The sequence below is a fragment of the Quercus robur genome, chromosome 11 (assembly GCF_932294415.1).
Source record: "Quercus robur chromosome 11, dhQueRobu3.1, whole genome shotgun sequence".
Lineage (NCBI taxonomy): Eukaryota > Viridiplantae > Streptophyta > Magnoliopsida > Fagales > Fagaceae > Quercus > Quercus robur.
The window spans coordinates 5,463,506-5,535,594 of record NC_065544.1 but is presented as its reverse complement, the minus strand read 5'-3'; the positions used below and the strand labels follow the sequence as shown (position 1 = coordinate 5,535,594).

At 36.2% G+C, this 72,089-nt stretch overlaps 4 protein-coding genes and 1 pseudogene across 4 annotated transcripts; 3 read left to right on the top strand and 2 right to left on the bottom strand.

The window, feature by feature from the left end:
• The first annotated feature begins 11,464 nt into the window (after positions 1-11,464).
• Positions 11,465-18,727, top strand: LOC126706262 (GDSL esterase/lipase At5g45670-like). Its single transcript, XM_050405656.1, has 6 exons — positions 11,465-11,756; positions 14,784-15,021; positions 15,472-15,596; positions 17,415-17,663; positions 17,781-18,027; positions 18,322-18,727. Exons 1-6 carry the CDS (start codon positions 11,607-11,609, stop codon positions 18,537-18,539), a joined length of 1,227 nt encoding a protein of 408 aa, XP_050261613.1. The 5' UTR covers positions 11,465-11,606; the 3' UTR covers positions 18,540-18,727.
• A 12,805-nt stretch (positions 18,728-31,532) lies between these two features.
• LOC126704647 (uncharacterized) lies at positions 31,533-32,459 on the top strand. Its single transcript, XM_050403680.1, has one exon. It carries the CDS (start codon positions 31,533-31,535, stop codon positions 32,457-32,459), a length of 927 nt encoding a protein of 308 aa, XP_050259637.1.
• Positions 32,460-36,441: 3,982 nt separating this feature from the next.
• On the top strand, positions 36,442-38,449 carry LOC126706264 (GDSL esterase/lipase At1g29670-like). Its single transcript, XM_050405658.1, has 5 exons — positions 36,442-36,688; positions 37,133-37,260; positions 37,514-37,759; positions 37,878-38,115; positions 38,229-38,449. The coding sequence occupies exons 1-5, from the start codon at positions 36,442-36,444 to the stop codon at positions 38,447-38,449; spliced, it is 1,080 nt and encodes a 359-aa protein (XP_050261615.1).
• A 4,949-nt stretch (positions 38,450-43,398) lies between these two features.
• Positions 43,399-51,954, bottom strand: LOC126704646 (spermidine hydroxycinnamoyl transferase-like; annotated as a pseudogene).
• Positions 51,955-52,569: 615 nt separating this feature from the next.
• On the bottom strand, positions 52,570-54,031 carry LOC126706195 (spermidine hydroxycinnamoyl transferase-like). Its single transcript, XM_050405525.1, has one exon. It carries the CDS (start codon positions 54,029-54,031, stop codon positions 52,682-52,684), a length of 1,350 nt encoding a protein of 449 aa, XP_050261482.1. The 3' UTR covers positions 52,570-52,681.
• Between the last annotated feature and the right edge of the window lie 18,058 nt (positions 54,032-72,089).

Below are 72,089 nucleotides of genomic sequence, written 5' to 3'. Positions count from 1 at the left end.
CTCTCAAAATTCTCTCTGGAAGCTCTCTTTCAATCGTGGGTTAAAAGGGTATTTATACTGGAGTGAAGAGGAATGTGAAACGTCAGGTTTTTCCAAAACAGGGGTGGCTCGCGGCTTGACTAAGTCGCGAGATCCAGTCGCGAGTTAACCGTATGGCCAGTTGTCCTGTTTTGTCCTGTAGTGCTCCAGCTAGCATGACTGTTCATCTTCCAGCATGCTTGGCACGTGTGCATCTTCTGGCGGGTTGAAGCCGCGAGTCCACCCGCGAGTCCCAGCCGCGACACTCTGTTTTCTTGCACACTCTTGAGCAATCTTCACTCTATCTCACTCACTACCCTTACAATAATCCCACCTAAATACAGGGTTACTAAATGCTGAATTACAAGCAAATTTGGCACGGAATAAAGCCAATTAGATGGTTGAATAAATTCAACCTTACAATCTCCCCCTTTGGCTATTCCGTGACAAAACCCTAAAACAGACTCTAGACTTAACATGTGAGTTGGGAACAGTTGAACAAAACTCACTCACACCTAACTCTAGAAGCTGTGAAGCACTTGAATCATATGAACATAAACTCCTGAAACACAACAATACACCATGATCATTGTAAGCAGAAAATTATAAATGCATATGAAACAGGCAATATTAGATCAAGCATAAGATGGAGTTAATAAACAAATCATGGCTTGATCAACCAAGTGAACACCACAAGGTAGTGATCACAGTGCTCATTCACACTTGGAATGAACACAAGGACATACAAGTTAACAAGCACAAGGCAAGACACTTGTATGCTCAACACTCAACCAATGCATAGCACACAAGGCATATGCATCTAGGAACAATCCTACAAGGGCACAAGAGTGACAGTACATAAACCAAAATGCATAACATTTAGATTAAGGTACAGATTTCAACAAAGCATAGAGGCTGCACTTAAGCAAGGTACATACCATAAAGCCTACAAACTATGTATAAAACAAAAACCCTAAAAGCTTACATAAGCATATGGGTACAAACACAGAATATCCTGAATAACAGTTTTACAAAACATAATATATCAACTTAAAGAGAAGAAAGAAACAAAAATAAAGACATTAAAGACACTCCCCCTTAGATAAAGACGCTCCCCCTTAGATAAAGACGCTCCCCCTTAGAGTAATATCCTCCCCTTGATTATGCCTATCACTCCCCCTTTTTGTCATGGAATAGGCTAGTCATCCTCTTCTAGCTTTCTCTGAATTTGATCCAACTGAGTCTGAAGAGAAGTAAACTTCATGTCCCATCGGTTGCTTTGATGGTGTAGAGAAGCAGTGAGTCCAGACATCTTTGTATTCAACTCGTGGACAGAGGAAACAATGCGATCAAGTTTCTCATCGAGGGAGAGATTGCTGAACTGAGAGTCACTGTGAGATGCAGATGTTTCTGGTTTGGCTCTCTTCCGACTATGTCCAACACTTGCATTGTATGTACGCATGTTGATCGGACTCGGTTTGGGAATAGGAGACTTATCAGCCGTTGGATAAATTCCCTTGAGCTTCAAGATCCGTGAAATGAGACTGCAGAAAGGAATGCAGATCCGAGACTCACTTCGAAGAACCGTTTTGCGCAGAACATGAAAGATATGAGCACAAATGTCGATTTCTTCATCAGAGATTAGATCATGAAGAAACAAAGCACGTCCGAGATTCATATACCCAGTACTTGATAAAGGGTACAAATTGTGAAACATCACAATTGTAAGCACTCGCAGTTTCGGAGAAAGGGAGGAAATACTGATGGATTTGCCATTTGGTGAGAACTCCAAGTCTTGACCAAGACTTTGTTTGAGAAGCTCCTCATCAGGACATAGATCATCATAGACCGGTGAATGACGAAAAATGGGTCTGTTGATGTGAAGAATTTCTGCTAGGTATGTAGGAGAGACAGAAAAGCTCCTTTGCCGAACCCAGCACTTAAGTTCATCTCCTTCCACAATTGCGTTAGCATAAAATTCTTTAACCAACTCTTCATACACGATATCCGGATCAGAGAGAAGGTAATTCCAATCCTTGTGAGCAAAACATATCGGAATGTCAGTGTTATGAAGTGAGGGCAGATCCACAGCTCTCTCTAGTAATGGTGTGGCATGAAGAAAAAAATTCTCATATGACTGATAGGCTGAATAGGATCTGAACTTATTGGGATCGAATCGCTGTGATGAAGAGCGAGTCACTTTCGGGAGAGGTGTGTCTTCATTAACATCAATTACGGGTTCCTTCCCTTTGGAAGAACCTCCTTTCACAGCAGCCTTTTTGAATGGAGACATGACCAGTCTGTATTATAAACAAGGGAAATGACAGAACACAATCCAACAGACTATATCAGCAGTGGGTTAGTGAAAATTTAGGAACAATGAAAAAACCCTAACAGCTGGATGAGTATGGTCAGAAAGTAACAATGAGGGACACCAAAGGCCCAAATTAGAACTACACAGTATAGAGAGATCAAATATAACCACATAAGCAGCTGAAAAAAAAAGACCAAAATCAACACCACATCAACAAGATACCACACAAGAGCAAAGTGAAACATGATAGCAACAGCAAATCAGACACAAATTAGCTAACCCTAGCTAAGCACATGATGAAGAACACAACCAACAAAAAAAATAGCTCAAAACCAGAAGCACAGGCTACCAGAAGCTAAGAAAGGACAATGATGACATCACAAAACCCATCACAAAACCCATCACAAAAGTGAATAATCCAGAGGGAAAACCAAGACATTAGGAAAATTAGAGTGCAAGACAGAGAACCATACCTGTTAGTCGACGATGTTTAGCTGAGAAGAAGCAAACAATGGAGATCGACAATGGAGGCACGGTGTGAAAGGGAAAGTGCAGAAGAAAAAGACAATGAACAGTCACAAAAAGATCGAGGGAAAATAGAAAATTTTAAAAACTGCCCCTGTATGTCCAAAACACGCGATTTTCGCGACTGGATTAAGTCGCCACATAGTCGCCAGCTCAAGCCGCCAAATCACTCAAGAACACAATTTTGAAAAAATTTTCTAAGTGTTTTTCGCGACTGGAAGGTCTACCCGCGAGTGAGTCGCGAGCTGAGCCGCGAAAATCTCTGAGTGAATCTCGCGACTGGACCTTCCACTCGCGAACAAATCGCCAAAACTGACCAGCGAAGATGCGACTGAGGCTCGCGACTTGACATACCCGCGACAGAGCCGCCAAAACAGGGCAAAACTGTATTTTTGAAAATTTTCAGATTTTTCCAACAAAATACTTTCCAAAAATACCTAAAACACTCAAAAATCTTTTTGTGCTTGACTTAACAAAGATTGAGCATGTGAAAACACATTTTATCAAGTACAATCACACAAATGAATATGGCATTTATCGAACATAAACTTGTGTGTTGTGTGTGGATATCAACAATGAGATAGTCCTTTGTCTAATGTGAAGCTTCAATGATCAATTCAACCAAGGCATACACAATTAGCACTAGATCATGTGACCAATCTCAATTATAGAAATATGTATATATGACTTCCCACACAACTTGATAACAGAACTTGGAGCTTTTCATTTGACTCCACTTTCAATCATAACATTTGATCTTTTTGATCTTTTTGAGGCAATCATCTCTCATTGTGAGAGGGATATATGTAACATTTCTCTTTGAAGAACAGGCCTTTGGCCTTTTTGAATGAAATTTCACTTTTAATATAAGGTCGCTTACCCTTTTTCCTAGTCAAATACTAGAATGTGCGACAGGCTTTTGCAGCTCAATATCTCTTTTCATTTGGAGATTTACATTTGGTGAGCTCTTTTTAGCAAAACAAAAATAAACAGTGGGAAGATATATAGACACAAGTCTATGCATGTCTCAAGATCAACATAACCATTCACTAATCATTCATGACAAGGTTGAAGATCTATTTACAACAATCACATAGACTTCAAGATTTTTCCCATAGTGATATGAGTGCATGAAAACAAGCAATGCTTCGAGAATGCACAAAGCCATTAGCACAAAGGTACAAGGCAAAATAAGTTTTGAGACAAAACTCAACAAAGTCAATCAAGCTTTTTGATTTTCTAATTTTTATGTGATTTTTGGATTTTTGACACAAGAAACAAAAATGATTGAACAAACACAAAAATAACCATCAGTATACACAAAAGAACAAACAAACAAGTAACATGTTGCAAAAAAAATGTGTGCCCCAACACAGACAGATTTAACATATTATAAAAATGTGAAGCACACAACACACAAGAGAGTCAAGGAATTGTACCGACACCAATGGTCTTACGGAGTGATTCAAACCGTGGACCATCGAGGGGCTTGGTGAAGATATCCGCCTTTTGATTGTCGGTGTGTATGAACTCAAGACACACAACTCTTTCCTCTACCAAATCCCGAATGAAATGGTAACGTATCTCTATGTGTTTGGATTTTGAATGCTGAACAGGATTTTTGGAAAGATTGATGGCACTGGTGTTGTCACAGAAGACACACATTGTTTCTTGAGGAATTCCATAGTCATGAAGTAATTTCTTCATCCAAAGAAGCTGAGTGCAGCAACTTCCAGCAGCGATGTATTCTGCTTCTGCAGTAGATAGAGACACTGAATTCTGCTTCTTGCTCATCCACGAAACAAGATTGTTGCCAAGATAAAAACAGCTGCCTGAAGTGCTTTTCCGATCGTCTACACTGCCAGCCCAGTCAGCATCCGAATACCCAGCAAGACACGCATTTGAGTCTTTTGAATACCACAGACCATAGTTTGCAGTACCATTCACATATCGAATGATTCGCTTAGCAGCAGTCAGATGAGATTCCTTCGGATTAGCTTGGTACCTGGCACAAACGCCCACACTGAAAGCAATGTCCGGTCTACTTGCTGTAAGGTAGAGCAAACTTCCTATGATGCTCCTATACAATGTAGGACTTACTTCAACTCCTGATGAATCCACATTCAGTTTAGTGGAAGAGCTCATGGGAATGGAGGCATGTTTTTTGGAGTCTAGGCCAAACTTCTTGACAATATTTCTGGCATACTTCTCTTGAGATACAAATATACCCTCCTTCTGTTGTTTGACTTGAAGACCCAAAAAGAATGTGAGCTCCCCCACCATGCTCATCTCAAACTCCTTCTTCATCTCCTCAGAAAATTCAGTAGCACGATCTTCGATAGTTGCTCCAAACACTATGTCATCAACATAGACTTGTGCCACAAGGAGATAATCTTCATCATTTTTGACAAATAGAGTTCGATCGGCGTACCCTCTCTTGAAACCTCTATCTAGAAGATAATGTGTAAGACGATCGTACCAGGCTCTAGGCGCTTGTTTTAAACCATATAGTGCTTTCTTCAATCTTAATACATGATCTGGAAAATGAGGATCCTCAAATCCTTTTGGTTGCTCAACAAAAACCTCTTCATTTAGATATCCATTCAGGAAAGCACACTTAACATCCATTTGATAAAGTTTGAACTTCAAAGTGCACGCAATGGACATGAGGATTCGAATGGATTCGAGTCTTGCCACCGGAGCAAATGATTCATCAAAATCCACCCCTTCTACTTGTGTGTATCCTTGAGCCACCAACCGAGACTTGTTTCGAATTATCTCTCCATCTTCATCAGTTTTGTTTTTAAAAATCCACTTTGTGCCTATAACATGAACGTTCTCAGGCCGTGGAGCAAGTTCCCACACGTCATTCCTCACAAACTGATTCAGCTCTTCATGCATTGATTCAACCCAATTCTCATCTTGAAGAGCCTCTTCAACCCTTTTTGGTTCAAACTGTGCAAGATAACAGTGATATGTTACATGATTGGCTAGCAGAATATTTCCTTTCCTGAGGCGAAGACCGTCATCAAGAGATCCTATGATATTACTTTCTGGATGATTCTTGATAATTCTTGGGGATGGCCTTTTTGAAGTGGAAACTTCATCACTACGAGAGATAGGAGGATGAACTTCTGGAGGAGTAAGAGGGCTTGAAGTTCTAGACATCGATCTCGTTTCCCTTCTTGGGTTGATGGGAGTCGATTCTACTTCTGGTATAGGTTCTTCACCTTCTATATCTAAAGCTTCTACCTCAACATCAGGCTCTTCTGTGCTCGGCCCTTCGACATCATTAATCATTTCCACCTTAGGTAAGGCATCATCAATCTTGACATTTATGGATTCCATCACAGTCTTTGTTCTCTTGTTAAACACTCTATACGCTCGACTTGTAGTAGAGTAGCCAAGAAAAATACCCTCATCACTTCTTGCATCAAACTTCCCAAGATTCTCTTGATCATTTAAGATATAACATTTACTTCCAAAAACCCGGAAATACTTCACTTTAGGCTTCTTCCCATTCCATATCTCATATGCAGTCTTCTTTGTACCAACTCGAAAGAAAATCCTATTGCCAATGTGACACGAGGTGTTGACAGCTTCTCCCCAAAATTTTTGAGGTATTTGCTTGTTAAGCAACATGACCCTGGCCATTTCCTGAATCACACGATTTTTTCTCTCTACCACTCCATTTTGTTTTGGAGTTTTGGGAGCTGAAAACTCTCTTTTAATACCATTCTTCTCACAGAAGGACTCGAATCTTGCATTCTCAAATTCTCTCCCATGATCACTTCTAACTTTGGCTATTGGAATCCCCTTTTCATTTTGTAGTTTCTTGCACAGAATCTCCAGCCTCTCACAAGCTTCTGATTTTTCTCTAAGGAATTCAACCCAAGTGTATCTTGAGTAGTCGTCCACAATGACCATAATATATCTTTTTCCCCCTAGGCTTTCAGTTCTGGTGGGCCCCATCAGATCAACATGAAGTAACTCCAAACAACGAGAGGTGGCTATCACATTTACCTTGTGATGACTTGCCTTAGTTTGCTTCCCCATTTGACATGCTCCACAAATGGTCTCCTTTACTTTTCCGAACTTAGGAAGTCCCTCGACAGCTTCAAGTTTGGAGATTTTTGCTACTTGTTTGAAGTTGGCATGCCCAAACCTGTGATGCCACAGCTCCAACATATCCACCTGAGCACTTCTACATGATATTGGTGCCGTGGGAACTATTCCATAACAATTATCCGTAGTCCGATTTCCTTCCAAAACCTGAATCCCCTCTTCATTGATGATCAAACATCCTTTCTTGGAGAATTGTACCAGGAAATCGTCATCACAAATTTGAGTGATGCTCAGCAAATTCGCCTTCAGCCCTTTTATGAACAGCACATCTTTCAACAGAGGCAAACCGGGTATCTCAATGGTTCCTTTGCCTAGGACTTGAGCATGGCTTCCATCCCCAAAGGTCACATAGTCACCTACCTTTTCTTTGAGTGACTTAAACAGTGACTTATCCCCTGTCATATGGCGAGAACACCCACTGTCAAGATACCACAAACATGCATTAAACACCTTTAATGAGGTATGCACAAATAGGTTCACATGTGACAGACATTCTTGACCTTCAAACACAAACTCATCATCAGGTTTCATGCTACTTTTAGATTGATTTTTCATTCTCAGACTCTCAATCAGCTCACACAACATTCTATTCTTTCTTTTATATTTCTTAATCAATGATTTTGATTCAGATATGCTACTGTGTAAGACAAGATTCTGATTCTCAAGATATTCCAGCATGTGAACAAAAACTCTAGCATGTTTCTTAGTTTTTAATAACTCTACAAGATCATCAGTAAGACAACTATCAGACATATGCATAGAGACATTATCACAAACACTTGAGCTACAATTCAGCATGGTATAAACTAAAACAACAACCACAACTCAGGGGTCTAGGATCACACTATGGTAATGAAACCAAACAGCAGTGTACCCGTTCTGATACCAATTGAAAGTTCAAAAACGTGTACAAGAACACTTTTGAACGTTTAGACCCCCAAAAACCAACTTAACCAACACAAGCAATATGTCAAACAACTAGTGTGCGGAAACTTAACATATGCTATAATATGGAATTGGTTAAAACAACTATCTAAGCCATAACAAAATAAACCACAGCAGATAATGTAAAGGCAGAGATAGAGAGGAAGGAAGATGCAAACACAGAGATAACACCCGATGTGTTATCGAAGAGGAAACCGAAGACCTCGGCGAAAAACCTCTCCGCCGCCCTCCAAGCGGTAATCAATCCACTAGAAAATACAGTTGGGATACAAGGACAGCAATAGACCCTCCAAGCCTAATCTACCCAATGCACCTAAGCCCTCCAAGCTTCTTGCTCCAACGAGGTTGCGCCGAACCTTTTTCTTTTCTAGCTTTCCGGATTCCGCTACTACACCGTAGCATCAACCAATGAAGATTGGCTCCTTCCTAACTGCTTCCCAGAACTCCAAACGACTGTCTCACAGAGATGATAATGGTGAGAACTAGGTTTGGTATAATGCCTCTCAAGGTTTTGACAATGGAGAGGAAGAGAGTGAAGGATTTTGATGAGACTCTAAGGTAGAGATTGTGTATGAAACAATCTTGTTTTTCTTTAGGGTTTCTCTCTCAAAATTCTCTCTGGAAGCTCTCTTTCAATCGTGGGTTAAAAGGGTATTTATACTGGAGTGAAGAGGAATGTGAAACGTCAGGTTTTTCCAAAACAGGGGTGGCTCGTGGCTTGACTAAGTCGCGAGATCCAGTCGCGAGTTAACCGTATGGCCAGTTGTCCTGTTTTGTCCTGTAGTGCTCCAGCTAGCATAACTGTTCATCTTCCAGCATGCTTGGCACGTGTGCATCTTCTGGCGGGTTGAAGCCGCGAGTCCACCCGCGAGTCCCAGCTGCGACACTCTGTTTTCTTGCACACTCTTGAGCAATCTTCACTCTATCTCACTCACTACCCTTACAATAATCCCACCTAAATACAGGGTTACTAAATGCTGAATTACAAGCAAATTTGGCACGGAATAAAGCCAATTAGATGGTTGAATAAATTCAACCTTACACCAACTGATGTCGCGGAAGCCTAAAGAAAGCACACATGATGCTCTCTTGATGGAACAGAAACTAAACTGTTAGTTTCTGGTAGTAAACCTCGAATCCACGAGGGGTTTTCCTAAATCCATAAGGAGATAAATTGGAATCCATCAGAGAAAGAATTTGACAAAAGTTTGTATATTATTGATAATAGTCTATAAACTGAATTGCCTTTGGAGGCTACAATGCATTTAAATAGTAAAAACAAAACCTAGGGCAACTAGAAACACTAAGACGGCTACGAAAGCATATAAAACTCTAATTTGACAAAAAAACATTAAAAGCACCTACAAAAAAGGAAATAAATAACCTAAACCTAAAATAACAAAAAAAAAATTTACATAAAAAGACTAAAATTAAATAATTATAAAATTTAGAGAAACCATGTCCTACATCAAATATTCAAGTTTTAAAAATTTCATTTTGATTCTTATATTTTTAAACTTACTATTATTTTGGTCTTTGTTGTTATTGCCCTTACACATTTTTAATCTAGCAGTTCAGTACTGCAATCCATTTATCATGTATGTATTCTCTAAGTGAGATAACGATAATAACCAAAATGACATCAAATTCAAAAATAGAAGAACCAAAATAGTATATTTAAAACTTGAGGACGAAAAATTAATAACATCACCAAAATATAGGAACAAAAAGGTATTTTTGCCAAAGAGATATATATATATATATATATATATATATATATATATATATTTGATAAAATTATCAAAATGCCCTATTTTTGGTAGGACACGTTCCATACTCCATTCAACCACCAACATAACAAGGGTTATTAAGTGAAAAACTATAAAAGTAAAGTGATCTCTACACCAATTAGAGAAGATGATTTCTGCTTTTACCATCTAAAATCATATAGTAATATTTCTAGAAAGTGTTTTGGTTTAACCCTGCAAAGTTGCGATTTCCAATTATCTTGTGTTGGCTTTAATTCCATGCCAAATTTGATTGTAATTTCTTCAATCATTTTTCTTGTATGTATGTGTGTTTATTTGTAAGAGATGAGTGTGAGAGATCGGTGAAGAATCAAGTTTCAAAAGATGAATTAGTGGAATTTGCAACTAGCTTGCGAGTAGCTTGCTAGAAGCAATCCACGAAAAGGCCACGTGTGAAGCACATGACTGGAAGTTGAAGAGTTATGCCAGGTTGGGAAGTTTGCGAGTGTTTCGCGAGAAGGGTCATCTCGCGAAGTACCTGCGAAACCCTTTGTTTGGCAAAAAGTTTATTTGCTTTACCAAATTCTTTACCCACACTATATATACCCTCGTTACCCACGAATTGTAAGGAGTACTTTTTAGAGAAAAAACCCTAGCAAATACACTTGAGAGTTAGAGATTGTTATACCCACAATCATTTACACATTTCCTTGTGGTTTTTCTCAAACTCCTACCTCTTCATCTCTAGATCTTTGAGAGGTTGTTAGCCCAAAAACTTACCACATCCATTCTGAGTGTCAAGTGAGATTTTGGTGTTGCTGGGAAGCATTAGAAGGAACCATTCATTGGTAGATGCAATTCGGCTGAATTGCGGGATCTAAAAAGCTAGAAAAGACAAGACTCTGAGAAATCTGTTGGTAGGAGGAGCTTGGAGGGCTCAAGTACATGGGATAGACTAGGCTTGAAGGGTCTTTTGTTATTCGTGTATACTAACTTTATTCTTTAGTGGATTGATTTCGACTTAGAGGGTCGTGGAGAGATTTTTTGCCAAGTTCTTTGATTTTCTCTTCGATAACACGTCTTGATGTTATTCTGTGTTTGCATTTCTCTTTCCTACTCTTTAAGCTTTCATTTTATTATTAATGATGGATGAATATGACTCAGGGTAGTATTATCGGTTCATTGCGCTTATTTACTCTTATTTCACATTTTGTTTAAATTAAAGTAAAAATAATCTAACTATAATTTTTAATTAGAGATCTGATCAAATTCTTCTGTTTCAGCACGAATCTGAGCTTTCAAATCCTATACATTTGGATAATTTACTGAAACACCAAAATGACCTAACCATGTGGCCAGCTCTTGCAGTTTTTGCTGCCATTCGTACTGAGATGAGACAAAACCATTAAAAATGGAGCACTCTGTCGTGACCCAAAGCAATTTAGTTTTCATGAATTTCCATCAACTTTTGAGGACTACAATGAAAGTGAGGTCCATATACAGAAAGATAACGTACAAAATCACTGTTGCTAATTAATCAGGGCGATAATAGCGTGCACGTTGTTGAATTTGATACACAACAATATTATATCACTTTTTTTTGCTGAATAACAATATTATATCAGTGGATTATATTGAGAAGGGTAGCTGAATTTGACCACTAAGTAAACTCTGCAAAGAAACTGGCAAAGCAAGGCTAGATTAAAGCCCGGCCGACATCATCACATAATGGACAAAGTTTCTCTCTCTATCTTTGAACTTCTGGTAGACCCTCTCTGTCTCTCTCTGTCTCTCTCTCTCTCACTGATTGTGTGTTACTTTGTTTTGCACATTGTGTGTTCTTTTAATTTTGTGACAGCCAGAGAGGTTCTTGACTTCTTGGAGGAGCTATATAGGTAGCTAGCTAGCTAGGGAGAGCAAAAATAACGAGAATGGCACCAAGGTTTGAGCCCGGGGCGAACATGGAAGATTTGGAGGCGAGTTTTCTGGACAAGAAGAAGAAAGAGTCGACTAAGTGGAAAGATGGGGTCTTCTACTACACTCTCTGCTCTGCCTACGCCCTAGCTTTCTGCATTGCTCTGGTCCTCTCTCTTTCTCTCTTTCTTTAACTCTCTCTCTATATATACATTGTGTATAACTTTCCTCTTGTTCTTATGCGATTCTATTTTGTGCAATGATTCTTTTTATGTATTGTGTATGATAAAAGTAGATTAAGAAACTTTTGTTAGATGGGAAAAAGTGGAGCTTAATCTGAGATGACTGTGATTAGATTAGTGTTTTAGATAGAGGGATCGAGCAAGTCTTCAGGCAGTAGTTACTTTTCTAGGGGAGGACACCTTTTTTGAGTGACCAATTTTTTTATTTTATTGTATAGTGGTTACTTTCTAAAAGAGGAAACTTTTTTTTTTTTTTTTTTAGTGACTATTTATTTATTTCTATTTTTTGGATAAGATATAGTGACCACCCCCTAGATTTGGGTTAATTTAATGTAACCAATAGCCTGGTCCCTAAACATAACTTTCCTCTCTTGTCGGTTCCACATTGTACAATTCATTTCCAAAACCAGCAACATATAATGGATAAACACAAAATGTATACCATAAAAACTGAAAATTCAGTTCAGAGCTGAAAAAATTTTAAAAACCCAAATTTTTGGTTTTGCTGGCAACAACATATTTTCGGTCTCTTGGTCTAATTCACAGCCTCATAGTAGATAATTCCACAATCCACAGTATCACATTGCCATTGCTGAAGCAGTGAATCACGAAAAAGCAAACTTTTTTCTCCTTCACAAATTTTGAACCATCAAAAGCCCTTCCTAAGCCATTTCTCTCTCATTCCTATTTCCCACACTCTGTTTCTGTTTATTCCAAAAAATTATTTCATCCCTAAGATAACCCCACAGCAGGCTGATTCATACCCAGATTTTGCTGGGTTGAGCAAGAATTGATAGAACTTAAGAAGATATGGAGAAATTTCATCCCTTTGGCTGCTGGACACGAGAGGGGGAAGGGAGAGGGCTTGAGAGTTCCTTGTGTTTTTCAAGTTCTTTGTTGATAGAATGAACAAAAGAATGAAATCCAAAGTGTTTTGCATGGCCGGCCACAGTTAAGTGAGATGGGGTAAGGTGATTTGCTTGGTGAGAATGTGTCCAAATGTCTCACTTTAATTGATACTAAGGGTGTGAAACGAAAAGAGAGAAGAGAAAAGTTAGTGCTCACAAATGGTGTGTAAAACTATTTATGTTTAGGGTTCAATTTGGTTAGTTTTGAAATGTCTTCGATAGGAGTGTCTAGACCCAATCAGAACCCGAAAACCCGACCAAACAGCCCAATGTTGACCTTAATCCAACCCAAACCGAAAGTTTAGTCAGTTGGTGGTGGGTATCTGCCTCTAAGAATTGATGCCAGCAGGTTGAGTGGTGGGTTTTCTTCTCCAAAACCCAAGCCATCTAACCTAATCGATGCTATATACCAAATCTGGCAAGATCAAGTTCTGTTCTAGGGAGATCCAACAAGATTTGGTGAGATCTTGACCAGATCTGGTGAGATCTTGACTAGATTTGGTAGAATTTAGGCAAAACAATGAATTTTTGTAGAATTCGGAGATTTTTTGCATATTTCGATGACTTTTTGCAGATTTCGACAACCCTTACCACTGACTGAACCGACCAGCCATCACCTGAACCCGAAACCAACTAAACCAATTGATTTTGGCAATCGATTTCAAGTCCCTTCACCTTCCACCCGATGTCGACAGATTGGGTCCAAAATCGACCTGATCTGTCCTGTGGACAGGCTTAGTCTTGGATGTGCTTAATATTATCTCAAATCTCATAAGTGATCACTATATTTAATCCTATATGTGTAGTAGTTACTTTTCTAAAAAAGGAAACCTTTATTTGGAGACCTTTTTTTTTTTCGACTTAATATGGGATTTGAGTAACTATTGTGTTGTGTGTCATGTCTGCAGTGAGGCAAAATGAAACACAATTCTTATAAATTTTATTCCTTTTAAAAACGAGCCATTTGGAACAATTTTACGTGTAAAAAACCTATGATAAATGAATTGCGAGTATAGTAACATAGGCTCTACAGTTGTCGCAACGTACAAAACAAAAAACAAATCTAAAAAGTAAAGCAAAAAATAAAAAAAAGGTTGGCTGCATCACAATAACTCATATCAATAATTGACCTACACATCTATACACAGAGTTGGTTGCATACGTACAAAACAAAAAACAAATATATAAAGAAAGAAAAAAAAATAAAAGAAAGAGAAACAGTGTACTAGAAAGTACACTGTTTAGCAATCAGCATAACAAAAAATAAAAAATAAAAGTCTTCAATTCAAGACAAACAACTCGTGTTCTATCTTTACCAACCCAAATCAATATTTTTCTCTCTTTAGCTTCTCATACTCACAAGTTGTGCAACCAACAAAACTTAGGGGTGTTACGGGGCCCATTTTGTCGTACACAATTAGATCAAAATTGAACCCAAAAATTTAGGGGCCCACTTCAAGATCTACCAACGTTGAGATATAGTTGTACTTACCACGTTGATGTAAAAGTTAATAGGGTAATTTTTTCTTTTTTAACTATTTTGTTTTTTTACTTTAACAGTAATAAAATAAAATAGTTAAAAAGGTTAATAAATTTTTTTATTATTCCAGTTAGTTCAACTGATAAAGTTTTTGATAATTGAATAAGAGATTTGAGATTTAATTTCCGTTTACACTAAAAATTGATTGGTGTCCCCAGATCTCTATTCTAACCTAATCTAATGGTCCGTTTGGATTGAGGGAGAAGAAGAGGGAGTAGAGTAGAGTAGATTTAGCACAATATTAGCTCATTTTTAATCAATTTTATTCTACTCTCCTCCACTCCCTCTTCTTCTCCCTCTATCCAAACATGCCATAAGCGTAGATATATGTAAAACTCTTTTTTAGAAACTTGAAACTCTCTCTAAAAAAAAAAAAAAATGGTTTATATATAATTCCCCTATTGTAATTTTATGGACTACTACTATTTCATTTCATGATTTCATCTCATTATCTCAATCTAACTCCTTCATTCGTTTTGGTTTTCAATGAAATGTGAAATGAAGACATTGTTGGTGCTACTTGGTTTCTTGCTGGTATCGAACTTGCAAAAATATCGTGTTACTGAAACGTCACAACCACAAGTACCTTGTTTCTTCATTTTCGGGGACTCGATTTCTGATAATGGGAACAATAATGATCTGGTGACAATGGCAAAAGCCAATTATCAACCGTATGGAATTGATTTCCCTGGGGGACCCACTGGAAGATTTACTAATGGTCGCAATCTTGTCGACATTATTGGTCAGCATTTAATTTGTAATATTTAATGAACAATTAATGTTGAAAATTATTAAAGGCAATTTAACAATATTTTTTAAAAAAGATACATTTTGTCACTATTTGCACGTTTGTCAATTTGTGGTTGAATTATATCATTTATATATGAAATCATCACTAATACTTGGAAAAAAATAATCAAATCACAACTTGACACGTGTAAGTTGTATCAAGGTGTTTGACAAAGTTTACATCCCTAGACTTTTTGTAACAAATTTCATAATTATTGATCTGATTAATTGTGAATAGTGTATATAATAGACACTGTGGGACTGACTGCTTTTTCTCCGCTCGTTATAGTTGACTACTCATAGATATGTCTCCTAATACGGCTGGGCAAACCCATGTTTATCTCCTTTTACAACCTTGCAAACTTGACTTCTTAACATGCTTTTCATCACTCTATCCTTGCAGCTGAACTTCTGGGTTTTGCAAGTTACATCCCACCTTTTGCTACTGCTAGAGGTGAAGAAATACTCAAAGGGGTCAATTATGCATCTGGTGCAGCCGGTATTCGTGAAGAATCTGGACAAGAACAGGTAATTAGATGTTAAACATTATCTATACTATTATTTAATGGACTTCTCCTGTTTGAATTCCTCATTTTTTAGTTAAAAAATGTCCCTACATCCTTATGTTTAAGTAGAGACAAAACTAAAGGACAATCCGGTAAAAATGCAACTCTAACTCCCACTAAAATATTGTCTAAAAAATAGGACCACTCTCCTGTTATTTTTCAAATTGATTTATTCACTTATAAATTAGATTTTTAAAATATAAATTATATATATATATAACAAAAAAAAACACAATTTTTGTTTTACAAAATAGGACCACTAAAAAAAAAAAGCCTCATCGCATGCGCGAAGCGCGTGTGATGAGGCTAGTTAGTATTTATGTGATTGTGTCAGTATCATCCACATTCAATAAGCAAAATGTTAAGATTATCCACCTGTGCCAATTATGCATGCCAAAAATTGCGGAGTCCACATTGAGAGCCTTACATTGCAACCTATGAATTTGATATTAATTGTATGATAGAGGAAGGTTAATGTTAGTTTTTAGGCCCCTAAAAACATATTGTTTAATCTAATTTTATAACCAAATTTATACTTAAGTCAATTTTGTAGATATTAGGTTAAATATAAGTCAATCATATAATTTAACGGAAAATCTAAATAACACAAGATATGATGACCTAAGAAGACTAATAAAATAAACCAGTTTCAAGGTAAAAAAAACCTAGGGAGACCAATCTCAAGAAAAAAAATTCACTATCAAATAGAAGTTTACAGTCAAGAATATTTAATTCGTAGAAAACTTAACTATGATTATCAAACCTAACTTTGAAATGCTCAGATTTCTTTGATGTGGATCTGCTCCAACATGAAACTCCAATTCACGCTTTAGATTTCCAACATAGACTTCCAATCTATGACTCCAAGACCACCCTTGAAGGTTTAGATCTAGTGCCTTTGATGACTGGTATGCAGTAACTTTAGATCTATCGATTCAAATTGAATGTAGAATAATTTCCTGTAGTGATTTTGAAGAGAGAAGGCGTAGAACCTTTTATGACTCCAACATAGACTTCCAATCTATGACTCCAAGACCATCTTTGAAGGTTTAGATCCAGCATCTTTAATGACTGGTATGCAGCAACTTCAAATTTACTAGTTCAGATTGTATGTAGAATGATTTCAAGTAGTGACTTTGAAATGAGAAAGCATAGAACCTTTTAGATCTCAAAAAAACACCTCCAAAGTCCCTTCAAAACATGCTTTATGGTTTTCTTTATATACTTAGTAAAGTAGATTTGAAACCATAATCATCTGATGGGCTAATGGGCTGATAGGCTTTAATTAAATTCTGCAGATTCGCAGTTCAATATTGATCAAAGCTTAGTCTTGATTGGTCAAAGATGTCATATTTCAAATTCCTGAACTTGCTTCTTCTTTATTCTTGTATTTTGACTTGCAACACTTTGAGCATTGTTTAATATAACTTATAGACTCTATGATCTATAATGATTTGTTAATTGTTCTAACTTTTAGAACTTAACAGTTAACTCGTCCAGTAGTGCCCTTTTCGAACTTTCACAAAACTAAACATCATGAAACTTTAACTATAATAAAGAGTTTTGTAACTTAACTGATACATTTTAATGTTTCCATTGGAAATGTCAAGTGTTTAAATCCTTCTACCTCCATTGTTTTAACTATCAAATTATTAAAAAAAAAAAAAAAAAATTCAACTACAATTAATTTGATTCCTCTGAAATTTCAAACTGAAGAATGAAAAGGCACCATCAAGTTAAAATAATTTGGTACGTCATGTATTCACTATTCATATTGCAGGGTGATCGGATATGCATGGATAGGCAGTTGCAAAATCACCAAATTACAGTCTCAAACATCATCAAGCTACTTGGAAATAATGAATCATTGACCACAGCTTATCTAAACAAATGTATATACTCCGTTGCAATTGGTAGTAATGACTACCTAAATAATTACTTCTTGCCCCAGTACTATAATACAAGCAGCATATATAACGAAGAGCAATATGCTGCAGTTCTCGCTCAACAACTCTATCAACAATTATTGGTTAGCACAGCTTCTTTTCCATTCTATGTTTTTCTTTTAGGGGTTTAATCAAAAAATGGTTGTTTTATCTCTTAAAATTGATATAGAACATGGTGTTTCCTTTTTTGTTGATGCTAGACTCTGCATAAGCTTGGAGCAAGGAAGGTAGCCCTTTTTGGGTTGGGTCTATTAGGGTATTCTCCTGTTGAACTCGCTACGTGCAGTACTAATGGCTCTTCATGTGTGGAAAACATCGACAATGCGGTTGCACTTTTCAATGATAGGCTTGTATCACTAGTGGATGACTTCAATACAAATCTACCCAATGCTACATTCATCTTCATAAACACTACTCAAATCTCGCTTAACAGTTCTTCAGCCGAAGGTAACATTACCTGCTCTAATCTTAGTACTCTTTTTACCTCTTTTATTTACTTATTTTATATTACCGATTGTTCCAAAAACTTAAGTTGTAAAGAAATTAAGATTTTAATCATTCAATACATTGGATTTTTAACTTCTTAAATAGGGGATAGAATAGAGATACGATCCGAAGTTAGAACTACTTGATCAAATTCCATAATAAATTACCAACTATCCCAAAAGCTTAAGTTATTGAAAAATGTTGAATTTAATCATTTAACCACTGCTCTAACAAATTCTGTATCATGTTTTACAGTTACAGATGTTCCTTGCTGTGAAGTGTTGAGATATCCACAGCCACAGACTCAATGCGTACCTTTCGGAAATGAATGTAGTAACAGGAGCGAATATTCATTTTGGGATGCAGTCCATCCAACTGAAGCCGCATATGTGGTCTATGGGGAAAGAGCATATAGAGTTGAGTCCCCAACTGATGCTTATCCATTTGACATCGAAAGTCTCGCCCAGCTCTAATGGGCTAGATGAGGTGGGAAGAGAATTCCCATATGAAAGTCTACAACATTGTTGCTTGAATTTCTTTTGTGATTTCCCTGAACATGATGTACATCATGTTTATAATAATGTTTAGAGAAGTGATTCCCACAACATTTTCGCAATACTTTTACAACAAATTATCAGTGGTAAGTTGTTTCTAGTTTTAATTTGAACCCGTCATTAAAATTACTTTTTTGCCCACCAATAATAATCAATAACAACCTACCACTTAGGATCTATTGTGATAAAAATATTATGGATATAACATTTCCCTAATGTTTATGCTCTAAAAATGTATGAAAAATGACCTTGTCCACAAACAATCATTATCTGAATATTATAATACTTGTTAGGTTCTAAAGACTTAGGATTTTATGTATTCAGAACACTAATGTGTATTGTTGGCAAATCATGATCAAAACAATATGTTTAGTCGTGTTTAAACTTGCTCAAAGTTGATTCATTTATGTAAAATTGGAATAAGTTGTTGCATGATTCATTTAAGCTTCTCAGCCTGGTTCGATCGATCGAAGCTTAGGCTCGATCAATCGAAAATCGGGTCAGAGGTATTTTTCTGCAGAATTCCAACTCAGCCCTAATTTATTTAAAACATTTAGGGTTTTCTAAGTTGCCCTAGGTATAAAAGACAAACCCTAGCCACGTTTTATTTTGGCTCATACTGCTGTTTGTGTAAATCTCTTGTGAGATCTGTGAGGAGCTTTCCTTTACACAAGTTTAGGATTATCAAGAAGAAGATTTCTTCAAGAGATTGATGATCATTCAGTTGCTGCACTAAAGAGTTTAAAAAAACACAAGCGGGTGTGCTTGTACTTGTTGGAGAATCCAAGAAAGAAGGAGTTTGTGGATTCGGAACTTGCACGTGGTCGTGTCAGTAAGTTCTACTGGTGGGTAGCAATAAGAAGTCGAGCGTGGGGGCTTGTAAGTCTTATTGTATAAACTTCGATTCTTTCAAGATAGTGGATTCAGATTTACCTTGAGGATAGCTAGGTTAAATCCTCCCAAGATTTTTACCGGTTTGGCTTCCTGGGTGATCATATCTTTGTGTTATTTATCTTTCCACTGCTATGCATGATATGATTGTTTGATTGTGATAACCTAGATTTGGAATTTGGACTAAGTAACAACTTAGCTAATTACTTAGGTTAATCCAATTGTGTTTTTAAGGGGTCTAAAAACTATCAAGTGGTATTAGAGCAGGTTGCTCTTTTGCTGTTGATCTTTTGATCACTGAGTTGATCTTTGACCCCTATTGTCATGGAACACGGACACTCTCTTATTATTCCTCCTCATTTTGACGAGAATAATTATGCTTATTGGAAAGTAAGGATGAAAGCATTCCTGAAATCGATTGATGAGAGAGTTTGGAACTCCGTTGAATACGAATGGAAGAAGCCCACTACTCCTGTTAGTGAGTGGCAAACTTCTCAAAAGGAAGCAGTCGCGTTCAATAGCAAGGATATGAATGCTATCTTTAACACTGTTTCTATGGAGAAATTTAAGAGAATCTCTAATGTTGAGGTTGCTCATACTACTTGGAATATCCTCTAGACTGTGCATGAAGGCACAAAGGCTGTCAAAATCAACAAATTGCAGCAGTTAACTTCTAAATTTGAAAGCATTAGGATGTCTGATGATGAATCTTTTGATGAATTCTATGCTAAACTTAATGATATTGTTAATTCTACATATAACTTGGGTGAAATCTATGATCAACCTAAAATTGTTAGGAAGATTTTTAGATCTTTAACTGAAGACTTTAGACCCAAGGTGACTGCCATCATTGAGAGCAAGGATGTGGACTCCATCCCTGTTGATGAACTTGTAGGATCACTTCAATCCTATGAGTTGGACCTACCCAAAACTAGCAAATCCAAATCAATGACTCTTAAGTCAATTGATGATGTTGAGGTTGGTGGATTTGATGATGAGCTCTCTGCTATAGAGATTGCTTATCTTGCCAAGAACTTTAGAAACTTTCTCAGGAATAGTAACAAAAGGGCAAGAGATACGAACACTGCTGAACCTAGAAACTTTAGGAAGAATGATCCCACTAAGGTTAATAATAATGATAAACCTAGAGAAAAAGTAGGACAATCTTCAAATAATTCTATGGGTCCTCAGTGTTTTGGATGTTAAGGGTATGGTCACATGAAATCTGAATGTCCTACCTATTTGAAGTCTAAGAGTAAGGCTATGGCTGTAACCCTTAGTGATGGTGAAGTTTCTGGTGATGAGTTTGGTTGTGACGAGGACGGAAACTTCATTACTTTCACTGTTACTGCTGTAGTCAATAAGAGCATATCTGCTGAAGAGAACCCTTCTGTTGGGGAATTCTCTGAGGATGCAGATCTTCAAGAGGCCTACAATAAACTTTGCAAAGTTGCTGCAAAGGATGCTATGAATGTTGAACTTGGCCTGAAGAAAATTGAATCTCTTGAGCTTGATAAGAAGAATTTGCTTGTAAAAATGTTTGATGCTAATGAACTTTTGAACAATGTGAAAACTGAGAATATGATATTGCTTGGTAAAGTTAAATCTTTGGAACTTGATTTATCTGTTGCTAGATCTGCTAGTTCTAAACTTGATCAAATGCTGAGTGTTCAAAAGTCTTCTTCTGACAAATCTGGATTAGGTTTTGTTGAAAGCATCTCTGTGTCTACTCCTCATTCCACAAACTTTGTCCCTTCATCTTCTTCTGAACCTTCTGTGAGTGAGATTGTGAGTGAAACTGTCAAACCTCCTGTAAGTGAGGTTGTCAAACTCATAGAAGTTTCACCATCTAGGAAGATTAGGGTTGATCTGAAAGAGTCTAAACCTAAGCAGCCTACCTTTTCTAAGGACAAGTCACATGATAAGCCTGCATGGGTTTGTCATTTTGTGAGAAGTCTGGACACATTCGTCCAAACTGTTACAAGCTGCAAGCTGCTAAGAGAGCAAACAAACCAAAAGTACCTATGCCTCAAGTACAAGATCCTATGGTACTCATTGGTGAATTGGTAAAGGTTTTAAACCTTTATTCCAATCCTGGAGTTGGTAATCATTCCTATGTGAATAAGAACTCCAATACTCGTGGTGCATCTAAAAAGTTTTGGATGCAAAAGGCTCAATCAAATTGAGTCATTCTGACATGGTCCTTGTGCTTCATTGCTCTACCCTTTGTGACCATTGTTCTTTGGTTTTGTATTTTTTTTTCTTGGATTTGCATTGCATAACATTCATGCATTTCATTCTAAGTTTTTTTTTTAATAATAATAAAAATAAATAAAAAGAGAAGAAAAATGAAGCAAATTGTGTTTTGCACTATATTTCCTTGGTTTTTGAGAACAAGGTTGGTCAATTTATTTTCACATAACATGTCTTTTGTACATTGTTTAGCCTTGATGAGCTTACTTATTGCACTTTACTAGTTAAAACTTTGTAGTGCATGTTATGTGGGAAAGATGTTTATTGGTTTTAATCATTTTGTCTTAATCTTGAAGTCACTTGTCTTTGACTGACGGACTTGAACCTTTAGAGAAAGACATAAATAACCATCTCATCACTGTTCACTAGCCAATCATGAACACCTTAGTGCATATCGTAAGATTTTGTGCTTGAGAAAGTGTAGTACATGCACAAAAAGAACATAAGGTGTAGCCTCGGTTTAAATGTTAAAATTGGTGTATACATTATTGGACTTAATGTTAAATCAATCAAATAAAATTGGTGTGTACATTATCCCAACTATTTTAATAAGTTTCTGAACAATTAAAACTGGTGTGTATATTATGAGGCAAAAATCAAGAAACTTACATGATTGCAAACTTATGATCTAGGAGATGTGGGAGTTATATGATGTAACTCTTTTGGTAAGAGTCTCTTTCAAATTCTATGTGATGAATTTTGTAGACTTTGTGATTAATTGCTATACTTATATCACCTCACATGTATCTCAAGTTTTTACTAGTTGCACACACTACACAAGTTACTCTTTGCTAAACATTGTACATGTTATTGTGTGTGTCTTTGGTTTGACTAACCAAGTTTGCAAATACTTTGAATTTTGTGCAAAACTGATTTGATGCTTGAAAATTTACGGAGAATGTAAGAAATTTTAACCTTGGGAAAATTGGGCTTAAATCCTTGTTTTTGAAAAACATATCATCTCATACTCATGCATTTTGTTCACCAATTTCAATACTTTGAGTTGTTCCTAAATTTTTTTTCAAAAACTGTGTTTTTCCTCAAATTTTTGCGAGCCTCTACCAGTTTCGATTGATCCAATCTCTTTTTCGATCAATCGAAATTGTTTAAATTGTTTAAGGAAGTCTTTGTCTGTTTCGATTGATCCAACCTGTTTTTCGATCAATCGAAATTGTTTTAAAATTTTTGAGAAGCATCTGTCTGTTTCGATCAATCGAAACTCGTGAATCAGGTTTTTAAAAAATCATATTTGACTTGTTCAAACCACTTTTTCAAAACTTTCTCTCTCTCTCCAACTCGGCAAGGCTCCACAGAGAATTTTTTGTTGTTTTCCTCCAAATTTTTTGCTAAGTTTCTCTCTCCCTAAGCCGGTATGTCTATATTACCCTTCCTTTTGCATTGATTTTCACATTTTCATGCATTATCTCATGGTTTTTGGGTAATTTTCGAACTATGCATTATTTGGGATTTTTGATTAATCAGGCCTTGTTTTATGAATTTGATCAATGGGTTTTGTTGCTATAATGATATATTCATGATCTATGATGGTTAATTTGATCAATTTGGGGATTTATGAAAAATCAAAAATTCTAGGGCTTGTATTGAACCCGAATTTGGGTTTTTGTTAGAAACTCTATGCGCAAGCCAAATTTTGTGAACTTGAACTAAATTTGAACTTAATTTCACTGTATTAGGGCATGCATCTTGTCATTTAATTAGATGAGGTTGATCCGGCCATTAGGGCAAACCTTAAGTCTAGAGGTTGGTTGTCCCTATTAGAGATAGATCATCCACCCCCGACCGCCCTGATTAGAGAGTTCTTCTCAAATCTCTCTTGCCACGTCTATGATTCCAACACCCTTGTTAAGAGTTGGATACGAGGTGTTGAGTTCACCATTTCTCCTCGGGTAGTGGCTGATGCTCTTGGGGTTCCAGTCGTCAGGGAGCCTGACTATCCTTATGATGAGTCTCTACCCTTAGATGTTGTCATGTCATACATCACTAGGTCTTCTATCCAGTGGGCTTTTGATCCTCCGATCACGTCTGTTGAGCTTACTGAGACTACCTATCTTTTCTTTAGGATAGCGTGTCATTCTTTGTGGCCTATTTCTCATCTCCACACCATCCCTCTAGAGCGATGTGTGTTTTTGTATGCTTTTGTTTCTGGTGCGTCTATCAGCTTCCCTTATCTGTTCCTTCGTTCTTTGAACGAGGTTCATAGGAGTTCTGCCGTAGGGCATGCGCTTATCCATCCTATTTTCATTCATAGGATTTTGTTGTATCTTGGTCTAGATAGTTTCCCTTCTGGTGAGCCCGTTCATATTATCGCTCCCATAGGTGCCACCTTCCTTAGGCAGAGGGCTGCTCACTTGAGAGTTGATCCTACGTGTCCTAGAGGTGCGTCATCTGGTGTTGTTCCCCCTCCTCCCTCTTCTACAGGTGCTGATGCTGCTGAGGAGTCTGGTGCTGCTGCTGCTGCTGATGCTGATGTTCCTCGATCGACTACTTCGGATGCTTCGGACATTCGACGTACGTTGGATCATGTCTTGACCGTTCAGGCGGCTCATGGACAGATTTTGGTGGACGTGCTAGATGAGATTAGTGCTTTGCGCGCAGAGTTGGCACAGTTTCGCCAATTTTCACCGCCACCTCCTTTTGATGATGGATTTTGATTGCCCTTTGGCATTCCGTCACAAAACGGGGGAGTACATATTTGAGCACTTGTAGAGTTTTTCTTTAGAGGGAGAACATTTTTGTTGGTTGGAGCTTGTGGAGTTTAGATTGTATCTAGATGCTTCACATTGTATTTTATCTTTTTAGCTCTTGCCATATTTTTGTTGGGCTATTCATGTTAGGGGGAGATACTTTTATTGCTTTATATGTTTCTTGTTTTCAACTGCTTATTGATTTATATTTATGAGTTTTTCATTGATATGCCTTTATTATGTGTTGTTTGAAATCAAAAATTTATTTTGTTTACTTGTATTTTCCACACATGCGGTTATGCATTTTGTTTAGTATTTCAGGAAATATATAGGTTGATTCAATTGAGCTACTGTCTACACTTGCAACTGATGGATAGTAGTTAGGATTGAATTTGTTTTTATGAGCATTACTTTTGTAAAGGGCCTTTCTTTGTAAACTTTGAGTTTTTAGTTGTGTTTTGTCACGGATTGCCAAATGGGGAGTTTGTTAGGTTCTAAAGACTTAGGATTTTATGTATTTAGAACTCTAATGTGTATTATTGGTAAACCATGATCAAAACAATATGTTTAGTCGTGTTTAAACTTGCTCAAAGTTGATTCATTTATGTAAAGTTGGAATAAGCTATTGCAGGATTCATTTAAGCTTCTTGGCCTGGTTCGATCGATCGAAACTTAGGCTCGATCAATCGAAAATCGAGTCAGAGGCGTTTTTCTGCAGAATTCCAACTCAGCCCTAGTTTGTTTAAAACGTTTAGGGTTTTCTAATTTGCCCTAGGTATAAAAGGCAAACCCTAGCCACGTTTTATTTTGGCTCATATTGCTGTTTGTGTAAATCTCTTGTGAGATCTGTGAGAAGCTTTCCTTTACACAAGTTTAGGATTATCAAGAAGGAGATTTCTTCAAGAGCTTGATGATCATTTAGTTGCTGCACTAAAGAGCTTAAAGAAACATAAACAGGTGTGCTTGTACTTGCTGGAGAATCCAAAAAAGAAGGAGTCCGTGGATTCGGAACTTGCACGTAGTCGTGTCAGTAAGTTCTACTGGTGGGTAGCAATAAGAAGTCGAGCGTGGGGGCTTGTAAGTCTTATTGTATAAACTTCGATTCTTTCAAGATAGTGGATTCAAGTTTACCTTGAGGATAGCTAGGTTAAATCCTCCCAAGGTTTTTACCGGTTTGGTTTCTTGGGTGATCATATCTTTGTGTTATTTATCTTTCCGCTGCTATGCATGATATGATTGTTTTATTGTGATAACCTAGATTTGGAATTTGGACTAAGTAACAACTTGGCTAATTACCTAGGTTAATCCAATTGTGTTTTTAAGGGGTCTAAAAACTATCAATGCCAACAATAAATAATCAACTATGCGATAGGTTTTGATGATGCAAGATATTAGGGGGTGATTGTTCAAACTAAGATGCAATGGAAGACTTCAAAAGATGTAAAAAAATGTTATCGAAGTGCACTGGTATGTTATAGGCCAAGAGCCCTTCGACAGTTAAGTTAGAACTTCTTTAAAGATCTCTAAAAACTCTAAATGTTTAATAGGAGGAAATTCTTACTTACCTCAAATTTGGTGAGGTCTTGCCTTTTTAGAGGAGATCATGAGTGGGCCTTCTTTTTTTTATGCCAATCTCTGTATATAGGGAGATTATGGGGAGATTTCTCCCATGTTTTGAAGTAGTGGACAAATGTGACAAGTCCCATTTTTGTCCAACGTCATTTAATTTTCTTAAGTGTTGAATTGCAATGTTTATGGATGAGCATGATGATCTGGATGATCATCTTATTGTGGACGATTTGCTGCAAGCTTAGGTGATCTTCTAGATGAGGTGACCATTTGATTCCGTATCAGGTTCAAACAAAATTGTGCCCTAAAATATTGATGAAGTTGAATCATTGTATAATTGAAATGAAATCCAAAAACAAACAAGTTAACTAGAAGTGAATCCAAATTAATTCCTGGAAGACAAGAAACTCTTGGAAGTTGGTGAGGTCACAGTCATACTTACACTCATACTCACACTCACAAAAAATACAAAGGAAGAGAATGGAGAGGGAAAGAGGAAGATAAGTGTTTACTTTGTTATTTCTCTTCCTTCACTCTTTGGCATTGAATGAAGGAATGCTAGCATGGATACTATACAATGCAACATGAACTTCTCCCATATTAAATTGCATGACTTCAAAAACTCAATTGAATATGTTATTTAGGGCCTGTTTGGTTTCCCCATCACTCAAAACCCATAACTTATAACTCAAAACCCACTATCACTCAAAAACTCTAAAATTTTTGTTTGTTAACAAAACCCAGTCATATATCTCAACTTTTAAGTCCACCTTTTGCCAAAATGGGGGAGCCCACCGATTAGTCTTTTTCAACTGTCTTCTTCCCTTACCCGCGTGACTCTACATGAAGAACATGAAATCCACACCCAAACCCAGTTTCATCACCACCACCAACGATAAACCCAGATTCCACTACCATCAACACCATCAATAGCCACACAAAAAATCCAAAAGAATGCATAGGAAACCCATAACCAAATCCCACATCCCCGAAGAAGAAGAAGAAGAACGCAAAGCCAAAAAAAAAAAAAAAACTGAAGCCAAAAAATGGAGCTCCGACCCGAAACAATGAAACGACAACATCTGATGTTTCAGCTACTACTGTTGCTACGACGATGAACGCGAAGTACAAGCTGATGTTGCCGGTGAAGCTTCTGATCTCGAGGTCCACGTGTCTCACAATCCCTCCTAGGCTTAGTTCAACGTCATTTCTCGAATCCCCTGTTCTCCTCTCCAACATGAAGGTCTGGTCTTGCTCTCTCTCTGATGCCACACAAAAAATCCAAAAGAATGCATAGCAAACCCAAACCACAAACATAGCAAACCCAAACTCAAAATCCTTAGATCGGAGACCCAAATCACAAAATTAGACACAGAGATGAACTGATCTAGGCTACGCTTGAACTAATCTCACGGTGGCTTGTGGTGGTTGCTCATGATGGTGACGATTTGGCAAAAGGGATGAGAGAGAGAAAAAACGCCTAAGAAAGAAACCGATTTGGCAAAGGGAGGAAAGAGAGAAAGAGAGAAAAAATGAAGCCAGATTAGGTGGTTGCTCGTGCTGGTGACGACTGGTGTGGTGGTGGCAGCTTGTGGAGGAGCAATGAAGGGTCAGTGAGAAGAGAGAGCTCTAGGTAAAAGAAAAAAAAAAATGAAGAAGGAGAAGAGACAGAGAAGAACGGGTTGGAGAGAGACGTTACTTGATGGGACAAGTCATAAGAATGGGTCCCATTCTTTGCTTAATTTTACAAAAATGCCACTGAAACTCAATTCTCAAAAACTAAAAACACCTATTTCTTGTTTCCTATTTCCATCACTCTAACTCAAAATTTTGAGTTTTGAGTGATGGAAACAAGAGTTGAAAATCAAGCCAAACAAGAATTTTTTGTGGGACTCACGTGTTTTGAGAACTTAGTTATGGAAACTGAGTGATATGATCCAAAATCACCCTCATCCAAACAGGCTCTTAATTACTTTACTATACTTAATTTATTATGAGTCATTTGTTTACTATGGTTAATTAACCAAAAATAAATTTAAGTTCAAAATCAATTTTTGTTCATAGGATTAATTCAGCATAAAATCAACGAATGGTTCTAAATTCTCTTTTCATCTCTCCTTATATAAACCTTACAATAAAGTGTGTGTTCGTGGGGGTATTTAGAAAATGACAATGTTTGGCAACAATTTTAGTTATAGTCTTATAGACTAAGGTTATAACTCTACTCAATATTTTTTATTGGCTATGAATTTTAGCAAATCAACCTTTGGATTACATTTTTTTTCTTATATCTTCTATACTTGCAAAATTTAAAAAAAAATCAAAGATTAATAACTATGTCATCAATCAAATGTTTAAATTTTGAGTCTTTGTAGTCTAAAATTATATATAAAAAATAAATTTATAGATTGAATAGTAAATAACATCAAATTGGTATGAAATTTGACATGTGTTTTAAGAACATAAAAAACATATAATTTAACAGTTAGATTTTCAAAATATATAGCCATGTTAATTTTTTTAGTGAGAGTTGTAGTCTTAGGCTACAACTAAATTTGTAACTAAACTTTATCCTTTAAAAAACCCATTTCTTGAAAGTATTGGTTAATTTTGTTGTTCCATGTTTGGGTGGATGTTTCAGGTCATAATTTTTTTTTCTCAACTTCAGAATTTTGTCTTAATTTCCATTAACAACATTTCCTATGGGTTGCTCAACTTAAACTTCTTCCTCAACTTCAGAACTTTTTTTTTTTCTCTTTTTTTTTTTTTTTTTAATATTGAAATAAATGAAGATTCTTAAATTTCATAAGAAATTAGGATTCTTAAATAAAACCGAAACTCTTTTAGAATTAGATCCTTTGGGCTGTCATGTGACAGTGTCCACAGTGCACACACACTAATTCATTTGAAACTAATTCAAATTCTCATAGGTAGAACTTATGATTAACGCAGTACGTACTTCAATTAAAAAAAAAAATTTATTGACAATTTTTTTTTTCCGAAAAACTAACTATGCCTTCAATTTTTATTTAGTTATTTTATATATTCATTGGATTTTTTTTTTTTTGAAAATTTTAAAAATATTAACAAAGTTCTTTTATGTTAAGTCAGTGTAAATAAATAAGTAAAAAAACTACCTTCGTTTTCTTACTTGAATGGAGCAATTCTCTATCAAATGATTGATTAATTAAATGATTTCAAATAACCAAATTATGTTTCCTATTAACGATTATTTTTGAAAAAACCAAATTTTAAATCCCTCGTTCAAAAGTAATACTATAGTTATTTGATAAATATTTGTAATTTTTTGTACAATATCCTTTTTAGAATAAAAAATTAGTACAGATTCATCACTGATTTTCAATATAGGCGCTGGTTACAAATTGATAGTAACTGCAAAGGTTCTGCTTCATTTGCTAGCTAGTCAAGCCATAAAGAAAATAGCATAAAGACGGCATTGGTGGGTAATTCTTAGTTGGATATGCTAATGATAGATTAAATGCACGGTGACATTCACATTTTCTAGGTGATGACTTAAGTTTTTTAGATAATTGGTAATTTATCATCATATCAATATATGGGGTTTTAGCTTCAAACATTGTTGGCCTCTAAATGTATGGGATAACAAGTGATTTTTTTTTTTTAGGATGGGGTTTCTCTCGCAAAAGTTAGAAAGGGTCTCGCTACCCTCTCTGCCTTTTGCTTGTAGAATTGTTGGTCCCTCCTGTACTGGAGGAGTCTGGGTTCTCTGGAGGTAACAAGTTTACCTCAGAGCTTGTGGTTTGTTCCTTTCGTGGGGTCCTGGGAAACACCTTTCTTTCTTTCTTTCCTCTCTGTTTCCCTGTGGAGTCCTGTTTTCGTAGTCCCCCTTGTACTCTATCTTTTCTCCTTTTTATCTCCTGATGGAGGAGCTAACAAGTACCTGGAATAACCTCTCCCTAAACGAGAGAGAAGGCTCAAAATTTACTCTCCAAACCCAACATAGGTCTGTGGAGTTTATTATTGCAGCAAAATTTCTGACTAAACGTGTGCTGAATATGGAAGCCGTGGCAAAAACCTTTAGGCAACTATGGAGATCCACTGAGGGTTTCAAGTTGAGGAAACTTGATGACCATTTGATCTTGTTTGTGTTCAAGAAAAAAGGAGACCTGGACCGGGTTCTTCAGAGTGAACCTTGGTCTTTTGATAAAAACCTGGTAGTCTTACAACGTTATGACCAAGATGATCCAGTTAAGGATCTAAAGTTTGATCGGGCTATGTTCTGGGTCCAAGTTCACGACATTCCGATCCGATATATGTCTAGAGAAGTTGCTGAATCTATTTGTGAGTCGGTTGGTGTTGTTTGTCATTCAAATGCAGGGGTGGAGGCGGATGGAGACAGATTTATTCGGGTTAAAGTGAGCCTGGATATCTCCCTTCCCCTTTGCCGTGGACGGTTGATTACATTAGATAACGGAAAAAAGCATTGGGTTAGCTTCAAATACGAACGGCTCCCCAATATATGTTACTGGTGTGGTAGGTTGGACCATAACGATAAGGATTGTGCTCTATGGATTCAGAGCAAAGGCTCTCTTACAGAGGAGAATAGACAATATAACCAAACGTTGAGAGCTTCTCCGTATAGGCCCCAAAAGTCTGTGATTTTTGTCCTGGGTTTCTATGAGAGAGCTGAGAATCCTAGGACGAGTTCCGGTGAGCCTACGGACGATCAGGTGATGCCAGAATTTTCTGGTCCTCCTCCGTCGACTGAGATGAACCCAGTAATGGTAATGGACACGCATGAAGAATCCAGTAAGGCTGATGCGACACCGGCTGTGTCAGTTTTAAGGGACGATAGAGACTTGACGTATGAGCCCCAGGCCGATCCCGGATTTTCCTCACCCTCAACTGTCATTTGTCAGGCTACTGAAGAGCGTGATATCCCAAATGGTGATGGCTCTCTGCTAGCAGATTTGGAAGCCATTCCAAAGCCGCCCAAATCAGATATGTTGCCAAAAAACACTGGCACTTTTGCTGATGGTGACCCTTTTCTGGCCACGCTCCAAGAAATTGATAATGACATAAAGAAATATGACCATGACCCGAGTTTCATGTCTCGTGTTTTGGGTGAGTCAGGCTCTGGCTTAGATGGGTTGGTGGCGGTACAGACTCGAAGTGAGAATGCAGCAGAGAAACCCTTGATAGTTGGGCCACAAGAAAATGGGCCTTACTCCCCTAAGCTAGAGGTTAACCGGCCCAACAAGAGACTTCCTCTTCAGGATTTATCAAATTCTAATGGGCAGCCTGTCAAAGCAAAGCCCAAAAGAACACCCAAGTTACAAAAGCCCATTGTATTTTCCAACTTGGCTTCTCCAGCTAACGTTAAAAAAAGAGAACACTCACCAAAAGAGACTTCAGATGCTCCAGCATTGAAAAAGAGAGGTGTAAGCTCCAATGCGTCTTCCTTCTCTGATATTCCATCGGCAGTGGCTGCCTCTCAGCCCCGCCGTGAGCCATGAATTGTTTAAGCTGGAACTGCCGGGGGCTTGGGAACCACCGGCGAGTTCGCGAGCTTTCAGAATTGGTGAAAGCTAAAGGTCCTAAGATAGTTTTTCTCATGGAAACGAAGAAAAAGAAGTCGTACCTTGAAAGGCTTCGGTGCCGCCTGAAGTTCGACAACCTGTTTATTGTGCCGCGTAGAAACTTGAGTGGCGGTCTAGCTCTGCTCTGGATGAACGATGTTAATCTGCATGTTCGCACTTTTTCTCCTCGGCATATCGACGCAGTTGTGAACCCAGGAATTGATGACGCTTGGCGCTTCACGGGGTTTTACGGAGCTCCCGAAGTGGCCAACCGGGAAGATTCTTGGTTAGTTCTTCGTCACCTTAGCTCTCAATTTATTTTACCTTGGGTTTGCATTGGGGATTTTAATGAAATCACAAAACTTAGTGAAAAACTGGGTGGGGCTATTCGGTCTGAATTTCAAATGCAAAATTTTAGGGATTGTTTGGATGTGTGTGGTTTGAAGGACCTGGGTTACTCTGGTTTACCGTATACATGGTGTAACAGAAGGTTTGGGGGTCAAGTGGTTTGGGTCAGACTGGATAGAGCCTTTGCGACCTCGGATTGGTTGTTAAAATTCCCAACGGCCCGCCTCCATCATTTATTGGCTTCATCCTCTGACCATAAACCTATCTGGCTTTGTCTAGATAATATTCGAAATCGTTTTTTTAGACCCGGGAAGCCTTTCCGGTTCGAGGCTATGTGGCTCAAGGATGTGAGATGCGAAGGAGTTGTTCATTCGGCTTGGGAGGAGGTTGTTCAGGGGGACTTGATGGGGAAAGTCATCAAGAAGGTCGAAAATTGTCAAGCTCAGTTACAGTTATGGGACAAAAATGTGTTTGGCAATGTTCGTCGTATTTTAGCTCGGAAAAAAAATTGAGTTAGTTGAGGCTGAAGCTGACTCCATGGCTGGTAGAGGAAACTCTAGATTACAAGGGCTCTCGGATGAAATTAAGAAGCTCATGGACCTGGAGGAGTGTATGTGGAATCAACGATCCAGGGTTGATTGGTTGAAGTATGGGGATATGAATACGAAATATTTTCACTGCCGTGCAACAGAAAGAAACAAAAGAAATCTTATAGCAGGTCTTGAAAATGAGTTTGGAGAATGGGTTGATGACGAGAATTGTATTGGGGACATTCTGACTTCTTATTTTTCCTCCCTGTTTACATCGGCAAATCCCAATGTCTTTGAACCAGTTCTAGAGGGGGTGGAAACAAGGGTCTCGAACTCCATGAACGAGGAGTTGCTCAAACCTTTTGTAGCAGAGGAAGTCAGGGTGGCTTTGAGTCAGATGGATGCAGATACGGCCCCAGGCCCTGACGGTCTCCCTCCTCTCTTTTATAAGCAATTTTGGGATAAGGTGGGAGGGGAAGTCACAGGGGCAGTCCTATCCGCCCTAAATTCTGGTTCTTTTCCTAAGTCCATAAATCATACCTATATAACTCTTATTCCGAAAATTCAGAGTCCTAAGAAGGTTACCTATTTTCGGCCCATTAGCTTGAGCAATGTGCTGTACAAGCTTATTGCGAAGGTGCTGGCAAATCGCCTGAAACCCCTGCTGCCCCAACTTATTTTTGAAACTCAAAGCGCCTTTATGTCAGAGAGACTTATTACGGACAATATTTTGGTTGCCCATGAAACTCTCCACTACTTGAAGTCAAAAAGGTCTGGTAAAATGGGCTACATGGCACTGAAATTAGATATGCGAAAAGCATACGACCGAGTTGAATGGAAGTTCCTTGAACAGATCATGGAAAAACTGGGTTTCGCCTCGAAATGGATCAACCTTGTTTCTGCATGTACCCGTTCAATGTCTTTCTCTATTATGCTGAATGGGCAACCCCATGGTCTTATCCATCCTACCAGAGGCCTTCACCAGGGCGACCCCTTGTCTCCTTACTTATTCTTACTGGTTACTGAAGGTCTCCATGCTCTTTTCAGTAAGGCTGAAGCTAATGGCAATATTAGCGGCGTCTCCCTCTGCCCAGCGGGTCCTCGGATTTCTCATTTGTTGTTCGCTGATGACAGCTTAGTCTTTTGCAGAGCTACTGTCCCTGAGTGTGTTAAACTCCAATCTATCCTGTATAATTATGAAGAGGCATCGAGTCAAAGTATTAATAGGGGTAAAACAAATATTTTTTTCAGCTCTAATACTTCGCACCAAACTCGGGTAGCTATCATGAGCTTCTTGGGGATTTCGTCTACCCAAAGCTTCGAACAATATTTGGGCCTCCCATCTTTGATCGGTCGGGCGAAGAAGAAGTCCTTTAGTGTAATTAAAGAAAGAATCTGGAAGAAGTTAAAGGGATGGAAAGAAAAATTATTATCACAAGCGGGGCGGGAAATTCTTATAAAAGCTGTAGTGCAGGCTATTCCGACATACACTATGTCTTGCTTCAAGCTCCCAAAAGGTTTGATAAAGGAGATTGAGGTGCTGATAAGGAAGTTCTGGTGGGGCTATAGAGGGGAGCAAAAGAAAATCCATTGGTTGAGCTGGGAAAAACTTTGTCTCCCTAAGGGAGAGGGTGGAATGGGGTTTAGGGAGCTAAGCAAGTTCAATGATTCCCTTTTGGCTAAACAGGTCTGGAGGTTAAATACCCATACTGATTCTCTCTTTTATAAAGTGTTCAAAGCTAAGTTTTTCCCCGATTGCTCCATCATGGAATGTGTTAATTCGAATAAGGGATCCTTTGCTTGGAAGAGCTTGTTGCAAGCTAGACACGTGTTAGGCTTGGGCATGATTTGGAGAGTTGGTAACGGCGAGTCTATAGTAATCAGACGTGATATGTGGCTGCCTAGAATTTTTGCCCCAAAGGTGGTTTCTCCGGCCTCTGTTCTGCCCCCAGATTCACGGGTCTGTGACCTTATAGACCAAGCGTCTCATACATGGAAGAAGGGGCTGATTGCCCAGGAGTTTCTATCACACGAAGCATGTCTGATTGTTGGCCTGCCTTTAAGCCTTCAAGCTACCCCGGACAGGCAAGTCTGGTTGCCTTCAGCTAATGGTGAATTCTCAACCCGATCTGCCTATCAACTCCTAGCCACCTCTGGCCGGGCTACCAATCCATCATCCTCATCTAACAGTCGTGGAAAATCCTTGTGGAAGGGTATTTGGAATCTCCAGGCCCCTCAAAAGGTGAAACATTTACTATGGAGGGCAGCAAATGAATCTATTCCCACAATGCTCAATTTGTGGAAGAGGAGGGTGGTTAATGTAGCTTGCTGTCCAATGTGTAAGGCAGATCCTGAAGACACAATCCATGCCTTGTGGGGCTGTAGTTCTCTCTCAGCAATTTGGTATCCTCTTGAAGAGCTAAAGAAGATGGTAAGGCTTAAATTTGGCGTGTTCTCTGATTTGTTGGAAGTGGTGTTCAATAGGCAAAGTTGTGTTGATGTGGAGGTGTTGGCCATGATGTTTTGGTTAATATGGAATAATAGAAATGCTAAAAGATGTGGTGGGGAAATTATAGATAATCACTTGATAAGGTCTAAGGCAGAAAGTTTGATCGCTGAATTCAGGTCAGCCCATGTTACTCTCAGAAAGCCATCTGTTGCTGCAACTCGTGCTGTGAGGTGGATTCCACCTGAACCTCCATCATATAAGATCAACTTCGACGGGGCAGTCTTTAAGGAGCTGTGTAGTGCTGGTCTGGGTGTCGTGGTGCGCGATTTTTCTGGCCGTGTCATTGGTGCTCTAGCTGAAAAGATTCCACTCCCTAATGCAGTAGCAACGGTGGAGGCTTTAGCATGCAGAAGAGCTATGTTTTTTGCCAAGGAGCTTGGCCTCCTTGATTGTGTATTTGAGGGAGATGCCGAAGTCATAGTTAAGGCCATCCAGAGGGAAGATTCATCGCACCCAGAATACGGCCAAGTCCTTAGTGATGTTTTATTCCTAGCCGCTGACTTTTGTGTATGCACTTTTTCTCATGTAAAACGAGCAGGTAACTCAGTTGCCCACTTTCTCGCTAGACAGTGTATGTCTGGTGATGAGCTACAGGTTTGGTCTGATTCCATTCCTGAGGATATAGCTCCTCTTGTTGCGCGTGACGCGTTGTAATTTGTTTTCTTTTCTTCTTCAATATATTTCCTTGACCTTCGGGTCTTTTTTATCAAAAAAAAAAAAAAAAAAAAAAAAAGCTTCAAACATTGTCTCTACCTTATCTTCTATTTAAAAAAATTTCACATGTTAGACCCAAGATAGTCGGTGATTTATGATGATATTAGTGTCGGAGGTCTTAGGTTCAAACTTTGTCTCCACCTTATCTCCCATTTGAAAAAAAAAAAAAAATGTTGGATCTCTCTTAATCAGGACAGTTTAAACTTTGCAATTGATAATTTATCACTAAAAATTGTTAGTTGTTCACTTTTATGCAATTGTTCACAAGGTATATAGAGGTATACAAAACTGAGTAGGCTCTATGGTATTTCTTCTCTCATCATACATTAGGTGTGGGAGCTAATGGGTTTCAATACAGTATGCATGAATTTTGTTTGTAATAGAAGTGTTAAATACGCAAGAAAGGTCTTCGACTTTGGTTGTAATATTATTGAATATCATCTTCCAAAAAAAAAATTTAATTGATTAGTTTTGAAAACATAACATTATTTGCATGTAATATATCAAAGAGAATTCAGCCATTTAAAATTAACATAGCTAGTTTGGACCTCTTGGTGACTTGGCCCATAATATTTTTAACAATTCCCATGAATATTTTTACAAGAAATCTCTGTGTTTCCCGACTATAAATGTTTCTCCAATTTTACATCTTTGAACAATTCCATTTATATTTCACTTCCATTTCTCCTCTCTTTAATTTTCTCATTTCTAATTAAATTCTTTCAGTTGTTTTGATTGTCAATGGCATGTCAACTGAAGACATTGTTGGTGCTACTTGTTTTCTTGCTGATATCAAATTTGCAACATTGTGTTAATGGAATACCGCAAGTACCTTGTCTCTTCATTTTTGGGGACTCGTTGTCTGATAATGGGAACAATAATAACCTTGTGACAAGGGCAAAAGCCAATTATCAACCATATGGGATTGATTTTCCTGAGGGACCCACCGGAAGGTTTACCAATGGTCGCAATATTGGTGATATCATTGGTATGCAATTTACTCTTTTCTACATAAATTGATACATGTTACTTTCACATAAGTTTTTTTATTATAATTTTTTGGTCAAATGATTATCCATTTTGAAGTATTTGATTTGGAACGTAGCAAATCTTTAATTAATGACCAAAAAAATTTGATTTTGGCTCCAAAAGCTAGCTTATATTTTTGTTAAGTCACTGCATATTTACTACTGTGTAAGAATTACTAGCAATTGACCCAAGTGTATGGCTTGTTACAATTCATTTTTGATTTGTTATTGATTTTTTTTCTAAGGAAAAAAGAAAATCGACCTTTCTACTTTACAAGTCTGTCCGTGTTTTTTACATTGTGGTTGTGTACTGGGGAAATGTTGACATGGTGCATTTATATTTCTCAAGTCTTCTATCACTACGGTTACCAAGTATTATTGTTTTCAATACTTTCTCGTTACAGCTGAACTTCTGGGTTTTGAGAATTACATCCCACCTTTTGCTTCTGCGCCTGAAGGCTTCGAAATACTCAAAGGGGTCAATTATGCATCCGGTTCAGCGGGCATTCGCAATGAATCTGGACAACATCTGGTAATTTTAATGTCATCTCCAGTGTGATGCATGCCAAATTTTAAGGATTCCCACATTTTGAGTCTGATATGTTTATTGCGAAATAGTATCCTCTCAATTTCATCACGATTAAGATTTTATTTTTTAGATTTAACAGTGTATATATTGCCACATCATTTAACATTTTCTAGATGTACAGCAAGCTGTGCATCTCTAGATTCATAACACATTTAATCTGAACCATTTCTTAAAATAATATAGTTCAGAATTGCAGGGTAATCGGATAAGCTTAGATAGACAATTGCAAAATCACCAATATACAGTCTCGCACATCATTGAAATGTTGGGAGGTAATCAGAGAGCAACAATGTACCTAAGCAAGTGCATGTACTCCATTACAATTGGCAGTAATGACTACCTGAGTAATTACTTCTTGCCAATGTTCTACCCTACTAGCCAACAATATACACCAGAGCAATATGCTAATATTCTTATCCAGCAACTCACTCAACAAGTAATGGTTAGCACAAATTCTTTCACATTTAATGTTGTTGTAGTTGGTTCCATCATGAATAAGATGGTAGTTTGTCTCTTTATTGATACAAGAAAACTAAATGGGACTTTCATGTTGATTCTAGACTTTGTACAGATATGGAGCAAGGAAGGTAGTCCTTTATGGATTGGGTCAGCTAGGTAGTATTCCAATTGTACTCTCTTTATGTGGAATTATTAGCTCTTCATGTGAGGACAGCTTCAACAAAGTGGTCCAACTATTCAATGATAGGCTTATATCACTGGTGGCTGACCTCAACAAAAATCTATGGCAAGCTAAGTTTATCTTCATAAACACTACTAGTATGGATTTGGAATACACAAGTTCTACATTTCAAGGTAGACTGCCTAAATTAGTAACAGTCTTTTCACCTCTTTTGCCAATGCTATAGATTTTCTTCTTTTCCTTATGAGATTGAGATGAAATTTTGTGACAGGTTCCATGGTTAAAAATGCTTCTTGCTGTGAATTGTTGGGTTTTGGACAGTTCCAATGCTCTCCTTCAGGATATGTATGTCATAACAGGAGCCAATATATGTTTTGGGATGCAGTCCATCCAACTGAAGCCGCATATGAGTTCTATGGGGGAAGGGCATACAGAGCTCAGTCCCCAACTGATGCTTATCCATTTGACATCAGCTACCTCGCAAAGCTCTAATGTACAAGATCACATGTGGGAAGAGAATTCTCATGTGAAAGTCTGTAATGCCATTGTTTGCATTTCTTTTGCGACTGCCCAACTCATAATAAGGTTTATGTTTTGAAATGCTGGTTAGAAGAATGGAATAAAATTGACCATACTACATGGTTCCAGTAACTTCAACTAATTAAGTTTTTATCGTCTAATAATAAGGGATTTGAGATCGAATCTCTCCACCACTAAAATATGCATTGGTAAAGAGCAATCGTGACATAATACACATCATAGATTTAAACCTAATCCTATCTAAAAAAAAAAATTATAATTTAAAAAAAAAAAAAAAGACTATATACATAGATAGTCAATTAAGGAGGTAATAAATAATATAATTTTGGATAGAATAATTTGGTCGAAAAGAACACATGTGGCCAACCATCATTAATCTTCTCTCTTGCGTGTGCATTAGCGAATCCTTAAAGTTTGGACTAAGACATGATTGTTGTTGATCATGCCCATAGACAATACATTATTTATCTATATATTACAAAAAACTGAAGCGTAACATTTATTGTTGGTACGCTTCTGTTAAGCCACATCAGCACCCACGTCATTTATTTATTTTTTATATTTTTTACATTTATTGTTTGCCTCTTCTTTTTCAATTTGACTTTATGTGGCCAGCTGTTAACCACTTCCTCTCTTCTCTCACCCACACATCTCTTCATTTTTTTTTACACTTCCCCTCTCTTACTCAAAATTTTTTTTTTTCAATTCACATATCAAAATGTCACTCACATAATGGGCTTTAATATACTTGGGACATGGGCTTAAATATTATTAGGACATGGGCTTAGATTATTAAAGGAGGTAATATTTTAGATCTCTCTCTCTCTCTCTCTCTCTCTATATATATATATATTAAAGACTCTTAGACTTTAATTAAATAAATTATTCTTTATTTCTATTAAATTGATATATGCTTAATATTATATGAAAAATAAATGCTTAACCATATATATATATATATATATATATATTTTTTTTTTTTTTTTGAGAAACATGCTTAAACATATATATATAAATTTAATAATTAATTAAGATACGAATCCCTACCCTAATCGTATTCTAATTTTTCGGAAATTCCCTTATCGTCATATCGTATCTATATATGTACCCACATCCAATTTGTGTTCGTGCTTTCTAGATGACAACTTGATCCAATTCTAATAGGGTTGAAGCACGTACTCCATGTTGGCTCTACTGGCTTTACTGTGTAGCAAACCTTTAAGCTTACCATCAAATTTACTTTTAGGGAGTGCTTGCAAAATATGAGAAAAGTTAAGAATAATGGTTACATTTTTTATTGCACGGCCATATATAGGTTTTTATGTGCCAAATGGGGGTGGTTGTTTCCTTTTTTATATTTTATTTTATTATATTATATATTTTTAATTCTATAATTGAAAGAGGAGGGATTTATTCTCTGAATGTCTCCATGTCATCAAGATGTTCTAATTAGTTAAGTTATAAGGCTCTTAGCTGTTAATAAAGTATAAAATGAACCCTAAATGTCTCCATGACATCAAAATGTACCAACTAGTTGAGTTATAAAGGCTTTTAGCTATTGACAAAGAATTAAATTTGATGAAGAAAAATATTCTTTCCCACTTTTTTGTTTATTTTTATGCTCTATCAAATTAAGTAATTTTCTTTTCAAATTTATAATTAATACAAAAATTACTCCCACCGGTAATAGACTTCATTAAATTCAAAAAAAAAAAAAAAAAGTATAAAAATCGATCTAAACGAATTCCTCTCTCTCTCTCTCTCTCATTTAATCAGTTCCACGTTATATTTCACCAAATTAAACAACATTGTTCCTATTTTATGACTAATACACAAAATACTCATACCTTTAATAAATTTAATTAAAATTCAAAAAAATTAACGAAAAAGTGTAAGCTTTTCTAAATCCATGCACTAGTCACATTGAAATGTTCATTGAGCTTTTCATGACACAATTTCAACCTTAAAATTTTTGTAAGAATAATAATAATAATAATTAAAAAAAAGACATAGACAAAGGAAACAAATTATGAAAATCACAAATTTCTTTTTCCCTCATAATTGTTGAAGAAATGAAGATAAAATTTTGTAAAGTTGTGATTTTCAATTATGTTTTGTTGGCATTAATTTCTTGTCAATTTTTATTGTAATTCTTCAATCATTTTCCTATATGTTTGTGGGATTCAATGTAATGGGTTCAATGTGTGAAATTGGTGAAGAATTGTGAAGACCAGGACAACTCACGATTGGCTCGTGAGTGGTGCAACCCGCGAAAAGTCACATGAGGAATACATGTTAGAAGTTGAAAGGCTCAAGTGTCGTTGGCATCTCGTGAGTGGCTCGCAACTTGGCCAACTTGCAACCTGACTCATGAAATGCATTGCTAGTCTGTTTGTGTGCTTTTTCCCATTTCTTTACGCACACTGTAAAAGCCCACATTACCCATGAAATTGTAAGGAGAATTTTAGAGAGAAAACCCTAGAAATCCATTGGAGAGTTAAAGATTGCCTACCTACAACCCTATACACCTTTCTCTTATTTTTCCTCATACTCCTCCCTCTCTAAGGATCTATTTGAGATCCGTTTATTTTACTGAAAGTACTATAAATAAAGGTAAAAGTTAGTTGAAATAGAATAATGGGATCCATAAATAGTACCAAAAAGTGAAGTGAGATCCATGAATAGTAGCAAAAATAAGCTTAATAGTAAAATAAACTGGCCTTTTAAGCTGGAGCCAAACACATATTAATTTCATATCCATTGAGAGGTTCTTAGCTTAAACACATACCTCACTCATTCTAAGTGTTGTGAGTTGTTTTGGAGCTCTTGGGAAGTATTGGGTCATGCCATTCTATGGTGGATGCAATTGGTGATAATTGCAGGATCTGGAAAGTTAGTAAAGACAAGGCTTGGAGAAGCCCGTTGGTAGCTGGGACATGGAGGGTCTAAGTATAAAGGGTAGTTTAGGCTTAGAGGGTCTAAATTGTAATCCTTGTATTTCAACTTTTTCATTAGTGGATTGATTCACCTTGGAGGGTTACGGTGAGGTTTTTACGCCAAACACTTTGGTTTTTCTCTTCGATAACACATCGTGGTGTTATCTTGTGTTTACATCTCTTTTCCTTTACTCCTTGTGTTTTAAACTTAATTGTTAATTATGTATGCCCATGCACTAGATAATAGTCCAGGTTAATTGCACATCACTGGTGAAGCCAGAGGGGGGCGAGGGGGGGCACCTGCCTCCCTGACTTCTCCTAAAATTTTTTAGTAATAGTAGTCTAAAGTAGTTACATTCTAACATGGAGGAAAAAAAATTTGAAAAAAAGGACTTCTATTTGGTTGAAAGTCACCAAACCATTGCTTTTGTCTTGTCCTACTGCAACTTGCACCTATTTCACTATTTTTTATTTTTTATTTTTTATTTTATATCATTATTTACACCATTTTTAATATTTATGATACTTTTCACAGAATTTTATTCTTGAATGATGCTAGAGATAGTACAAATTTTACTACTTATATCTTACAAATTGGCATGTCCCAATCACAAAAAATAATTTCTAACATTTATTCATTATATTTTTTAAGTAACACTAATCACATTCTTACTCCATCAGTTTATAAATTTTTTAGTAGCTATGAATTGGTTATTTTTGTTTATTTATTTTAATAATATGAAATATATTCATATTTGCTTACAACAGTTTATTTATTTTGTTATTATTGTTGGTTAGTATTTTTTAGATTAATTTCACTTTTAATATCATCTTTTAATTTTGCCCCCTCTAGACTAAAATTCTGCCTCCGCAACTATTGCACATTGATTACTCTTATTCCACATCTAGTTGAATAAATTAAAAGTAATTAAGCCATAATTTAATTAGCTCTAGTAATTTTACCATCGAGCTTTCATCACCAATAAAAGAATATACCAACTTTTCTTTATTGTACTCATTGCTAGTAATAACCTACGGAACATTGCTCCTCAACTCTTCCTATATATCTAAACGGTTTGTGGCACTTTTTGGTGTTAATTTTCAACAGAAACTTTCGTAGTACATCGTTAATATAGGTCAATGTTCAATGACAACCGGAGCTTTCATATGCCGGCAGTACTTTCCTGTCGGTGCATAACAGTAGTATCGTTGTGCCGTTTCATGGATGCCCTATCCCACAACGCACAGCCTTTTCCTTCGTAGCAAAAACTTGCATGCACCCCAAACACGTGAACACCTGAGTTGGACTTCATTGCACAGCTCCTTAATGCCTTGGCCAACAAATCATAACAGATTGCCAAATTCGTAACTGACTTCTTCAGTGTTTTTGCACCATCGGTCGTGACACATTGTTTGAAGCAGGACACATCAATTTGTTATCTTTTTCATGGACAATTGAATCTAAACACTTAGTTGTATTGATTACTAAAAACTAACATTTGTTATCTTTTTTTTTTTTATGGACGATTGAATATGATGCAACTATGTGTTTGAATTTAATTTATATGATTACTCAACTAATTAATGCCATGCAATACTTAATTGGAAATCAATTACTTGTTTATTCAAGCATGCATGAAATTATAAACGTGCACTCTTGGTGTAATGATCACTTCACAAGTATAAAGAGGTGTGGGGGGTAAGAATTGGAATTCAAATCTTTAGAAAGGAGTTTCACATACATATACTTAAATTAGTCTAAAGTAAAATTTCTATTTTATATAAAAAATTTTTTAAAAAAAAAACATGAAATTAATTTAATAACGAATTAAACATCAACATGTAGACTAAAAAAGCTAAGCACTTTCTTACAACTAATTCTTCTTTTTCTTGCTACTCCTTATTTTTATTCAAATTCATGACCATTCCTTAAAATATATTCTTTCTTTTCTTCTCATTTTTCCACTAAATAAGTTCATAGAAGTGCTTCTTAAAATCATCAATATGAGCCACTTGCAGACACAAAGCCACAGTCAAAGATCCATCTCCATCATGACTTGGAAGGACAAGCGAGTTTCCATCAATATCATGTGTTCCTTGCCCCATATAAAACTCCTTCCCCCATCCAAAATCGAGGCCATACATTGGCAAGCTCAACCAGCTCAGGACCCCAAAATTTGGATTTCCTTGGAAAGGTCCTTGGGTGCTCCCCTCGGAATGAATGTCTTGAAACTGTGTCAAGTCCAGTTGAATCTTCAAAAAATCAATACCCGAATTCACAAACTCATCATTCACTTTCTTGATAGCCTCTCTTACCCTACTCGAAGCATAGCTTAATGGTTTGGACATCAAATCCACAGCACGACTCGTAGCAAACACATCCAAAGTTGTATTGCCAAAGTACCAAATTGGCAATGGTGTACTCATGCGCCTTCTTGAGTCTACACAAACACATAATGTCGTAGGTTGTTCATTTTCGTGTCTACATGCATGCTTTGCATGCACATCAAATGTGTCCCGCCAAAGTCTCCTGCCGAGTGTAACCACGCTCTAAATCACTACTGCTCTGATCTTCATTTGCCATCTTCTTTAGCTTTTCAACTTGGTTTTTTGTAAGCTTTAACATGGCCACCGTAGTCTTCTCCTTTCGCTCTTCTAGATCACCCAATTTCCCGAGCAAGATTGGTAGTTGAATAAAAGCCTCATGGTCAATGCATGGACTGGCTCTTGGGGGACCACCAGCTCTTAAAACCCTCCGATCATGAAATGGTGCTGTCCCTAATGGCTCACCTCGAGCAAGCCTAGCCCACTCCGTAAAGAAGTGTAGTGCACTTGGTCCATCAGCCACTGCATGTGATATTAATAGGCCAAGACATATGCATGCCTCCACACTTGAACTTTGTGAGTTGCACCAATACTAATGGCATTTCATGAATTGGGACACTATAATCTACCCCTGGGAATAGAAATTCATACTTTGCAGAGGGAGAGAAATCACCAAAATCTTCTAATCTTGACTCAGATTCAGCTTCAAAGAATGGAACCCCTTCAGCATTGCAATCAATCTGAAGACGGTCTTTGCCTATCCAACGCAAACGACCAGCAATTGGATAGAAAGGCACCAATGCTTTGCTTAGCGACTCTTAGTATTGGTAATGGTGTCTGGTAGTGAAAGCCAGTTTTGTGTTGGACGGTAGAAATAGATTGTGGAGACATGAGTTAGGCTGAGTTGATCCAATTCTGAAAGGGGTTGGGGGCCATTTCATGTTGGCCCTGCTGGCTTTACTTGTAGGGAATTTAACCTAAAATCCCAACCTGTGAGAAACAAAACAAATAGAGAAAAACACACGTCAAAGAAAATAATCACATGCACAAGACAATATTTACGTGGTTCGGCAATTTGCCTACGTCCACGGAGTTGCAGGGATTTCGCTATTATCAGGGAAAAATACAATAGTGCACAAGAACACTCTCAAGAAACCCAAATCCCAATTACACCCTAGCACTCTCTCACAGAAAAAAATAAGAATAGAAGCTTACTGCCTCTCTTTTCTCTATTTTCTCTTATGCGGCTGCTAACTAGGTTAATTGGAATATTTCTCTATATATATTCTCACGGCTGCACATTGCTACTCAAAACCTAATATATATATATATATATGTCAAAGTCGGCTAAAGTGGTGGGTTACTATTCCAAATAGGAGTTGGTCAAATAGTGACCGACTTAGGCAATGAGGATGTGGGCTTGTGGCAATTCAAGCCACACTCGGCCCACTCCAACAAATCTCCACCTTGGCTTGAATTGATCAAACTACACGAGCAAACTCCTCCATCAGCTCCACCTTAGCCCTTAAGGGCTCACAAGCTGCAAACATTAGCCACAATCCTCCATAACACAGTCCCTCATCCCTGCAACTCATCCTCCTGTCCTCAAGCTAGAAGACCAATTGAAGCTGCGCACAGCTTCAACTTCTCAATAGTGACACCCTTAGTCAACATGTCTGCCGGGTTCTTAGATCCACAAATCTTCTCAAGCATTACCAGCTTATCTTCAACAAGGTAACGGATAAAGTGGTATTTTGTCTGTATGTGCTTCGACTTTGAATGAAAAGCCGAATTTTTGGCAAGAAAGATTGCACTCTGACTGTCACTGTGTAGAATGCCCATCTCCTGCTTCTTACCCAATTCATCTAAGAAACCATGTAGCCAGATCATCTCCTTTCCAGCTTCAGTTGCTGCAACATACTCAGCTTCTGTACTAGACAAAGTAACAATCTTCTGTAGATTTGAAGCCCATGATATAGCTGTACCACCCAGAGTAAAAACAAACCCAGTAGTGCTTTTTCTACTATCAATATCACCAGCAAAATCAGCATCTACATAACCCTGCAGTTTCAAACTTGCACCTGTGAAGCAAAGACATGTATCTGATGAACCCTTCAGATATCTCAGAATCCACTTGACTACCTCCCAATGCTGCTTTCCAGGCCTACTCATGAATCTGCTCACAACTCCCACTGCATGTGCAATGTCTGGCCTTGTACACACCATAGCATACATCAAGCTGCCAATAGCTGAGGCATAGGGCACCTTGCTCATGTGGTCCATTTCTTCTTCTGTCTTCGGTGATTGTTCTTTGCTTAGTTTGAAATGACTACCCAAGGGTGTGCTCACTGGTTTAGCTTCATTCATGTTGAACCTGCTGAGAACTTTCTTCACATACTCTGATTGTGAAAGCTTCAATGTACCATTAGTCTTGTCTCTAATGATTCTCATACCAAGGATTTGCTTTGCAGCTCCCAAATCCTTCATTGCAAACTGTTTGGACAATTGCTTCTTCAGATTATTAATCTCCTCAATGCTAGACCCTGCAATAAGCATATCATCCACATACAACAGTAATATGATGTAAGAATTGTCAAAAAACTTAACATAGCAACAGTGATCAGCTTCACATCTCTTGAACCCAATTCTGTGCATAAAACTGTCAAATTTCTTGTACCACTGTCTAGGAGCTTGTTTTAGGCCATACAAGCTCTTTCTCAGTTTGCATACTAAATTCTCTTGTCCTTGAGCAATGAATCCTTCTGGCTGAATCATGTAAAGGTCTTCCTCCAAGTCACCATGAAGGAATGCTGTCTTCACATCTAACTGCTCAAGATGTAAGTTTTCTGTAGCCACCATTCCCAGTACTAGTCTGATTGTTGACATCTTCACAACTGGAGAAAATATCTCTGTGTAGTCAATGCCTTCCTTCTGCTGGAATCCTTTAACAACTAATCTAGCCTTGTAACGTTTGCTACCATCATGCTCATTCTTTATTCTGTATACCCACTTGTTGTGCAAATCCTTCTTTCCTACTGGCAATTCAGTCAGTTCCCATGTTTGATTCCCCAACAAGGAATCCATCTCATCCTTCATGGCTATCTCCCACTTGCTTGAATTCTCATCTTGCAAGGCTTCATCATAACACTCTGGCTCACCACCATCAGTCAACAGGAGATAATTTAAAGTGGGTGAATAACGCTGTGGAGGTCTAATGTTTCTGGAAGATCTGTGGACTTCAGCTACAGGTGTACTCAGATCTACCTGTGAATTTACATTCTCCTTATCTTCTTCACCCCTTTTCTGGACAGTACCTTCAGTCAATTCATCTAAGTTGACAAACTCAGATTTCTTTTGATCTATCTCTGTAACATCTGACACTACAGTTGACCTGTCCTTGTACATAACCTGTTCATTAAATATCACATTTCTACTTCTGATGATTTTCCTGTTTTGTTCATCCCAAAACCTATAGCCAAATTTCTCATCACCATAGCCAATGAAAAAACATATTTTAGACTTTGCATCAAGTTTACTACGAGCATCAGAATCAATATGAACATAGGAAACACAACCAAAAACTTTTAAGTATGAAAACTTTACCTCTTTATCGCTCCAAACCTCCTCAGGAAGTCTGAACTCCATGGGAACTGAAGGTCCTCGGTTTATCAGGTAAGCTGCAGTGCTAACAGCATCAGTCCAAAAAGTTTTTGGTAGTCCAGCATGCAACCTCATACTCCTAGCACGCTCATTGAGAGTTCTATTCATGCGCTCAGCCACACCATTCTGCTGTGGTGTCCCAGGAATGGTCTTCTCCATCTTAATTCCCTGTGCAGCACAATACTCACTGAACCCTCCATCTATGTACTCTCCTCCATTATCTGACCTCAAACATTTTACTTTCAAACCTGTTTCTGTCTCAACCATGGCCTTCCACTTCTTAAAGGTTTCAAATACATCAGATTTATTTTTCAGAAAATAAACCCATACCTTTCTGCTTGAGTCATCAATAAAAGTGATGTAGTACCTTGAACCTCCAAGGGATGCAACCGGAGAAGGCCCCCACAAATCAGTGTGTACTAACTCCAATTTTTCAGCCTTCGGTGTCCTGCCAGTTTTCAAGAAGCTCACCTTTTTCTGCTTTCCTAAGATGCAACTTTCACACATGTCAAAATCAATGGACTTCAATTCTGGTAATTTTCCTTTTGACAGCAGCATCTTCATCCCTTTCTCACTCATGTGACCAAGTCTTCGGTGCCATAGGCTTGTATCAGTACTTGCATCAGCAACTGCAATTGTATCTCTTGGACTTGAGGTCATGTACAGAGTACCAGTTTTCTTTCCACGAGCCAATACCCTAGCTCCCTTTGTAACCTTCCAAGTACCACCAACGAATAGTATTGCATGTCCTTCATCATCAAGTTGTCCAACAGAAATCAGATTTCTCCTCAGGTCAGGAATATGTCGAATCTTCTCCAGTAACCAAACAGACCCATTGGGCAATAATATTCGAACATCTCCCATACCCACAACATCCAAGGCTGAACCATCAGCCAAATACACCTTACCAAAATCACCTGCAACATAATTCTGTATGATTTCTCGGTGTGGAGTGGTATGAAACGAAGCTCCTGAATCCAAAACCCAATCATCAAGTGGACTGTCTACTGCAAGAAGTAATGCATCATGTACCTCTTCTGTTACAGCATTAGCAGAATCATCTTCATTCTTCTTCTTAGGACTTTTGCATTGATTCCTAAAGTGACCTGTTTTCCCACAATTCCAGCATTGTACTTGTTGGCCTGATCTAGATTTACTTCTGTTCCGATTAGAATTTCTGGATTTTGATCTGCCCCGATTTGAATTTCTGTTATTACCTCTGCCTCTTGTCTCAAGGTTTAGGGCAGAACCAGATCCTGAGGATTCACCTGCATCTCTTCTGCGAATCTCCTCAGCCAGAATTAAATCTCGTATATCATTGTACTTGAGTTTTTCCTTTCCTGTAGAATTGCTTACTGCCATCCTTATTGCCTCCCAACTGTTTGGCAAAGAAGCCAAAACGATCAGTGCACGGATCTCATCATTAAAGTCAATTACAGACGACAATTGATTTGTGATAGTGTTAAATTCATTCAGATGTTGTGCTACTGATGCATTCTCTGCCATCTTCAGATTGAACAGTTTCTTCATCAAGTGCACTTTATTGTTTGCTGACGGCTTTTCATACATACCAGACAAAGCCTTCATCAGATCTGCTGTGGTCTTCTCCTTTACAACATTGTGTGCAACAGACCTAGACAGAGTTAACCTGATAACTCCTAGTACCTGTCTGTCAAGAAGAGCCCATTCATCAGCCTTCATAGCCTCAGGTTTTGTCCCTAAAAGAGGCAGATGCAATTTCCTCCCATAGAGATAATCTTCAATCTGCATCCTCCAATACGCGAAGTCTGTGCCATCGAACTTTTCTATTCCAGACGCCTTTCCTGCTTCCTCTGCCATTGCTCCCACTCAAATCTAACCCTAGGCTCTGATACCAGTTGTAGGGAATTTAACCTAAAATCCCAACCTGTGAGAAACAAAACAAATAGAGAAAAATACACGTCAAAGAAAATAATCACATGCACAAGACAATATTTACGTGGTTCGGCAATTTGCCTACGTCCACGGAGTTGCAGGGATTTCACTATTATCAGGGAAAAATACAATAGTGCACAAGAACACTCTCAAGAAACCCAAATCCCAATTACACCCTAGCACTCTCTCACAGAAAAAAATAAGAATAGAAGCTTACTACTGTGAAGCAACATTTTGAACTTACCACCGTTATTTCTTTTAGAGACTGCTTGCAAAAGATGAGAAAAGTTAAGATTAAAATGGCTACAATTTTTTTTGTGTGGCTATAGGATTTTGTAGGCCAAATGGGGATGGTTGTTGCTTCTTCTTTTTTATTTTTCATTTTTTGTCTTCTGGATGGTTGTTAGCTCATGCTTCTATATTGAGGAGCATTTTTTTCTCTTTTTTTTAATCTATAATTTGAAGAGAGGGTTTGAATTTCGAGTATCTGCAAGTATCAAGAACTTGCATGCACAACAAACACGTAAACAACTGAGTTGGACTTCATGCACAGTTCCTTAATTATGCCTTGACCAACAAATCATAAAAGATTGCCAAGTTCGTAAATGACTTCTTCAGTGTTTTTGCACCACCTTATGGTCAGTCGTGACACATTGTTTGAAGCAGGACACATCAATTTGTCACGTACGTAGGACACCAAGTATATTTATGTTATTGTGTCGTGTATGTAAGAGAATTTCTATTATCTTATTTTCCTTTCAATCAATTAAAGAAATTTATATTTATTTACTGTCGTTCCAGTTTTCCTTCTTTTCAACCAAATATAATACAGTGAAAAACTAAAATCTTTTTCTATTTCTAACATTTTCCATCCTCCTAATCAAAAAGAGCTTTTGTCATGTGTAATTTTCCTTTAAATTATATTAATGAGTGTTATATATATATGAATCAAGTTCTTTATGAAAGCCTCTTATTTAACTCGAAAAAAATGCTTATTTATGTTCACTTGTTTAGCAGACAAGCCAAGCTCAAGTATAAGTTTAATCTCTAGTACTATTAAACGAGCTAAGTCAAACATAATAATGTATTTTTGAAAAAGCTTATGAATATGAGATTTTATTTACCTATATAATATTATCTTTTTATATGTACACTTGTCTAACAATATATTTATATAGACTTGACTTTGGATTGTGTAAATCTAAAAATTGGTCATATGATATTAAACTATGATTTGTAGTTTTTTTGATAAAATAAACTATCCATTCATAGTAAAAAATTTATAAATTTGTGAAGGGTTAAATTTTTTTACTCATGTTTAACTATATATGGGAAAATAATATGTTAATCGAATTAATATTCCCTTTGTCCCAAATTATTGTTTATAAATTTCATTTTGGGATGTTCCAAAATGTTTCCCCCTTTGAAAAGATAATAAATTAATTTTTGCACATACCTTTTACTCTTTTTATTTTTTATTTTTTATTTATTTATTTTTTTTATATTTTTATAAAAGCAATATCATTATTTCTCTTCAATTTAAATTAGTGGGGTAGTTTCAAAACTTGGACTTTTTTAACCAAAAGACAAACCATTAAATAATGTTAACTTAAAATGTTTGATTTTCTAAATATGACCAAAAATATGGGACAAAGTTAGCAGCTTGAGAACAAATTTGAGCTTATTCGACAAGAAAATAAACTAAGTTTAAACTTATAATCTTGTTTGGTACATAATAAACACAATTTTGGCTCCCATATGAATTAAAACTAAATGAACAAATGTGAACGTTTAATACTCATCTCAACTCTTTTGATACCCTAATTTTAATCACAAATAATATTCTTGAAATGTATTAAATCATGATTTTTTTTTGTTAAAATAAATAAATAATACACATTAGTGTATAATAATAATAATGTTGGAAAACAAAATATGTGTTTTAAATCAATTAATATTAAATAAATTAAATAATAAATGTTCTGCCTTAATATGCACAATATAAGATAAGAAATATAATAATAGCAATACTAAAGTGAAAATATTTTTATTTATTTATGGATATGAATGCAACAGAGTGAGGGATGCAAATGTAACAAATAAGTCCATGCCCTCTCAAAATCTTTTTCATTTCATAAGATACAAAATAAACCATGTTATAGTTTTCTTTTATTTAAGGAAAAAAAAAAAAAAAAAAAAAAAAAAAAAAAAAAAAAAACTCAATACATTTGTATCCCTAGCCTAGCTCTCTAAATATAAAATGAAAAAGAGTTTGTTTTTAGGAAAAAGAAAAGATTTTGATAGAAAGATACTGAAATATATGGTTTAAATGCATCTATTGTTAATGAGTTATATATGACGAAACAAAGTTTAAATATTAAGAGAAATAAAATGAGATATTAATACTTTAAATAGGTATTTGTATTTTTAAGTATGAATGGGCTATTAATTTAAATTTGCACTCTATTAAAAAAAAGTGTTAAGAAACTATAGGTGGAGCCGTGGAGAGGGAGAAATTCGTAAAGCCAAGCCCTTCTCCTCTCCGCCCTTGATGTGAGTGTGCATATATAAATGGATTCATGAGTATTTTTACTGAAGGAGGCCCTTAAATTCGATGTCCATTATTCTTCTTTTGCTGATCTGACATTTCAAATCGGTGGAAATAGATATATAGAGATCAAAATTGGCGTACGAAGACTAGATCGACAAATGCTAATCTCAATATTACAAATGTAAAATGCTTCGCTATGTTTATAGGCTTAAAAGAAAATAAAAATAAAAATAAAAGGCTCTAAAAAATGGGTTGAATTATATAAAAAATGGGAAATTTTAATGATTTTTTAAAAATATTATATTTTTTTAGTTTATTTTTTGTTGTGACAGTTTAATTAATAGAAATTTTATTCAATATTCAAATTTCAACAACGAGAAAAAAAAAAGTAAAAATTAGGTACAATAACTTAGATTAAAAATATGAAGTTTTGTAATTAAATTCAAAAACTTTGTTGCGTTGATTATCAAATACTAACATTTGTTATCTTTTACACAGATTATTAAATATGATCCAACTATGTAATTGAATTTAATTTATAAGATGACTCAACTATTCTTTCTCAAAAAAAAAAAAAAAAAAGATGACTCAACTATATGCCAAGAAATACTTAACTGAGAATCAATTACTTGTTTATTCAAGCATGAAGATAATAAATACTGAACATCAACCACACATAGAGTTAAAAAGCTAAGCACTTTCTTACTACTTATTCTTCCTTTTCTTGCTACTCCTTGTTTTATTCAAATTTATGACCATTCCATAAAATATATCCTTTCTTTTCTTTTCATTTTCCCACTAAATATCTTCATAGAACTGCTTCTTAAAATCATCCATATGAACCACCTGCAGACACAAAGCCACAGTCAATGATCCATCTCCATCATGACTCGGAAGGACAAGCGAGTCTCCATCAAAATCATGCGTTCCTGGCCCCATATAAATCTCCTTCCCCCATCCAAAATCAAGGCCATAGATTGGTATGGTCAACCAGCTCACAACCCCAAGATTTGGATTTCCATAGAAAGGCCCTTGGGTGCTCCCCACGGAATGAATGTCTTGAAACTGTGTCAAGTCCGGTTGATTCTTCAAAAAATCAATACCCGAATTCACAAACTCATCATTCACTTTCTTGATAGCCTCTCTTATCCTACTTGAAGCATAGCTTAATGGTTTGGACATCAAATCCCCGGCACGACACGTAGCAATCACATCCAAAGTTGCATTGCCAAAGTACCCAATTGGCAATGGTGTACTCATGCGCCTTCTTGAGTCAACACAAACACCTAGTGCCGTAGGTTGTTCATTTCCGTGTTTACGAGCTTTGCATGCACATCTCCAAATGTGTCCCGCCAAAGTCTCATACCGTGTGTAATCATGCTCTAAATCGCTACTCTGATCCTCATTTGCCATTTTCTTTAGCTTTTCAACTTGGGTTTTTGTAAGCTTTAACATGGCCACCGTAGTCTTCTTCTTTCGCTCTTCTAGACTATCCAATTTCCCAAGCAAGAGTGGGGGTTGAATAAAGCCCTCGTGGTCAATGCATGGACTAGCTCTTGGGGGATCCCCAGCTCTAAAAACCCTTCGATCATGAAATGGTGATGTCCCTAATGGCTCACCTCGAGCAATCCTAGCCCACTCTGAAAAGAAGTGTAGTGCACTTGGTCCATCAACCACTACATGTGATACCAATAGGCTAAGACTAATACCTCCACACTTGAACTTAGTGAGTTGCACCAATAATAATGGCATTTCATGAATTGGGACACTATAATCTACACTTGGGATTAAGTACTCATACTCTGGACAGGGAGAGAAGTCACCAAAATCTTCTAATTTGGACTCAGATTCAGCTTCAAAGAATTGAACCCCTTCAGCATTGCAATTAATTTGAAGACGGCCTTTGCCTATCCAACTCAAACGACCAGCTATTGGATAGAAAGGCACCAATGCTTTGCTTAATGACTCTTTAAGAGTATTGGTAATGGTGTCTGGTGGTGAAAGCCAGTTTTGTGTTGGACGGTAGAAATAGATTGTGGAAACATGAGTTGTGGTACCAACTTGATCTAATTCTGATAAGGGTTGGGGGCCATTCCATGTTGGCTCTGCTGGCTTTACTGTGCAGCAATTCTTTAAGCTTACTACCATTATTTCTTTAGAGAATGATTGTAAGAGATGAGAAAATGTTAGAATAATGGTTACATTTTTATTGTATAGCTATTGGTTTTTATAGGCCAAATGGAGGTGGTTGTTTCTTCACATGGATGTGTTTGTTTCTTCACACTTCTTTGTTCACCAACAAACTTGAGAATTGAAAAAGGATTAATGGCACTTATTCTCCCCAAATTATGGGGTCAGTTGTAATGTCCCCAAAAATATACAATTGATTAATGTTGTTAAATTTTTATTGTATAGCTATTGGGTTTATTAGGCCAAATTGGGATGTTGGGATGGTTGTGATTCATACTTATAATTTGTTCACCGTTGCTCGGAAATATTTGTAGAATTATGAAAATGCAATTATTTTTTTCATTTTATATATTTCTGGTTGAACTTAAATATAGTATTTTAAATGAAGTATATTAAAATTTTCAATTAAATTCAAATACAGGTTGTATTGACTATTAAATCCTAATACTTATCTTTTTCAAGGATAATGAAATTCAATACAATTATATTTCTATTTTATTATCAAAAAACAAAAAATTACAATTTCATATGTATTGTACTCAAGTTTTATCTTCAAAAAATTTATAATTTTCTGTGTTAAAATTTTTTATTATTATTTAAATTTAGTAATTCTTTTGGGGCAATTTGCCTACTACCCATGCATCATGGATTCAATGCTCAATTTTGTACTTAAAAAAAGACAAGAAAATTCCAACTGAACCCATAATTTGAGGGAAGAGTGCAATTAACCCATCAAGAAAAGAAAGACGTTTCATTCAACTGCTCCAAATGACGTATCCAATTGAGTCCAAATCTTCTATCCTATTTTTCTTATCCCACTCCACAAATGAAAAATTTCCAAGTGTCCACCTACTTAATTAAATGCTAATTTTTTGCCTTCTCTTATTTCAATTTCCTAAAATAAATAAATCAAAAACAAAAAAAAATCCCACCAGTCACTGAAACTAGTCCAACACCAACAACTAGAGCCGGTGCCACTACAACGGCCATCAACCAACTCCTCGTTATTTTCAAATCCATGACCAGGTACATGAATAGAGAAATTGCATTGTCCTTTTATCAACTAGCATCTATTCATCGAATCCACCAACCTATGGTCTATTTTGGATTTGGTAGATTGATAAAGTATATTAGAAAACAAAAAAACTAATATCAAGTGGCTCTTTGTGGCTGTGATTGTTTTTGGTATTTCACTTAAATTGTGTTGGGTATATACTTTGATATTATTGTCTTAGGAATTTAGGATCCTACATATGCTTTTGAAATAGAAGGGGACTGTCTCATGATATGGGAGTACGCATGGGTCCATTTGGTTCGATTTTAAGAAGAATTTCATAATAAAACAAACATTGTCAGCTTGAGAAAACTTTGGTTGAACGTACATCCAACATATTTGAAAAATTGTTCGATATCAGAACACAAACATAATTGGTAGTGGATATTCGTCAATGGCACCAGTTCTAGTTGGTGGTGGTGGCTAGTGGGGCTGTGTTGGTTTTTATTTTATTTATTTTAGGAGACTGAATTAAAAGAAGTAGAAAATTAGTATTTGATTAAGTAGGTGGACATTTGGCAATTTTTTATTTGTAGAGCACAAAATGGGATAAGAAAAGTAAAATAGAAGATTTGGACTCTGTAATTTGCCAAAATGAGAATTTCATTTGAGGCTAGCAACACGAAACCTCATGTGTACGTGTTCAGCCTACAGGTACCACATTCAAGCTCTTTAATAAGCTTTCATTATCAGCAACCGACAGAACCCGCCAAGTCCCCTATTCTGTTTGAAATTGGAGAATGTAAGAGATGTGAGTGGAAGAGAAAAGAACCTGTGTGTGGGTGCGATGACTAATGAGTAATGTTATAAGACTAAGACAAGATTATATATATAATATAGCTACAGATTTTAGCAAATTTTTTATTTTAGCAATTAATTCACTCAATAAAATTATATTTGGTTCCCCTTAACAATATCATTGATCTTTTTAAAAGCTATAAATTATAAATAAATTTATAGATATAATATCCTCTAATGCATTTTGTGTGTTCCAATTTAAGCTTTACCAATCACAACTTGACACATATCATTTTTCTTTTTTTGTAAATAAACAAAATTTTAAAATGAAAAAAAAAAAAAAAAAAAAAAAAACCTTTGGCAAATGATATACCAATTGGTGGAGACAGAATTTTATTCCCTCAAAAACTCACGAACTTTTATATTAGCATGTTCAACTCAAAATATTTTAATGAATTTTCTCTCAGCCATCCAATCTTGAAATGAGAGGCCTAATTTTTGGTCAGTCACTGCAGCTCTAGTTAAAATAGATTTTGAACTCAACAGGTAAATATCTTGCTAAGCTAAGCAATGGTATTCACTTGCTTTACCCTCCAGATATTTTTGTAGCTACTAGAATCCCCTGCATCTCTCCCTCTTTTGCTGCTTTTAGGTTTGCATTTCTTGGGATGAATGATAATTGCCCATATGATATGAGCAGAATTTGATGGATTTGTTTCAACACAATGTAACACAAACTATATTTCCTAATCCGTCCTTATAACATGTATATTTGATATAAAATCGTACAATTCTTATGTGTAGTTATATCCATGTTGCTTCTGCTAATGAATTCGTATTTGCTTGCCAAAGGAGAATTATTGCATAATATTTTTCTTCCTCCCCTGGGGGTTTATGATTTAGTTTTGACCATCACCTAATAATTGTTCTTACTTCTCCACAGCTATGAGTCAAAATTTATTCAACACATTGTGGAAGTGATATCACAAAAAAATGAGTTTAAGGTCCTCAAGCAGTGATAAAGGCTTGGTAGGAATAGAGGTTTCAGTTGATAAATTGATCCCCTCATACTTAAGCTTTGGGAAAAATGTTTTCATAATAGGGATTTGTGGTATGGGGTGATTGGGAAAAACAACTCTTAGTAGTACTGTTTATAACAAGTTCTCTAGTCATTTTGAAGGTGCTTGCTTTATTGCAAATGTTAGGGAATCTTCAAAAAACAATGGTTTGCCTAAATTACAAAAGCATCTCCTCTCTTAAATTTTGAAGGAGAGAATTTGTTATACGCGATGTTTATGATGGAGTTAAGATGATCAAAACTAGTTTGCATGGTAAAAAATAAATAAATAAAGTTCTACCTGTATTAGATGATGTTAATAAAGTGGAACAATTAAAAATTTTGGCTAAAGAGCATTGCTGTTTTGGATCGAGGAACTGGATCATCATTACAATAAGAGATGAACATTTGTTGGTCCAACATGGAGTGCATAAAATATATAAGCATAATGTACTAAACCCTAATGATGCCTTAAAACTTTTTTGCTTGAATGCCTTCAAAAATGAGCAACCCAAAGAAGGTTATATGCAACTCTCTAAGGATGTTGTCTACTATGCTAAAGGACTTCCCTTAGCTCTAGTTGGAACAACAATGGATGAATGGAAAAGGGCATTGGATGGTTTTCAAAAAATTCCTAAAAGTGAAATTTTTTATATACTTAAAGTAAGTTATGATGGCCTAGAGGAAAGGTCGAAGGTGATACTCTTGGATATTGAATGTTTCTTTAGAGGAGAGATGAAAGATCGTGTATTAGAAATATTAGAATATTGTGGTTTTGATGCAAAAACTGGAATAAGAAATCTTGTGAATAGATCTCTCCTAACCATAGGAGAAAAAAATATTTCATTGCAATAAAAGTTTATTGCAACAATTTGAAATTTATTACAACAACCCCCCTCTCCTCCCCACCCCATGCAATATTAAGAGATTTTGATGATTATCTAATGGATGATGAGGGTCATGTGGCTGCTAACTATGACGATAATGTTGTTTATAATAATCAATCGTACTATTATGGTAATCTATCATAACAAAAAATTTGTTTCAACAAATTGTAGCAACAATATTTTTTGTTGCAATAAAGTATTTTTATTATAATAATAATAAAAATACTTTATTGCAACAAAACTCTATTGCAACGACTTTTTTGTTTCAATTGTCTATTGCCACAAATTTTATCACAACAGTGGGCAACAATTTGGTACTTTATTTGTAATTTCACTAATTTGTATCAAAATTACTTTTTTTCAATGTTTCTTTAATATATATTATGAATTATAATTATGGGTATTTTTAGTATTTTTTTTTTTAATTGGAAAGTAGGATCTTACGATTCTCGTACCAATTCTATGATCTGATCTCTGAACCCTCTCATCAATCCCCTTGATCCTAATAACCTTGGAAGTATTGACTAATTTTCAAATCCTCTAACTAGTTAAAGTTGTATTTACACAAAACAACACATTGTGTTGGTGCAAACACAATAATAATTGAAATAACACAAGAGAAACTAAATAATACTTCTGAATATTATTAATTTGACGATAAAAATACACAACACTATTTGGACTGAGGCGTGACACTTACTCTCTTTAAAGAGATTCAAGTCCTTGGTTGGTTGAACTTTATAACCAGTGTAGACCTTCTCTAACTTGTCTTCTCCAGAATACAATAACCCAACAAATGTCGTATGGTTAGAACAACCTATGCACAAAGTGTTTAAGCTCAAAGCTTCACCAGAAAGAACACCCTTCCTTGCCTAGTACCTCTCTATTTTTTAGTGTATAAGAATGCTTGTAATTGCTTGATTTTTTTGATGTAGTGTTGTAACTTGTATTGGATATAAATGAAACTAATTATAGGCTCAATGGGCCTCACAAAATTATTACCAAAATTAATCTGATTAATTAGATCCATAATCTCGATGTGAAGGGTATTACAAGATTAATTGCAGGATATAAATCTGATGCGTTGGAGTTACACAATTAAATGGATCGGATAAGGAGTTTCTAAAGAATAAATAGGCCCAATAGCTAATCCATTAAGTGGGTGAATGACTCTTCATTTTCCATCATAAAAATGACATTTACTCACCAATGAATAAGGAAATTATTTCTGAATGTATCTAGACCAATTTTTGCTCCAATAAATATCAAACCATTAATCACCACAATTAAAAAAAAAAAAAAAAAAATCTCTCTCCTTTTCAATGTAGGATTAAACATTCCATGAGAGAGGCTTCTGTCCAGTGGAAGCCAGTTCCACTGGATATGCAAGGATACAGACATGTGTCCAAAACTGGACACGTGTTCACATCTCAACGTGTCCAGTGGAACTAACCACTGAACACAATCCCGACCCACATTCCATTAACTCTTTATCTTCCATATTAACTCCCACATCATTATAATTATATATATTATCATATTTACTCATTTTAATTAAATAATACTCTCTCCGTCCCACTTTTTTTGTCCTCTATTCCATTTTGAGATATCCCAAAATATTGTCCTGTTTCTAAAAATAAAAGTCATTAATTTACTAATGTTCCTATTATACTCCTATTAATTTACTAATTCAATTTTTTGATAAATTTTTTTAAGAGTAGTTTTAGAAACTTATACATTTTTTAAAGTTAGACAAGAAAATAAATGATGTTTCCTTAAAAAGTTTAACTTTTCAAACAGAAAAAAAAAAAATGGGACGGAGGGAATATTAAAATTCTCCAACACATTATTTTAACTTTTAATTACGTCATTTATTACCATAGTTATCATTCCATTTCCATTTTTTGAAACAACAAAGGTAAATTTACTCATCCATACATATTTACTCATTTTAATTAAATAATATTAAAATATTCCAACACATTATTTTAACTTTGAGAGATGCTATGTCCACAACATTTTCACAATATTTTTACAACAAATCACAGGTAGTTAGTTGTTATTGGTTCAAATTTGAACCTAACACTAAGATTACTTTTTTGTCTCAACAATAACAACCGGTTAGGATTTGTTGTAAAAATATTGTGAAAATGTTATGGACGTATAATTTCTCTTTAACTTTTAATTAGGTCATTCATTATTGTAGTTATTATACCATTTCCATTTTTTGAAACCGGAAAGGCAAATTTACTCCCCCATACATATTTACTCATTTTTGGTTTTCACTTAGTTTTCGAAAAAAAAAAATTTAATTTACAATAACTCATATAAAACATAATGGGGTTTGATAAGAATCAACACTTGATTGTTCAATAATTAATAATAATAATATCACGTCCCAAGCATGATTTAAAGAACCGTTTTTATATCAAATTATAAATTCACCCATTTATATATCAATGGCATCTATTAATATTAATACTTCTCTCTATTTCTTGTCATAACCTAGTATGTGAACTGTTGTCAATGGTGGATGGCAAGCTATGCTCTGAAGAATTTGATCAATCTGATGCTGACTGCAAATCGAAGAGTGTATCCAACAATCCAAATAATTATAAAATATGCTATGTGGACATAGGAAATCCCAGTCCCAACTGCAATCCATTCTTGTGTGATACCAAGTGTGTAGCAACATACGGTGTAAGTCGGGGTTCAAAATTATGTTTGTCATTGCACCTATAATTGCTAGGCATATAAAACGACATATATCAACTAATAAAATTAGACAGAGTTAGATCTCGATAATTATGGTTGTCTCATGTGGTTATCTTTTACTGCAAATTGATACACTATACAAGTTAGAACTTGAAAATTATTTTTGCCTCAAGTGGCTATCTTCACTTACAGAAAATGTTATTTCATTAAATATGAGTTTCGAACTGTCATTTTCATCGTCACAAGGTATCACCCTGCATAAGTCTAAGGACATAGCAAAATCTCACAACATTTTAACAACACCATTACTTTGAAATTGGGTAGGTCCCAAAATGATCCATTTTTATTTGTTTCATTTTATTTTAATCTACAGTGGGTTGGTATCTCATTTGTTGTGAAATTATTGTGAGATTTTATTGTAGCCATAGACAAATTCGTTGGCATTTAAATTTCACAATGCAGCTTAGTATTGAGGCTAATATATATTACCAATTAATTTTGGGAATACTAAAAATTTTACAATATAAAACTAACAAGCTCACATCCCGGCATCTATTTATGATGTTGTTGAAAGAAAACCAAGCAGGCAATCACATTATTGCCACATTAGTATATAAGTATTTAAAAAAAAATTGTAGTACCTTTAGCATTTTTCTAATCAATTTTACAATAAAATATTTAAAAAACTGTAATTAAAATGAATGAACTTGATATCGCAAATAACATAATATATGAATTTTATAATTAATTATTATGTATGTAAAAACTTTCATATCAATTTATAAGATTTATATAGAAAAAATTGTAGTATCACTTGTTACTTGTACAAGAATGATCTCTAGTACTCAAAAGTCAACTGTGACCTATAATTAGTTGGTACTTTAGAAGTAATGTTTCTTACTCTCAAATAATAATGAGTTCTTATAATTTAAATTAGAAAAGTTAACGAATTCCCGAAAGCTTATATTAGTAAACCATTTTAGAAAAAATTTTATGGAAAAAGAAAAAAAACAATTAATATTTTGACAATTATTTTATTTTCCCATAAAAATGGTATAAAAATTTTCTTAAAGTGGCTTATTAACAATTGCCCTAAGGGCATTCATTAATATGACCCTAATTAAATTTATGACGAAACATAGCATTTATGTCAAAGAATGAAAAGTTAGTATGAAAGTATTGAATAATGACTAATAAATGCCCAAAGTATAGGGGATAGGATGTATTTAATGTGTCATTAAATAATGTTTTATACTTAGCATTTTTCTTATCAATTTACTATAAAATATTTAAAAACTGGAATAACAATGAATATGAATATAATTGACATCGCAAATAACATAATATATATGATTTTTCTAATTAATTATTTTGTATGTGAAAACTTGCATATTAATTTATAAGATTTATATAGAAAAATTTGTAGTGTTTTTAGTATCCCTCGTGCAAGTATGACCTTAGTACTCACAAAGTCAATTGTGGCTTGATGCAACTTTAATTGCTTCTAGTGAATAGAAATGTTAAGGTTTCTTTATTAAAACAAAACAAAATATTTAAAAAAAAAAATTCAACTTTTCATTTATTCCTCTCACATTATGGTGAGTCCCATTAATTAGATTCAGCTGGGATCCACACCTACCATTCATGTAAAAGAGCAAAATACCACATAATTGTGCTTTAAGAATGCTAATAGTTTTTCTTCTCTTGATTATACCACTTAAATCTCAATCCATGTAAAATGATCAAAACATCTTTCTAGAACACTCAAATGTCACACTCTTTCTTGATCATACAATAAAAATTACATCTTTTTGTTGTATAGCTGTTGGTTTTTATAGGCCAAATTGGGATGGTTGTGATTCATACCTTCTTTTTTTTTTTTTTTGATGAAATTGTGATTCATACTTATTTGTTCACCGTTGCTTGGAAATATTTGTAGAATTATGAAAATGCAGTTATTTTTTGTTCATTTTATATTTTTTTGTTGAACTTAAATACATTATTTTAAATGAAGTACATTAAGTTTTTCAATTAAATTTAAATACCCAGTTGTATTGACTACTAAATCCTAACACATCTTTTTTAAGGATAATGAAATTCAATACAACTATATTTCTATATTTTATTTTCAAAAAACAAAAAATCACAATTTCATATATTGTACTCAAGTTTTATCTTCAAGAAATTAATAATTTTTCCGTGTTAAATTTTATTATTATTATTTAAATTTAGCAACTCTTTTGGGGCAATTTGCCTATTACCCATGATTCATGGATTCAATGCTCAATTTCGTACTAAAAAAGAAAATTCCGACTGAACCCATAATTTGAGAGAAGAGTGCAATTAAACCACATCAAGAAAAGAAAGACGTTTCATTCAGCTGGCCGCAAATAATGTGTGCAGTTTGCCAAAATGAGAATTGCATTAGTGCTATGGCGTTGAGGCTAGTAGCTACACGAATCCTCATGGGTCCAGCCTACAGGTACCATATTCAAGCTCTTTAATAAGCTTTCATTATCAGCAACCAACAGAACCCGTCAAGTCTCCTATTCTGTTTGAAATTGGAGAATGTAAGAGATGTGAGTGGAAGAGGAGAACTTGTGTGAGGAAGCGATGACTAATGAATAATGTTATATGACTGAGACAAGATAAGTATATATATATATATAGCTACTGATTTTAACCATTTTTTTATTTTAGCAATTTGGCTCAATAAAATTATATTTTGTCCCCCTTAAAAATATCATTGATCCTTTTAATGGCTATAAGAAAAACTTATAGATCTAAAATTTGAAACAAAATTAAGCCCAAAAAATTTAGCTCAACAATAAAAATTAAAAATAGCAAAGTTATAAAATAAATAAATAAAAATTAAGTCCAATCAACCAATTTTACTCAAAACAAACAACTTAGTCCTTCAAAATAAAATTTTAAAAATAATTTTGCCCTTACCCAATAACGTACGCATGCATCAAAGACGACGCTAGGTTCCTTTTTCATAAATGATTACATTGTAATGTATTAAGAAACAATAATTGTGTTTTTTCCTTTGTTGACAGTTTGTTATTACTAAATAGATGTTTATTTGAAATTTCATAATGATTTTTTTTTATGCTTTCGCCTCCCCTAACTCCAAGTCTTGGCTTCATCCTTGGCTCAAACCCCCTACAATGTTAGAAATAAAATTTTTTTAAAAAAATTGTAAATGTGTTGGGTGTCAATTAGTGGACAATCAATAATTCTATATAAAAAAAAGTTTATGAATTTTTGTGTCTCTAGTCGCTAATCTGTGCAATGTATGAGAACATGGCTATGGGATGAATTTTAGGAAGAAAAAAACAAAGGTCATTATTTTTGAGTTGGAATAGTAACAAAAATGCATGGAAAAAATGATATTGAAAGAAATATCACAAAGTTTTATTAGTTAGGCAGAAGAAAGTAATGTTATTTTATTTATTAGTTTTTTGTGAGAAGGAATAAGAGACAGGATATTACGTCTCTAGTTTAGTTTATGTTGTATATATAGGTATATATAAGATAGGTTGTAATATATATACCAAAATAAAATTATTGAAAGGTCATAAATCTTCAAATTAGATATACTAAAAAGTGTTTATTGAAATATCATAACCCTTCATATTGGATATACCAAAAGATGCATATTAACCAAAAATGTGCCTATTGAATGGAAAGTGCCTATTGACCAAAAAGGTGCCTATTAAAAAATGAAATGGCAGTATTGTTTGGTGTTTTTAAAATTATACGTGACATAAATTTATATAACCACGTAGTGCAATAAAGAGTGGTCAACAAAAAATCAAACATCTCGCTTTTAGATATAAATATAGATATAGATTAAACTTATTGATGGTTAATTCCTTGAAATTGTGTTTTTTATCCAAAAATTACTACTAACTCGAGGAATAAATACAGCTTTGAGAGATTTTATTATATATATGGGTCAGGTACAGTCGTACAGGTTATGGTTGCATCTCCTACCCTCGCTCCATTTAACTCCTAGGTCGGGTAAAACCACTCGTTAAGGGTGAGTTCAGATACTTGTGGATCGAATTTCAATTGTCATCCTTAATTACATCATAAGAAATTTCAGTGATTTATGACAATTCCATACATTCCCCCATGCATGATTATGACCCTGCAAGAATAGTGTAAGCAAACAAAGATACATGCATAAGGAATTTTCGACGGTAGCATACAATTTACAGAATTGTGTAGGTTCTTGCTGATCAGAAACCTACACAACTTGAAAGTTGCCTAGGAATAGTTCTATAAGAATTATTTCTTTTTGGGGTAATTACACTCTTCTTCTTTGAAATTTGGTGAAATGACACTTCATCCTAAACTTGAAGAGAAAAAACAATTTTTCCCTCTTAACATCCAAATGACTACCAAACTTTGTTAAATTACTATTAAAAATGTTGTATAATAACATGTCCTTTATCTTAAGGGCAGTTTTCCCAATTAAAATTCATTATTTTAATATTTTAATTAAAGTGTATTTTAAAATATTTAGTGTGAATTTTGCTTCTTTTTTTTCTTTTTTTTTTCAATGGATTATGAAGAGATTTGCAATTGCAAGTGTTTTGATGCTTGATAAATTTTGCATTTTTATTGTAAAAATAAAAGTACCATATAGCTAGAGGTAGAGTTATGTGATATCAAATCTGAGATGCCAATGGTATAGTAGATGAGTAATTTGATGCTAAGTGTCCCTATATTTTTAAGAGGTTTTAATTGTGTTAAGTGTCATTCCATCTCATTAGTAAAATTTTGAATGTATAATACTTCCAACCTATTTAAAACTATTTTAAGTCCATCAAAAATCACTTAATCTAAAACTATTTCTTGCTAATTCTATTTAGGACTTGTAGGGTCACGTTTTTCAGCCCCTAGGCCCAAGATGTATGGGACCTTAGACCAGTGAGTCCGGTACAATGAATTTGTAGAGAGTGGGCCAAAGAGCTAAGTTTTAGCGTATGGACAACGGTTAACACAATGTTCTTCACGATCAAGCTGAGATGGACTGAGTTTACCAGGGAGGATTGGTCCTCGGCACGGTCTGAGGAGCTTTTCCTGGTGCCCCTGGTGTGTTGGAGGGGTCTCAGCCTCTCTTTCTGTCTCCCTCCACTCCCTTTTTATAGTAGTTTCATTCCTCTTGAATGGGGTTCTTAGGGTAGGTACTTGTCCCATCAACCCTTCCCTCCAGTTGTTGGGAGTGGTTGTAAAGGCAGAAAAGCATGGCTGTGTCAGGCACGAGGCACTGAATGCAATAATGGCAGCCTTTCCCTCAGACATTTCCATTTTCACCGTTGTCCTTTTCTGCTTTAGTACTTTTCCTATTTCGTGGAATGATCTGGAGTGTCACTACCAGTGGCAAGTTGCCCCCTTAATCCTCGGCTACATCCATGCTGAGGAGGGTTCTTCCCATGGCCGAGGAGGGGTTTTTCCTTGGACTGGGCCCTTGGCCCAATGTAGACATTGACATAGACCTCCTGGTCTTTTACCCCCCACAATAGCCCCTCAAAATCCTGCTGTCCGGCTCCTTGGACGGAAAGGAGGGTTTTGGTGACATCGGGCCTCTATCATGGCTTGACGAATCTTGTCCTCCATTAATGCCAGAGCCTCTTCGCTTGCCTGAGACACGTTCCTGGCTGTGAGACATTCTTTTAGTTTATCCAAGCCGCGTTCCTGCCGTTTCGGTGCACGAGGCGCGCTTTCAATAAGGTCTCTTCACAAGGTGACGCAAATCCAATGGCTGAAAACTACTTTGGAAATTAAGCGAGATTTATCTCGCTTGTAATTCCTTCTTGGAGATTTGGGCGAATTGATTGCCACCAAGTTTGCCCCCTATATAAGACACATGGGGGAGATAATTCTCCTTTATTCGCAGACCCTTGAGTTTTTCAGGCTTCTAACTCTCCAAATGTTCCCAAAGTCCCCATTATGATAGTAATTAAGATTTAGGGAGTGAAATGGTTAAGGATAGGGTGAGGGTGAAGGAACCAAACCTTTTTCAGAAGCCTCGGGTGTCTCCGAGATTTAGAATGACCCAGTCAGGGCAAGGGAGACAGAGGCCAAAGGTATTTCTCCCCCTTGACTGGACAAGAAAGAAGTCTCTCTTCCTTCAGCCAAAATCCGAAGTAAGTGTAGGTCGCATCAAATTTTTGGTGCGACAAAACTTGGATTTTCATCCTGCGTCGTATGTCACACGTGTGCGGGTTTGGATTTCTCATCGCCGGTACCATCCATACTTGCTCGATTGCTGTTAGAGTAATACTTGCTCGATTGCTGCTAGAGCAAGTATGTGAATTTGGCGTTCTTGCTTCTTCTTCTCTTCTACCGCCGGTGCCATCCATACTTGCTTGATTGTTGTTGGAGCAAGACCGTGGATCGAGCGTCTCTACTTCTTCTTCTCTTCCACCACCAGTGCCATCCATACTTGCTCGATTGCTGCTGGAGCGAGATTGAGGATTTATCGTTCCCGTGTACTGTTTTTTGTAGTTAGCTTCTGATATAGGCTTGTCTAAGCCCTTTTATGTACATTGTACTTTTTCTTTATCTAATAAAAAGACGATTTTATTTCATTTTGCGTACCCTTTCTTTTCTACAATAATTATTTTATGAATGGGCGTGCTGGTATCTTTTCTTTTGAATAGCGCTTAGAACTGACGTCGTTGATGGCAAAGAGTTGTCATCTTGAACCTATCAAAACTGACAGGCACACCATAGCCATCCTTAAGTAAGTTAACCATATAAGATTAACCAAGGAAACAACCACATGTTCTTCATTGCGAATAATGTGATCGCCCGAGGACGCGTAACCTAAAGTGAACAGTCCGAGGGGATCACCGGGTACTAAGGTTCCTTTCCATGTTTACGATGATTTTTATAGCTTCAACTTGCTTTTGGCATCTGGTCTGAGAACCGAGGCATGATTGAACTTAGCTTAAACACTTAGAAAGGTACCATCGCGTGTTAGTTTCCACAAAGCCGGAGGTCTGAGGACCACGCAAGACTTTTGTTCCGCTTAGAGCTTAGGTTTTTCTTGAAGTAGTTAGTTTCCCCATAGGTTTGAGTCCGAAGACCATGCAAGACCTTGGTTCTGTCTAGTACTTAGATTTTCTTGGAGTAGCTAGTTTCCCCATAGATTTAAGTCCAAGAACCATGCAAGACGACCTTGGTTCTGTCTAATACTTAGATTTTCTTGGAGTAACTAGTTTCCCCATAGGTTTGAGTCCAAGGACCATGCAAAACCTTGGTTCTGTCTAGTACTTAGATTTTCTTAGAGTAGCTAGTTTCCCTATAGGTTTGAGTCTGAGGACCATGCAAGACCTTGGTTCTGTCTAGCACTTAGATTCTTCTTGGAAGTAACTAGTTTCCCCATAGGTTTGAGTCCGAGGACCATGCAAGACCTTGGTTCTATCTAGCACTTAGATTCTTCTTGAAAGTAACTAGTTTCTCCAAAGGTTTGAGTCCGAGGACCATGCAAGACCTTGGTTCTGTCTAGCACTTAGATTCTCCTTGGAAATAACTAGTTTCCCCAAAGGTTTGAGTCCGAGGACTATGCAAGACCTTGGTTCTGTCTAGTACTTCGATTCTTCTTGGAAGTAACTAGTTTTCCCATAGGTTTGAGTCCGAGGATCATGCAAGACCTTGGTTCTGTCAAGCACTTAGATTTTCTTAGAGTAGTTAGTTTCCCCATAGGTTTGAGTCTAAGAACCATGCAAGACATTGGTTCTGTCTAGTACTTAGATATTCTTGGAGTAGATAGTTTCACCATAGATTTGAGTCTGAGAACCATGCAAGACCTTGGTTCTGTCTAGTACTTAGATTTTCTTGGAGTAGCTAATTTCCCCATAGGTTTGAGTCCGAGGACCATGCAAGACCTTGGTTCTGTCTAGCACTTAGATTCTTCTTGGAAGTAACTAGTTTCCCCATAGGTTTGAGTCCGAGGACCATCTAAGACCTTAGTTCTGTCTAGCACTTAGATTCTTATAGGTTTGAGTTCGAGGACCATGCAAGACCTTGGTTCTGTCTAGCACTTAGATTTTCTTGGAAGTAGTTAGTTTCCCCATAGGTTTGAGTCCGAGGACCATGCAAGACCTTGGTTCTGTCTAGCACTTAGATTTTCTTGGAGTAACTAGTTTCCCCATAGATTTGAGTCCGAGGACCATGCAAAACCTTGGTTCTGTCTAGTACTTAGTTTTTCTTGGAGCAGCTAGTTTCCTCATAGGTTTGAGTCCGAGGACCATGCAAGACCTTGGTTCTGTCTAGTACTTAAATTCTTCTTGAAAGTAACTAGTTTCCCATAGGTTTGAGTCCGAGGACCATGTAAGACCTTGGTTCTGTCTAGCACTTAGATTCTTCTTGAAAGTAACTAGTTTCCCCATAGGTTTGAGTCTGAGGACCATGCAAGACCTTGGTTCTGTCTAGTACTTAGATTCTTCTTGGAAGTAACTAGTTTCCCCATAGGTTTGAGTCCGAGGACCATGCAAGACCTTGGTTCTGTCTAGCACTTAGATTTTCTTGGAGTAGCTAGTTTCCCCATAGGTTTAAGTCCAAAGACCATACAAGACCTTAGTTCTTCTTGGAAGCAACTAGTTTCCCTATAAGTTTAAGTCCGAGGACCATGCAAGACCTTGGTTCTGTCTAGCACTTAAATTTTCTTGGAGTAGCTAGTTTCCCCATAGGTTTGAGTCCGAGGACCATGCATGACCTTGGTTCTGTCTAGTACTTAGATTTTCTTGGTGTAGCTAGTTTCCTCATAGGTTTGAGTCTGAGGACCATGCAAGACCTTGGTTCTGTCTAGCACTTAGATTCTTCTTAGAAGTAACTAGTTTCCCCATAGGTTTGAGTCCGAGGACCATGTAAGACCTTGGTTCTATCTAGCACTCGGTCATTTAGAAAGTTGTCAGTGTGCGTTAATTTCCCCAAAGCTGGAGGTCCGGGGACCTGACGTAGCTAAGGTTCTGTTTAACCGCTTCAAAAGATTCTGGTTTGGCCCTCGGCTTCTTTCTCCGAAGGGAATTCAGCAAACTGGACTACTAGACCCGCGAGAATTAGCCCCTTGACAAGTGCCTGAGGCATACACCTGACGTCAGAAGCCTCTAGAACCGCGCTTCGTTTAGCAAATCCTTCCCGCGTAATCAACATTTCGAAGTGTAGATCTAAGCGGAAGCTGGGTTATGACAATGACGGTGTGTTCTTAGAAATAGTGGGAGGGGCTTTCGCGTAACTTGCACCACCGCTAAAATGGTCCTCTTGAGGGACTCTTACTGATAGGAGCTTGATCCCACCATGATTAACTGTCGCATTCGCCAACGCACAAGCTCTCCCCACAGACAGCGCCAATTTTAGGGTCACGTTTTTCAACCCCTAGGCCCAAGATGTATGGGACCTTAGACCAGTAAGCATGGTACAATGAATTTGTAGAGAGTGGGCCAAAGAGCTAAATTTTAATGTATGAACAATGGTTAACACGGTGTTCTTCACAATCAAGCTGAGATGGACTGAGTTTACCAGAGAGGATTGGTCCTTGGCACGGTTTGAGGAGCTTTTCCTTGTGCCCCTAGTGTGTTGGGAGGGTCTCAGCCTCCCTTTCTGTCTCCCTCCACTCCCTTTTTATAGTAGTTTCCTTCCTCCTGAATGGGGTTCCTAGGGTAGATACTTGTCCCATCAGCCTTTCCCTCCAGTTGTTGGGAGTGGTTGTAAAGACAGAAAAGCATGGCTGTGTCAAGCACAAAGCATTGAATGCAATAATGGCAACCTTCTCCTCAGACATTTCCATTTTCTCCGTTGTCCTTTTTTGCTTTAGTACTTTTCATGTTCCGTGGAATGATCTGGAGTGTCACTACCAGTGGTAGGTTGCCCCCTTAGTCCTCGGCTACATCCATGCTGAGGAGGGTTCTTCCCATGGCTGAGGAGGGGTTTTTCCTTGGATTGGGCCCTTGGCCCAATGTAGACATTGACATGGACCTCCTGGTCTTTTACCCCCCACAGGACCCATTTGAAATAACTTCCAATCTATTTAAATCCTAGATTTTCTTACAAAAACATTTTATTAGTTCAAATATAAATTTCAATGAAAAAAATGTATTATGTTTTAGAAGTTGTTCATATTTTATTTAAAAAATTCATACATTAAATAAATATATTGCATCACAATAAAAAAAAAATTAAGTTAAGAAGAAAAACAATAGTTATTTTTTTTAAAATAAAATACACAAGCATAAATCATTTATGACAAAACCTACCATTTGTGTGAGAGAAGGAAAAATTACTTGTGAAGTAATGACTAATTTTTCAAATCCTTTGACTATTTAAATTTGGATTTACACACTTATATTAGGCTAGAGTAGAATTTCTATCTTATATTAAAAACGATTTACAGAGGACAACACATTGTTTAAACTTTTCATTAAGTCATTTATTACTGTAGTTATTATTTCATTTCCATTTTTTGAAACTTTAAAGGCAAATCTACTCCCCCCATACAATTCCTGGTAATGACTAGTGGATCATAAATGTTCCACCCCAATTTTTTCATTCTTTAAATATCAGTGCATAGCAATCACCATGTACACACCCAAAAAAGAAAAAACATCAATTTGAAATCTTGTGAAGATGGGCAAGCTCTCGCTAGCTTATTGCATTCTTACCCTTCTTGATTTGCTTCGGGTACAATTCTCTTCTATACTCTACTTATGTTGGTCTTGCACATCAAGTATCATTTGGTTTTCTCTTGGTTTTCTAAAGAATGGGGTTAATTTGATAAGAATCAACACTTGATTGCTTTCAACAACAATTTAAAGAATCGTTTTTAGATCAAGTTATAAACAACATAATAAGTGCCTTAGTTTCCATTTTATACTACTTAAATAAATTTACCCGTTTATATATCAATTGCATCTATTAATATTAATACTTCTCGATTTCTTATCATAACCTAGTATCTGAACTGTTGCCAATGGTGGATGGCAAGCTATGCTCTGAAGAATTTGATAGATCCAATACTGATTGCGAATCTAAAAGTGTATCCAACAGTGCAAGTAATTCAAAAACAAGCACTACAGACATAAAAGATTTCACTGGCGACTGCGATGCGTTCTGGTGTAATACCAAGTGTGTAGCAATATACAGTGTAATTAAGGGAAGTCATGGAGTTTGTACTGAAACCGAACAAGCAGGTCCTCTCCCTAATTATGTTTGTTGCTGCACCTATAATTGCTAGGCATGGAAAACGACATATATCATGTAATAAAATATAAAAGCAACTGTATCAATTAATGCAAATTTTCCTTCTATTTTGCACAAAAAAAAAAGCTACTTTTTCTATTTTATACACCCATTTTTACAAAACACCAACATCAGTTTATCTATTATACACATTTATTCAATAAAATATTTATTCTTTTACAATTTTTTATTATTCTCTCCCTCACCGCCTCTCTCTCACAGACCCAATCCAAAACCCATCTCTCCCTCACCGCCTCTCTCTCATTGATAATGAGACAATTAGACAGACTCAAAGTTCGATCTTTTGTC

Bases quoted from the DNA above. Each gene is read 5' to 3' on its own strand.
- LOC126706262 (XM_050405656.1), top strand. From the start codon at position 11,607: ATGGCACCAAGGTTTGAGCCCGGGGCGAACATGGAAGATTTGGAGGCG. The intron at 15,597-17,414 runs GTAATTAGATGT...TTCATATTGCAG, and splicing joins AAGAATCTGGACAAGAACAG to GGTGATCGGATATGCATGGA. The intron at 18,028-18,321 runs GTAACATTACCT...CATGTTTTACAG, and splicing joins TAACAGTTCTTCAGCCGAAG to TTACAGATGTTCCTTGCTGT.
- LOC126704647 (XM_050403680.1), top strand. From the start codon at position 31,533: ATGAATTGTTTAAGCTGGAACTGCCGGGGGCTTGGGAACCACCGGCGA.
- LOC126706264 (XM_050405658.1), top strand. From the start codon at position 36,442: ATGGCATGTCAACTGAAGACATTGTTGGTGCTACTTGTTTTCTTGCTG. The intron at 37,261-37,513 runs GTAATTTTAATG...TCAGAATTGCAG, and splicing joins ATGAATCTGGACAACATCTG to GGTAATCGGATAAGCTTAGA. The intron at 37,760-37,877 runs GTTAGCACAAAT...TGTTGATTCTAG, and splicing joins AACTCACTCAACAAGTAATG to ACTTTGTACAGATATGGAGC.
- LOC126706195 (XM_050405525.1), bottom strand. From the start codon at position 54,031: ATGGTAGTAAGCTTAAAGAATTGCTGCACAGTAAAGCCAGCAGAGCCA.